The sequence below is a fragment of the Leptosomus discolor genome, chromosome 2 (genome assembly GCF_034619465.1).
Source record: "Leptosomus discolor isolate bLepDis1 chromosome 2, bLepDis1.hap2, whole genome shotgun sequence".
Lineage (NCBI taxonomy): Eukaryota > Metazoa > Chordata > Aves > Leptosomiformes > Leptosomidae > Leptosomus > Leptosomus discolor.
This window is the reverse complement of record NC_141392.1, coordinates 120,749,905-120,821,550: the sequence shown is the minus strand read 5'-3', so window position 1 is coordinate 120,821,550 and position 71,646 is coordinate 120,749,905. Positions and strand designations below refer to the sequence as shown.

Sequence of the window (71,646 nt, the reverse complement as noted above, 5' to 3'; positions counted from 1 at the left end):
TCGCTGATCCCAATCCGTACATCCCTGAATCCAGTGCCTGAGTCTAGCTCCTGCATCCCATCCCTGTCTGCTGCCGAGTCCAGCCTGGGATTGCCTCAGTGCCGGCCCTGCAGTGTGGTGGTGACGTATTGTCATCAGGGTGGGGGGAGTTGCGTTTGGTATTGGTTTTGTATATAGTTGTACATATTGTATATACTTCATTATTTCCTGACTCTTATTGTTATCTTTTCTTTTATTGTTATTGTTTCATTAAAGCTGTTTTAGTTTTCTTTTCCAAACCGTAAAGTCTCTCTCTCTTGTTCTCTCTCCTTTTCCCTTTTGGGAGGGGAGAGGGCTTAGTAGAGAACATGTGTCACTTGTTAGTGGCCGGCCCAGCCTCAAACCATGACAGAAGGTTTGCTGCAGGTCCGGAGACGGCCAGGTTCAACCAGGAGTCCAGGTCTTCAGGCAAATTGAGGTGACGGGGTGGGTCTGATGTCAAGCTGCAAAGTCAGCCTGCAGGCCAGGGTCAGGATCTGGCCCAGTGAGGTAACCAGGATCAGACACAGCCCGGTGGTCACCAGACAAATCCAGATGGGCAAGGCAGGTCCAAATGACGGGAAACAGCCCTCAGCTGTGCCGTCTTCAGTCTGACCCCAAGTCCTGTTAGCCAAATCACTAAAGGGAATGCTCTGAATGTGCTGCCAGTATCTAATTTCCAGGCAGGGGAGATTCATCCACGGCAGCATCCCACCATGACCACAAGCAGACCACAGGCACACCTCAGTCACCTTCCTCCCAAGCTGGTAGGTTGTTTTGGATGAGAGCTCAGGCTCAGAGGAAGTCTTTCAGAGTAATGAGCCTCCATTCGCTATGTAGAGCTCCCCCTGAGTCACTACAAGTCCCACAGAAACCTTGCGCCTTTCCTCCCTCGTCTAAGAGATGATAAGAAGGAGCCTCATTTTCTCATTTTCCTTTCTGTGGTGACAGAAGAACCATTTCTGGCCACTTCGACAAACTTGGCGGCTCCTCATCTTGGGGACAGCCTGCCACCTTGTGTTGAAAGCTGAGGATTATCAGGGTGGTTTTGCTCAGGGTATTAAAAATGCCTCAGGCATTATTTATGGGTTTGTATTTAGGACTCCTAAAGCCCAGAAGAAATGAAGAAGATCTCAAGAAGCTCAGCTTTGTGGGGCAGTCAGGGGTGCAACAGAAATGACCTCAGTGTCTCCAGTTCCGGCTTTGGTGGCACAATTGCTGTCAGGTAGGTCATTGCCTGGCGTTTCTTTCCCCAAGCAAGAGCAAGCATCTCCTGGGTCCCCAGCAGCCATTTTGGACTGTCCCTGCTACAGTGGAGGATTTTGGTCCATTCAGGTTGTGGCATCCCCCTGCAATGGGATGTGACCTTTCTTACCCTTGAGCCTGGCCTGTAATTTGCAGCACCCATACCAAAGAGCCCATGGGAACTGCATTGCTTTGCTTCACTGAAGGCTTCAAGCATCATTGAGGTGCTCGTGGTCATCAGAGACATAGCTATATGGACTTCAGGTGAAACATGTGGGACATCAACAGCCACTGAGTGGTGGCTGGAGGCCAGGACAGATGCTCAGGGCACCTCATACAGCCTATATACCTGTGTGAGCCAAAGAATCCAGGTCCTTCCACACCTCAGGGACTTCACCTTAAACTGAACCCTGCTTGACTTCCATTTGGCTCCTTTTACTTCCTCCACTCTTAACAAGCCTGAAGTGTTCATTAGAAAGGATTGATGTTTATACGGTGTAAGATTCTTTCCAGGTTATTTTTTCATTTTTCTAAATACTCATAAGAGTGTGACAACTTCTTCTCATAAATCCTATTAGTGGTTAATGAACCCAGAGGGAGATGCGCCATTATCTTGCTGAGCCCTGCTGTAGCTTTCTACAGAGGTTCTCTTTTATTTCTCTTGTCTTTCATATTTTTCTTTTTTTCACCACCAGCCTTTCTACCCTCCTTATGCCCTTTTCCTCCTGTCCCTGTTCTTGTTGCAAGCAGTGTTATGTACCACATATGCCCCATTCATGGGACAGCCAAACAGCACACACATGATTTGGAGATGCTATGCAGGACAGCAGGTGTGGGTAAAACATTCACAAAAAAAAACCCATTTGCCCAAATGTATTGACTCTTGCAGCTCCCAGTCAAGGGGTGATGGCAGCTGGGTTAGCCGTGGTGCCCCAGCAGAGCTGAAGGCAGCTGCCTTCACTCAGCTTTCACAGTGGACACGTAGGAACTGAGATGGAAAATGGTGATGGGTCAGACCTGGCTCAGAAATGGGGAAAAACATAAATTCATCCTCCTGGTTTTGGATTGCATTTCTTATACAGATCTGATTCCTCTTAACCTTGCATAGGCAAAGAGCTGTCCAGCTGACAAAAGCCAGGTTTTCAGTTACTAACTCACAAGCAACAGTTGATTTCAGAGATACCTGTATACTTACCCAGCAGGTGATGACTCGACGAGGCACAACACACTGCTCACCACGAGCATGGCAAAAGTCAGTTTTTGGGACTAAGTGGAAGTACCAGCCTCTTCCTGAAATGTGTTGGACGTCGCGTGGCATGTCTGTGTCATTGGTGTAACCCACTGGGGTTGCGGTGAGATGGTGCAATTCTGCCTCGTGAGCAACCGCAGGCTGAGCAAGGCAAAGTTGTGCTGCACTTTCTAAAATGACCTTCCCTTTCTTTCTCCTGTGGCTGGGCCAGTTGAGAATTAGTCTGCAGGGTTAGCTTTCCATGTACACTGAGATGAACCAAAGGAGAGCTCAACTATGATGATTTTTCTTTATTAGTGGCAGGCTGCAGACACAGTCTGGCAGTGTGGCACCTATTGAATTCTGCCTGGGTATTGAAGAGCCTCTTGGCAGCTTGGCTGGAGAATGACTTATGGGTTTGTTTATTTGCTAGGGCTCCAATTCATGTTCAGCGTAGGCCAAGCTGAGTCAAATTTTCACATTTTGCTAATATGGCATGTGCACATCAGGCATGAGGAAACATGGTAAAGCTGCAGAGACTCAGCCATGTGTGCCCTCTCCTTGGTTTCCTTGTTCCTGCATACCAGTGCTGGCCGAAGGGGAAGGTAAGACAGCAGTAGACCCTATTGTTGGTTCAAGCCTTGGCTGCTGACCTGCTTATCCAAGTGCAAAATGATGTGTAAGAAGATTAAATCATCTTCTAAAGAAGGTCTGAAATCCTTGCTTTTCCAGTAAACAATCAGGTAACTGTTTACTGGCACACTGTGAAACTCAGCCAAGAAATTGTGCAGAGTGCTAGCAACATCAAAAAATGACCCCATGTGTCCTCATAGCAGCAGGTCATTTAATAAGATGCAGAACAAGTACAAGGCAACTTTCCAATTACTTTAGCATGCATAAAAAATCTGGTTGTGCCTGGTCATGGCTTTGTGATCTTTCAGTGGAATTGCTATTTGGTATTACTTGCTCTTGCATCTTTATTGCTTATTTAAAATGCTTGGACTGGAGTTTTGTAATAGTGGCACTTTGGGCTTCCACATCTATTACCTCGGAAAAACATCACATTAAAACTTGTTCAGCTGTACAAATCCCAGCCCTGCAGACAGAATTCAAAACATCACTGGCGCCTTCCTGGGTTCCCTGTAAAGCAGTGACAAAGCCAACCCCAAATCTGCAGTAATGCTCACATCCCTGTGACTGTAACCCTCTCACCACACGCTGTGAAAATGCCCTTCTGGCTTCTGCTTCAATTTGATAACTTCAGTACACATCAGATGTACTCCACCACTGAAATACATCTACCTCCACATCTCCACCAAAATGTATTTACCTCTATTGTAGAGCACAGTATTAAATTATTAAGTAATTTACTGCCTACAGGAGTTGGAAATGGTATTGCTCGCGTTAGGATGTGCTGGGCTGCACAGATATTGCAATAGTTAGGTTTAACTGATGTTGTCCTGCTCCCTTCTCTAGCAATACCCAGAACTCCTGGGGCTTTGTGACAAGTGTCTCCTGTCCCAGCTTTGTCCCCCTGCTGCGTGGTGACAGGTCCTCCCCTTTTCCTAAAATGTCACTTGGTTCATTGACACTACATAATATCCCTGAAAAAAGGGGGATATATTTTTTCTTAGCCCTCACCCACAAACCAGTGCCATATCTAGGGAGCCATCCTGTCAAAATCATCCCCCAAATCCCTAAAATGGAAATCAGGACAGAGCAACCTGTTTTCACCTCCAGGTTCCCGCCCACATGTGCCTCCCCACAGTTCTTGTACAGGGAATTGCTGAGAGCAAACCCAACTGAGTAGCACGATTCCTCACACCCAATAGTTGCTTACACACCAAAAGAGGCCCTATCGAGGAGCTACTTGCCACCACCACCCAGCTACAACGGCTATGAGTTCCCCTGAAGTTTCATGAATACACAAGATTCCCCAATAACACACAGTAGGAAACGGTCTTGGGTTTTTTTATTGACAGAAGGAGCTGCTAGTGGATTATTACTTTCTCTTTTTTTTTTTTTTTTTCTCCTTTTGGTTAGTCTTGTAGGAGGCTTTTACCCAAGTTCAGACCTGTCCAAGCATGGGAAGAGTCACTTTCGAAGGTAAACAGACATCTCCTCAAATCCTGTAAGAGTCTCAATAAGGCCAAGTGCCAGGTCCTGCACTTCAGCCACAACAACCCCCAGCAGCACTACAGGCTTGGGGAGGAGTGGCTGGAGAGCTGCCGGGCAGAGAGGGACCTGGGGGTGCTGGTCAACAGCCGGCTGAACCTGAGCCAACAGTGTGCCCAGGTGGCCAAGAAGGCCAACAGCGTCCTGGCCTGTATCAGCAATGATGTGGCCAGCAGGAGCAGGGAGGTGATCGTGCCCCTGCACTCGGCACTGGTGAGGCTGCACCTCGAATGCTGGGTGCAATTTTGGGCCCCTCACTGCAAGAAGGACATTGAGGTGCTGGAGAGGGTACAGAGGCGGGCTACCAAGCTAGTGAAGGATTTGGAGCATGTCTCATATGAGGAACGGCTGAGAGATCTGGGGCTGTTTAGCCTGGAGAAGAGAAGGCTCCTGAAAGGAGGTTGTAGTGACACAGGGGTCAGTCTCTTCTCCCAAGTAACAAGCGACAGAACAAGGGGAAATGGCCTTAAGATGCAGCAGGGAAGGTTCAGGCTGGATATTAGGAAGAATTTCTTTACTGAAAGGGTTGTGGTTGTCAGGCATTGGAACAGGCTACCCAGGGACATGGTGGAGTCACCATCCCTGGAGGTGTTTAAGAGACGGGTAGGTGTTGTACTTAGGGATGTGGTTTAGTGGTGTTGACAGAGCTAGGACAAAGATTGGACTTGATGATCTTGAAGGTCTCTTCCAACTGAAACTGTTCTATGATTCTATGATTCTGTAAGATCCAGGGTGCTGAACTCATGGCTGTGGGTTCAGGTGCTGCGGGACCAAGAAACATCAGCGCTTTTTGAGCTGAGCCCTGCACAGGCTTGCTTGTGTCAGCACTGAAGAACCGTGGTGGCAGGTGGTGGCGCTAGACAGCTGATGAGCTACGGCTCAGAGCAACCTTTGGATGACTAAGTGACCTGTGGACCCTGTACCAGCAGCAGAGTGGGACCTCAACAAGGTCAGGGATGGCAAGCCAAATTAGCCCCACAAAGAAGCTAAAGGCCAACTCAACCCTCGTCTGTAGGACTGGACTGGTGGCATTATGTAAACCTTCACCACTTCTCTGAGTTAAGGACCAAGAATGTGGCAAATCCCATCTAGGTTTTCCTTATAGTACCTCTCCTGTCTGGACTTTGTTTTCCCGCAATCTCTGGTTTTCCCCTTGGAAAAGGCTTATGCCTTTCCCTTCAGCGGCGCTGTGGGATTGACCTGGCCCCATGTGGAACTGTTGAATGTTGTGGAGGTGGGAATCTCATTAAGATTGGGCAGGAAGCTTGGACAGGGTAAGTGTGGGGCACTTAATCACAGAATCACAGAATTGTAGGGGTTGGAAGGGACCTTGAAAGATCATCTAGTCCAACCCCCCGCCAGAGCAGGACCACCTAGAGTAAGTCACACAGGAATGCATCCAGGCGGGGTTTGAATATCTCCAGAGAACAAGACTCCACCACCTCTCTGAGCAGCCTGTTCCAGTGCTCTGTCACCCTCACAGTAAAAAGTTTTGCCTTACGTTAATGTGGAATCTCCTGTGCTCCAGCTTGCACCCGTTGCCCCTTGTCCTGTCATTGGACATCACCAACAAGAGCCCGGCTCCATCCTCCTGACACTCGCCCTTTACGCATTTATAAACATTAATGAGGTCACCCCTCAGTCTCCTCTTCTCCAAGCTGGAGAGACCCAGCTCCCTCAGCCTTTCATCAGAAGGGAGATGTTCCACCCCCTCGATCGTCTGCATTGGACTCTTTCCAGCAGTTCCCTCTCCTTCTTGAACTGAGGGGCCCAGAACTGGACACACTGTTCCAGATGGGGTCTCACCAGGGCAGAGCAGAGGGGGAGGAGAACCTCTCTCGACCTACTGACCACACCCCTTCTAATACACCCCAGGATGCCATTGGCCTTCTTGGCCACGAGGGCACATTGCTGGCTCATGGTCATCCTGCTGCCCACCAGGACCCCCAGGTCCCTTTCCCCTACATTGCTCTCTAACAGATCAGTCCCCAGCCTAGACTGGTACCTGGGAATGTTCTTTCCCAGATGCAAGACTTGACATCCGCTGTTGTTGTATCTCATTAAATTTCTCCCCGCCCAGCTCTCCAGCCTGTCCAGGTCTCTCTGAATGGCAGCACAGCCTTCTGGCATGTCAGCCACTCCTCCCAGTCTTGTGTCATCAGCAAACTTGCTGACAGTGCACTCTGTTCCCTCGTCCAGGTCATTGATGAATATATTGAATAGTTCTGGTCCCAGTACCGACCCCTGAGGGACTCCACTAGATACAGGCCTCCAACTAGACTGTCCCATTGACCACAACTCTCTGACTTCTTTCCTTCAACTAGTTCACAATCCACCTCACTACCCGATCATCCAGACCACACTTCCTCAGTTTAGCTGCAAGGATGCTGTGGGAGACGGTGTCAAATGCTTTACTGAAGTCAAGATAAACCACATCCACTGCTGACCAGTCTGTAGTTACTCAGGTCCTCCTTCTTGCCCTTTTTGAAGACTGGAATGACATTTGCTTTCCTCCAGTCCTCAGGCACCTCTCCTGTTCCCCACGACTTACCAAAGATGATGGAGAGTGGTCTAGCAATGACTTCTGCCAGCTCCCTCAGCACCCGTGGGTGCATCCCATCAGGGCCCATGGATTTATGTATGTCCAACTTGCTTAATTGATCCCTAACCCAGTCCTCATCTACCAAGGCAAACTCCTCCTTTATCCTGACTTCCTCTGGGCCTCAAGGGTCTGGAACTCCTGAGGACAGTCTCCAGCAGTATAGACAGAGGCAAAGAAGGCATTCAGTAACTCTGACTTCTTTGTATCCTCTGTCACCAGGGCACCCACCTCATTCAACAGTGTCTACTACATTGCCTCTAGTGTTAGTTCTGTCTGCAATGTATTTGAAGAAGCCCTTTCTGTTGTCCTTGACTCCCTTGCAAGGTTTAACCTGCGACGTATTGGGAATTTTTTGAGCTCTTGAGGTGTGTAGATCACAGGTGGGCATCTCCTTACAGATGAAAGGACAGCAGGTGTAAGAAGCAGTGGACGAACGCTTCTGAGGCTATGGAAATCTAATTGTCCTTAGTGCCCCTCGTATCTGTTAAGTGGCCCTCGTATCTGTTAAGTGCTTTGTGTTCTGGAAACAAGATCCAGGTCCACAAAGATGTTTAGGAGCATCATTCTTATACAGGCTTCCAACCTGTGTCAGCACCCATGAGTGTTTATGCCACCAGTAGGAGCTAAGTGTTAGCTATCTTTCACACAACTGACTTCATGATGTCATTTTGTCAGACATGCAAGGACCTGGCCTGGCTGGAAGAGAGCAGACGCGAAGTACAGTGTGTCCTGTGTGGGAGCACTGGTGGGGACAAGGGGGCCTCTCTGTCTCCAGATCACTGAATCACATCACCCACGCCTGGAAAACAGCCTTCATCGAGTATATTCTTGGCATTGTGCCTCCATGCACAGCATTTTTTCTGTCCTTCCTGAGGCTCATGAGGCTGAGCTGTGTGTTAGCTTGACAGAGGAGGTACTAGAGGCTGGCAAGAAAATCCCAGAAGAACAGGAGGACTTCACAGTTATCAGTCTCCAAGGAACCAGGACTGAGTCACGGCAGAAAGACATAGGGAAAAAAAAATCAGAGATAGGTAGATGCTGCTAGACCAAGTCCAGTGCAAACCCAGTGCAAACCAAACCTGAGTATTTTGCATCAAGGAAGAAACCTACATTTTTTCTTCCCTGGTTCTAGTTGCAAGCAAATGAACAGAGCTGCGTCTGATGAGGACAAACTATGGGAAATTCAAAGGATATAATAGAGACATAGAATGGTTTGGGTTGGAAGATACCTTAAAGATCTCTGGTTACAACCATGCTGCCATGGGCAGGGACATCTTCCACTAGACTAAGTTGCTCAAAGGCCCATCCAACCTGGCCATGAACACATTCAGTGATGGGCGCAGGATGGGGAAACCCAAAGATTTAATTTTGAAAATTTAGAAATATCATGTGTGTTTTAACCTCCATGTAGTCCTTTATAATGTACAACCTACAGCATAGATGGGGGGAGAAAAAAAAAAGAGAATAAAATAATTGTAAAATAAACAAGATCAGCAGGTCTTATCTGGAATTGTCAAGGCAAGATGATTCAACATTATCTGGACATTTTTCAGTGCTGTTGCAGCAGGAATGGAAAGGCCGAGGCTGAGCACACCACCTCTGGGTCCCACTGAGGCTTTCAATGCCACACAAGAGTTGTCCTTGCCCATGATCGGCTTTTCAGAAGAAGCACTTTGAAGATTACCAGCTCTTCGCAGGTTTATTCTCATGGGGGTTGCATTTCCGCAAATGTAAGATTTGAGCCTTTTTTGTTTGGTTGGTTTGGTTTTTTGGGGTTTTTTTTTCTGTTTTGCATTTGCTTTCCTGATGTTGACCTCCAGAGGGCGAAAACCGTTCAAAAAGACTGTGGGAAGAGCTCCAGCGAAGCTGGAGGCGATCTGCTTGCAAAACAGCAGCAGAAAGACCCGCGATAAGGAATTTCTCCCTCAAGCCATGCGTTTTCCGGCCCATTTCTGTGATGACTTCTCCAGCCCCCCAAGCCTGACCGCTGCTGCGGAGGTCAGGGTGATGGTCTGGGTGAGAGAAGGGGAACATAAACTCCTGACTCAGGGCTTCCTGGAAAGATTTTGGGATGATGAAATCGTCTGGTGCCTTACGTCAGGTGAGAAGCTTTTCAGTGGCTTGTCCCAGGAGCTGGTTCACAAACCAGAAATCTGGGGTGATGCAGGAAAGCCCTAATGCCGCCCGTGCAGGCATTGTGCTTCTTTTCAGTACAACATACAAGCAGTTTCCTTGCAAAGTGCTTTTAGGAAAGAAGGGGATCTGCCACTTGCCAGCTTCAGAGGGGGTTTAAAATCCTGCCAGATCAGAACATCCTGGTGCTCTAACTTTAACCCAGAGCCAAAAGTGATGGAGAAGTGAGTCCCAGGACAGACAGCACTAAAGCAAGGGCTGGATGCTTTCGAGGACAACACATACATTGTTGCTTGTTGAAGAGACCCAGTTCCTGGGAAAGGTCGAGTGCTCGGAGAAACAGGTCTTTTGCATATGTCTCCAAAGGAACTGGAAAAGTAAGAACTGGTGGGAATGTCATACTCATGGACAGATGTTGCTTGTTCCCAGCTGAAAAAAAAGTTCTTAAGAGTGTATGGGGACAACATGGAACAAAGTAGGAGCAATTTGGAAGTGAGGAGATGGGAATGGGGTTGATAAAGGCAACTGAAGGAGAAATAGGGCTGCTGGGGGCCTCAGTGTATGGAGTATTCCAGTGTATATATATATATATATATATATATATATATATATATATATATATATATATATATATATATATATATATATACATACCAGCTATACTATTAGTATGTTCACTCTATATAGTATAATTCAATTCCATAGAATATTTTTGGTGAGATGGGAGGCCACAAGCCACAGGCTTGCCCCAGGCTTGCTGCCAGGCTACGGGAGGAGTCTGCTGTCAGCTGGAGGAACCCAGCACCTCTGTATCCATCATGGCACCATCACTGAAATAAGCTGAGTAATTAAATCATTTACTGCTATGTGTCTGTCAGATCTCATTACACGGCACCTGAGTTATTCTTCCAATTGAGTGATTGCATGGATTTTACTGTGGTGTTGATAAATATCCCATCCCTGATGAAGTCCCTGGCAATAGCCCCAGAGGGGACATTTGGTTAGGGCTGGTGCTTTCTTCTGCAGCAATAATGCTCTTGGAGTACAGTCCTGATGTAGATACCATCCTGACTCATCTGGCATCACAGCTCACCGCGGGCAGAAGGGGAGAAGTTCAGAGAAGGGATGCAGGGAAGATCAAACAGCTCCTGCAGCGAGTAGGTCAGGCTTCCTTGTCTTTGAAAAGAGATGGCTGGAGGGGAAGCATGGTAAGGATCACGAAATAGAGAGGGGACAGACTGTTCACTACTTCATCCAATGAAAGGTAAAATTAAAATTAATTAAATAAATAAATAGATAAGGGCATTGGCTGAGGTTGCCAGGCTCACAACAGACAAACCAGCCAGCGTTTGGTACAAAGCCTGGCAAGGAAGCTCTGGGTGGCAAAGGCTGGTCCTGCTCTCTCTGAAGGGGCCTGGGTGGTCAGAGGAGAGAAATCCGTGGCAGGTCACCCAGCACACAGAGACCCTAGCTGCTGCAGGCACTCCCCAGGCCACAAATGGTCGGAGACAGAGGGTTTGCGGAGAAAATGTCATTACCAGGCATCTGCTTCTGGTAAGTGTCAGGGACAGGACAGTGGGTGACGGGGAAAGCGAGTGACTGGTACGGCAGTCCTGTCCCGTTCTTATAACCCCTCCAACTGATGTGAAGAAGCTGCAGCAGAGACAGCCCCGAGAGCAGAGCCTCTGCAGGCTCTCCTGGATGGCGTTATTTCTCACCTCAATTTTGTAGCACAGGTATGAGTGGCTTGAGCCAGCCCAGATGCTGTCCTTATGCCAGTCCAGTTGGAGAAGCACCTGGAAACAGACTGTCCATGTTCATCCATCTGTGTTACACCAAGCTAAGGAGTCTTCTCCCTGCCTCGGCTGCCTATTGTATCTGATAAATCCTGAATGTTTTTGTCCACAGTCCAGCATTAACAGCACAGATGGAGCAACTATACTGGAATACGCATGGCTTTTAGTCAAGAGGAATAAATTATAGTGGTACACAGAAGCTTTTCTCTATGGCTAGGACTGGCATAAATATATCTTACCAAAAAAAGACCTTCTTCCCTTTGTCTTCTTTCTCACCTGAAATAATTGTCCTGGCCACATGCTTGTGCAGAACTGGCTTGGGCTAGCAAAAAAGTTTTTAAAAGCTCCATTTTTTCAATTTTTAATTGAAAATTGGACATCGAAGGGGCTAAACACCAGCGCTGCAAAGCTTGGGTGTTTTTTTCATTGCCGCTTTTCAGTGTTACTGTGTTTTGAAGTGGTTTGTGCTGTAGAAAAATGAGTGTCAAATAGAATGAGCAGGAACAAGCCTGTTGTCAGAGCAAACCCACCTTCACAGGATTTACCAAATGTTTTGCCTTTATTCTGCATTTTGTGCAGAATGTTCAACTCGCTTGTTTCATTTCCTTTTTCTCTTTTTTTTTCTTAGAAAAAATAAAGCAGACAAGGTTTGAAAGCAGAGAACATGCCGAGTGCTTCAGAAAGGTTTTCTAGCGATGCTTGTCAAGTCCCTCATCTGGAGCTGCTCGGCTTGACAGCTTGTGAACTCCCATTTCTTTAACCAAAGCCCTGAAAACATCACATTCTGCTTAAACTACCCTAACCCTTTAAACTAGTCTAACCCTTTATAGCTGTTTAAGCTGCTTAAGATTCAGCTACAGTTCAGATCAATTCAGATGCTAAAGTGTTGCGGAGTAGCCGAATGCTATAAACTCTCCTGGCTTTGAAATTATCTCAAAATTGAAAATGTTTCAACTGGTAGTATTTAAATATTCATTGCTCTAGATCTAAGAAATTTGCTTCTAAATAGGATTGAATTATGAGCCTCGAAGAGATTTGCAGCACAAAGCCCCATTTTCAGTGAGACTGAGTAGCAGTTTTAAAGTTATTAACTTCTGCAGTTAGGAAATTCCTCCTTAGGTGGCATCTTTAACAAATGCTTCACAAAATTGCCTTCACCAATCAAAAAATACAGATGCGATTAATTTGTCTTGAATTTTAAACCTCATTGACATGAACAAAATGAGCTGTATTTTATCTCCCTGGCTCCCACTACCCAGGCTGAGTGCAAAATCTGGCAGTGACATAAAATCAGTACGGCTCGATGTTTTTTGTGCTCGTTTGCTCAGATTCATTAAACGAGTTGTGATGGGGATGTGCAATCGCACATGCAGGCAGGCACAAACCCAAACCCGTTGCTGGGATGAGACGGAGCAAGCCCAATCCCAGGCACAAGGCAAGTGGTTTTTAAGTTACGAACACCGTGCGGGCCACCCTTTAAAAACTGGCAACAGCCCGGGCAGCTAACGTGCATCAGTGTCAAGCTGTGCCACTGGGTTTGTGCCAGTGTTTAGCCCACCACTGTAGGGGTCAGAGGAGGTGACACCAGCCTGGGTGAGGAGCAGGTGCCTCCAGTGCACAACATGATGCAATGTGTTTGTGGCCAAGTTTTTTCTTGCCGAAAGAACAGGACGTGATTTTCCTGGCTGAAATAAGGCAAGACCTTGTTGGGTTGCCACTTCCACCTCCCCACCTGGCCAGTTAAATATCAAACTCTTCAGCTGAACTGATTAACCAGCTCCAATGCTGCTGAGAGCCGCTGGGGTAGAAGCAGTGGAAAAATGCAGAGGTGTGGGATGCGATGCAGAGATGTGCTGGGCACTGGGCTCATCTGAAATGCCCAGCAAAGCCCCATGGGGACTCAGGTCTGCAAGCTGGGGGGTGGTGGAGAACTTGCTCACTGAGGCAATGGGGATGGATGACCTCCAAAACCACCACATGTCTGCAGAGAGCCACGCGGTGCTTGATGGTACTTCCCCTGCGCCATCTCTCCAGCTGATAGCGGGTGCAGGTCCTTGGCATGGATCTTGAGCACCTACATACCACAAGGAGATCCTGCACATCCTACTCAACCCTTTGATCAGAAATCATAGAACTGCAGAATAGTTTAGGCCGGAAGGGACCTTTAAAGGCCACCTAGTTCAACTCCCCTGCAGTGAACAGGGACATCTTCAGCTAGACCAGGTCGCTCAGAGCTGCGTCCAACCTGACCTTCAATGTTGACAGGGATGGGGCATCTACCACCTCTCTGGGCAGCTTGCGCTAGTGTTTCACCCCCCCCCCCCCCATCATCAAAAATTTATTTCTTCTATCTAGTCTGAATCTGCCCTCTTTTAGTTTAAAACCACTACCCCTTGTCCTATCTCAATAAGCCCTACTAAAAAGGGCCACATAATTTCCTCAAACTCCAGCCTGGAACTGGTGCCCAAGCTGGCACTGGTTGTGGCAGTGTTGGGCATCTCATATTGGGGCACAAGGACCATCCCTGGTCTTTAACAAAGAATTTCAAGTGCTTTAGTGGTGCCTGTCCTGGAGGTTTCCCAGAGCTTGAGGATGGGGGGATGTATGGGGCACTGTGGTGAGGATTACATTAAATGTGATTTTAATGTTGTAACCCCAGCTTGCCAAATGCTCCAAAACCCAGCAAACACAGGAAAATCACTGCTTACTCTGGTCAAAAAACGCATTTGGTTTTATTGTCAGAAAAATGTCTCCTCTGGAAGGAAATGTCTGTACATTTAGAAATTGGCAGTGGTAAGATGCTGGCATTCCAGTGCTGAAGATTACACCTTGTGCTTTTTAACAGAGCCTCGGGGAACAATGTGAATGAATGACGCAGAGGACGGGCACCGCAAGCCTTAATGTCACGGTCTGGCCACTTCCCTCCCTCCCGCTGGAGCTACCAGTGGGGATCATCTGGCCTTACTCCAAAAACCACATGCAATTTATTGCTCTGGTATTAAAGGCTGAACTACGAGCCCAAATATCACGCTCAGAGTAGCGGGGTGTAAATCTGTGCTCCTCGCCATGAGACTGCCATCATGGCAGGGCAGCTCTCGGTGGGCATCGTGCTGTCACCTTCAGCCTGGAGGAGGTTTGGGGCCAGCTGAGCAGCACTCATGCCTCTTGCAGCCTTGTCTAAGAAATGCTAATTGTGCGGTTCTTGCTTGAGCCTTGGCTCTATAATTAGCAGTGCTGCATCAGCAGACGTTGATGCCGCAGTGTTAATCATGCAGCTCATATTCCAGGACTCCAGACAAATGAGGGGTTATTTCAGGTGACTTGTCCATCGTGCAGCTTCCCCAGGTCCACCCATCCCCACTAAGCACAGGTTTGCTGTCTAATGGCAGCGCTGGATTTTTATGGCAACTAACAAATTAGTTTGATTGGGTTTGAAACCATAGGGTTTGAAACACGGTCCTGTGGGCTTCATATGGGTGGCTCTGAGGAGAGTGCTGGGACCTGACCTGGTCCCAGGGCAGTGCCAGGGGCTGGGGTGGCATTAGAGGGGTTAACCCTGATGGAAGGGTTTGCTGCTCTTTGGGGAAGCATTTTCACCCCTGCAAACATCCAAACACCAAACTGGAGGGTCTAGTCCACCATGGCTGTTGTACTTCGGGGAAAGCATGCTGAAATCAGTGAAACTGAATGCTATTTTGGGATGCAAGCCAGGTGCTGTATCACTGCCTCTTCCACAGATACACGTGCATTCTTTTAAACTCTGGCATGCCATCCTAATTTGGTTCCTCTAGAGGGGTCTTGAATCATGGAAACATTAGGTTGGAACAGACCTCTAAGATCATCAAGTCCAACCGTGGACCTAATACCACCATGAATGGGCCAGAGCACCTATGGCTTGGGATGTCAGGCTCAGACTGACCCGCACGGCCATCCACGGCAGCAAAGCACTGTTGGCTTTATTCATCCATGGGGGTGATATATGGATGTGCATCACCTTGAGGATGGATTCAGGAAAACAGCCCCCCCCAGCGCTTCCCAACCCACATCCTTCCACACAGAGGTCTTCCAGGGATGCAACTGTAGGGCACAGAGCAGGGGAAAGTGGAGGAAAAAAAAGAGATTGGGAAAGGACAGTGAAAAAGAGGGGGATATTCAGTACGAGGTGCAGAAAACCCAGTTTACTTTTATTTTTCCCATCAAAACACCTTTTTTTCCCCAGCATGGAATTTCTCAAGTATCCAAGGGGCATGCCGAGCTTCTTCCATAGCACGTGCCCATACTTGTGAGCTCAAAGATTACATCTGCCAGTGACCTGCCAGGATTTGGTCTCTGCCAGATCAGCTTTTATTTCCCTGCCAGACCCAGAAAACCTTGCAAGTTTGTCTGTTTGGCACTTCATCCTGCATGCTCATGGCACAATGGAGTAGCTGCAGTTACCGAGCAAGTGCCACCCCCAATTTATGTCACTGTAGGATGCAGAGGAGACAGGACTATTACGTATTTATTATATTAGCAGCCCTATTTCTAGGCTAACAGTAAGACCAAGGTGTGTTTTGCAGAAGCCTGTGCGCTTTATCTCAGGCAATAAATCCTGACTCAGCCTGTTACACAAGTTATTTATCACAATCCCAGAAAGTTAGAGAAGAGGAAGGCTGAGTTAGTCTAGACAAGGCGGCTGACGGAAGCAGAGTGAAAGCGTAAGCAAACGCAGGGTCACGATGAAGGCTCCTGATTTCAAAAGGGCGAAGTTCAGAAACTGAGCATTGCCAGAGCCTGGTTGCAAATGCCGCCAGTGCAAGGACCAGCCCTGACACCGTTTTGGCCCAGGAGCTCTCATACCCACCCAAAGGTGTCCTGGGAACTGCTTGGGGTGGGAGGACAGGGACAGCACCTTGTCCCTGGGGGAAATTTGGATGGGGCCACCCCATGCAAAAGGATGAGTTAATGTTTCAGTTGGGGTCATACCATATTAGCTGACCCTGGTGCTCCTGAGTTTACTCTCAAGGATATTAGGAATAAACAACAAGACTTCAAAGAATTAAAGTAACCAGGGTTTCCCAGCAATGAGAGCCCTCCCTTGGATGTTAGCAATGGGAGGGGAGAGGGGAGCAGCCAGAAGTCCAGCTAATCAAATAGCAAAGAGCTGTAAGGAGGAAGACCAACCACTCCATGCAGGAAAGTGGAGCTCAAGATGAAAACAGGTGCAGCCCCCAAACATGAGCAGGCATTCAACAAATACTTAACTTCTTGCACTGCCATCCATTGCCCCAAGTCAGGCAAAAGCAAGGAGGAAATCGGGAGGGAAGCTGCAAGAAGATCCCTGAGGTTCATGCAGAGATGGATGTTATTTCACCTTTCATTAGCGACACGTGCTGATGGCATGTGGCTGTCTCCACGCATTGGACTTACCAAGGATGACCCTGAGGTCCGGAGCAGCAGCAGCACCAGCCACAGGCCCGATTTCCCACACAGCAGTTGGGCTGAGCTGGAGGGGGTCTGACGGGGAAGGATGGACACGATCACCTGAGGAAAAGGGGCTCTGGCTTGTGTTTGGTTTCTGCTGGGTTTAGCTATGTCTGCCTCCTTCTCCTCACCTCTGCTACAGGGGTGAAGACATCCAGAGAGAGAGAGAGCAGATGCCTGAGGATAGGAAGCCCTTAAATGAGAAACCCTGACTTCCTGAGTCCAGAAGAAGAAAGAAAAGAGAGGGAATGGGATCACAATCTTCAAATGTCTCCAGGAGGCAGACAAGGGGCAGACAGGGGAGGATAAACATCAGGCAGGGAAAGTATTTAATTTAGCTAAAGGACCATATTGACACTAGAGCAAAACAGGATTATCTGTCCATGGATGTATTTAATTAGAGGAAACTTCCCAGCTATTAGAGCAGAAAAAAAGCAGAGGCAAGGGGGGAGAAAAAAAAAAAAAAAAAAGGAAGGCTGTTTTCAAAATTAAATGTCATTTTTAGAAAGGAAAGTTTATAAGATGGCAACAGAAGGGGTGGGGGAAAGGCTTGATGCCCTGTCCTCACACCTCCTTTAGGTGGTCTGACTGCATGTGGGCTGGTTAATTCATCTTTATTGTCCTGACTGTTGAATTTTTCAGGTGGTCCCCATGTCTGATTTTGGTCCAGGCCAACTCGCAGACTGCCAACTAGCTTACAGGACCCATCTGTGGGGTGGAGGGCAGATGGGTGCTCCTTCCTTGCAGCAGGGCTTGGAGGTGCCCCCCATCCTGAAGGCTAGCAGAGCACCAGTCCATCCTCTTCCCATCACTTTCAGTCCCTGCTCCTCCATCCTCCCGCTGCAGAAATGAAGGCCTCATGCAGCAGGGGAGGTCCTTGGGAAAGGAAGAAAAGGAGAAAAAAAAAAAACCAAAACCACCAACCAACACAAAAAGAAGAAAAAAATCACAGTTACTCAGCTGAAATCTTTATTTGCCATGTTACATTTCAACAGCTTTAATTCCCTTCCCTCCCTTGAGGGAACCCAATGATAAGCTTTTCACTGCTCGTGGCCAACTGTGAGTTCCAGATATGAATCCCCCGGCCATGTGGAATTTCTTCTCTGGCAAAGCCAAGATCTCTGGTCATCAATTTCATGTTTTTCTCCCATCGACAGCCCCACACCCTCACATGGGGCAGGGTGAGGGAGCATCCACCGCTCCAAGGAGACAAGACAAGTCAGGGCAAAAGGCAGAAGTGAATGGTTTTCTCTGGGGGTTGGGGGCAGAGGATGGAGGAAGGGACCATTGGCTCAGCTCTGGAGCTGGACCTTCCTTCTAGCTGCACATGGTGAGAGGGGGCAAGAGGAAGGCAGCCTTCTAACACGGAAGGCAGCACGGCCATAGATTTATTTGCAGCTTGAAAAATAATTTAATAGGCAAATTAATTAATGGAAAGCACAGTTTGAGAACACTGCTTCCAATCCTCCCCATCTGCCGGGGCTCAGCACTTCAAACCCCCAACCTTACCCATACACTCCTCGAGGGAGGTTGGTGCAGGGTATGATGAGACAAGACTTTTCTCTGAATTTCACCCTAGTTTTTTTCCTGATCTCTTTGGTGATGGGGAGTTTCATCTTTGTCCTTCAAGTTTCCCCACCTGTAAAGTGACAAGAATGCTGCCAGCCTCAGCTGTAAGGTTCCCAGAGCTCCGCACATGGGGAGAGCCATAAGACAATTAGTTATTCTTGTAACAAATTAATACTACCAGTAAAAGAGAAAAAGCAGTTGCCATGAAAAGCACTCATCAGCCCATCAAAGCACCCTGGAAGATCAATGATTTGATCAATGATTTAATCATTCTAATCCTTACCAAGCATTAGCCTGGAAAGACTTGAGCTGCCAGAAACAAAGCCAAGCAGATTAATGCCCTGCCCGCAGTCCTGCTCTCCTGCTGAGCCTGACAGGTCCTGGCAAAATCTCCTGTGCCCAGAAATGTATTTTGAGACTAGCATGCTTGAGGAATCACTCATTCCCTTCAAATTAAATTAAAGCAAAGTTAATCTCATCTATACTGGGGAGGAAGCAGATAGGTGAAGCTGGTGTTGCAGCTGAGGGGTCCCTGCAGGGCTTGGAGCAGAAAGGGGGTAGCTGGAGCACAGAGATATAACAGTGTGATGTCCTGGCTCTGCTGAGCACTGCAAAGCTCAAGGGCTTGGGGTACAGTGCAACAATGATGAGCTGCAAGAAATACCCACAGCTGCCAAAACAGACAGGTCCTCCATCGTCCCCCTCAGGTCCCTCTGCTCCCAACTGCCCCACCAAGAAAGCAGGCAGTGACCTGCCGTTTGAGAGAGTTAAACTGGCCCAGCTGAAGGCGTGATGGAAATAAGAACTGATGCAAGAGGGAAGGCTGGGCCCTTCAGCTGCGAGAGGAGCAGAGGGGGAGGCAGAACCTTCACTGTATGTGTACTGAATATTTCCACAAATCTGCATTTAACAACCTGTGTGAGCTGGCAGAAAGGTGCTCCACGGGGTCCAAAAGAAGGTCAGCTGGCACAGTTTGGCTTTGTCTGCACCATTTGACCCCTCTTAGTCATCCTAGACAGGGTGTCTGGAGCGGTCTGTGGCCAGAGCAAGCTCCAGCACAATACCTGGGAATTGCAGGGAAGCCCAACCTGTGTCTGGGACCACCCCAACAACACAGAGGTGCACACGGGGGATTCTTCCCTCAGACTGTTTTATGTGCTGTGATACGTAAACTTGGTTCTCTCATACCAAATATGGGAGGAAAAAAAAAGAAGGAAAATACTGCCTTTTCTGTGGATGGTTGCCTGGAGAAGACGTGGGGTTGCTGTCCCTGGAGATGCTCAAAACTCAACTGAGCAAAGCCCTGAGCAGCCTGATCTAAGCCTGAGAATAGATTCAATTTTCAAGTTGACCCTGCATTGAAAAAGGGCTGGACCAGGTGGTTTTAAAAGGTCCCTCCCAGCTTAAGTTAATTTTATGGCTCTAAATTAGCTAATAATCCTAAAGTACGATAAACCTTTGGAATGTTTTGAGATCCTGCGGAGTTATTCTCCTGGCTATTTGTACTGGTTTGCAATACCTTGACCACAGAGATGGAGCTGATTTATGAACCGACGCCAGCTTCACCACTGCTTCTCTTTGCTCCTGTGGCTCCATGGTCTAAGTTCAGGTTGTCCCAGGGGTTCCACACAGCTTTATCCTGCCACCATGGAGGTGGAGTACACCACGGAGGTGGAGTGGTGCACCCAGGAACAGGAGGTCCTTCAGCTGGTTTTGCCATCCAGGTCACTGTGTTGTGAAATTACTGCTTTGGAAAATGCCTTCCATAAACACACCTCTGACGTAGCCGCTCATCTCTTCCTAAATCCCATTACTGCTTAATTAGAGATTGCTTTGATTTTGCAGGGCACAAATCTCATGTGGCAGTGCTCTACCCAAGGTGTGCAGCCCTTTTGCTACCCAGAGGATCTGGACAGTGTTGGGGGAAGCCCAAGGCACTTCTTGGGTTTGGGTTGCACCTTTTGCACTACTGGGAGCCCAGCAAAATACGTTCCTGATATTTCGCAGAGTGCTCTGGATAGAAATCCGTCATGCAGTGAAGCCCTTTGAAAGAAACACAAACTTACTGCTGATGTCCAAGCTGGTAGTAGGTAGGAATCCAGAGAAAGCAGTCTTTTAGGAAGGTGCAAATGCTTTCTGCTGCCTTGTAGTAACATTCAAATCAAACCATTTTAAATAATAAAAACTGACAAAAAAAGAAGAAAAAAGCTTCATTGCTTTGCACTGTAACTTACAGGACCCTAGATAACTGGGATTAGAAAGGACATCATGGGTTTCCAGCCCAACCTCCTGCTCAAGCAGGGCCAGCTCTGGGGTGAGACAAGGTTGCTCGTGGCTTTATCTGGTCACAACTTCTCCGTTTGATCTGTTCCACTGTCCTCAGGGTGGAAAAGTTTCTTCTTACACCCACCTGGAACCTCTCTTGTTTCAACTTATGGATGCCATACAGTTTAATAAAGACCTCAAACTCCCGATGGACAACCTCAACCCTTTCCAAACCTGCTATTGAAGAGGAACAGAAGAAAACAAGACATCAAGCCTGATGTTTACAGCAGAACAGAAGTCTTTCGTCTCAAACGCAAGGTGTTTTGAGGTTAGGGATGAGGTGAGATGAGGAATGATGATGTTTCCAGCGATAAAAAGGGTGTTTTCCCCTCCTGGTGCTGAAGCTGGACCCACGGACCTGCAAGGGTAGAAGATTGCCAGAGGAAAACAAGAGGGCATTTGGCCTGGCCATTATTGATCACCCGCCTTGGACTAAGGCAGACCTAAATGTACATCTCCCCCATCCTCCCCCGTGGTCTAACCACCCGCTTTTTTTTTTTTTTTTTTTACAAAAATATACAGCCCTGACTGGCTGAGCTCCCCAGCTGGACCTGCTGCCACCAATCAAGGAGCTCCTTTCTGTGCAGGGCAGCTTATTCCCAATGTTAGGACTAAAAATAGTCAGTCCTAGGGCTCTCCTCCACCTCCAGCTGTTTCCCAGGTGTTCCCAGGGTGAGGTTCCCAGGTTAGGGGTTCACACATATCTGGGGAAGAAAAGTCCAAAGGGAAAGTGCTGTAATTTGTGCATTCATGTCTGTAAACCACCAACTGTGAGTTTACTGGAGGGGTTAGCAAGGCTTCAGTCATGCCTGAAACAAGAGATTTCCTTCTTTAGCATCAGGGAAATAAAAAAAGAAATTTTAAAAAATGAAAAAGAAAAAATAAAACTCACAGGATTGTAACATTTTGTAAACTTACAAACCTTTTTCCTCCAAAAAATACCAGAGGAAAGACGAGCTTTTGATTTTGAATTAGATCAGGATTATGGGTTAATCATGCACCCAAAGCAAATCTGAGAAGCAGAGAGAGGAACATCTCTGACATCGCCTAAGCGACTTTGAAGCCAGGTACTCCAAGAGCAATTTAGGCACCTAAAGAACAGAGGCTAGCACCTGGCCTGCTATAACAGCACCTAAACCTGCAGAAAAGTTGATACAACTTTAGAAAACCCACAAAGCTGCTGCCTGAGCTGCTGGACAGCATCTTCATCAACAGCTGATCCAATGTTATTTGGATGCTTCTGGTTGAATTTTGGGGGGGGTTTTCCCCCATTTTTTGGATTATATTGGTTAAGAAAATGCTTGAGAAAGGGAGGGATGCTGGAAGGGGAAGTTAAACTACAGAAGTCCAAAGGAAACAGTAAACCCCATAAATGCTCACATGGTGAAGAAGCAGCATGTCCTAAAGGCTGGTTTGATAAACACCTCGGGGGGTGCCACCATCACTAGTCATGCACTCGATGAATACATAAATGATGGCTCTTATTTCTCCTTCATCTTTCAATTTCCTACCAGTTGCCCTGGAAACCTCCCTGTTGTGGTACTCGCAGGCACAAAGTCCAAGAGAAGAAAACCAGCTGCAAAGCCTTCATGACTTGAAGCTCGTGGCCAGGCGATGCCAGAGGAGGATTTTGGCATGAGCCGTCCCTGCGCCGACCCGCCTCCCGCCCACGCTCTGCACAGCTCGGCCCCGCAGCCCCCCTCCCCAAATAACCCCCGCATCCCACGCCAAGCCCGTGGGGCATCCTTGGGCGGCATCGCCACCACCAATCTCCCCGCAGGTTATCCACACAAAGGCTGCACAGACGATTCCTCCTACGCAGAGACTGTTGCAATTCATGGCAATTAGCTGACGTAAAAGGAGCCGCGGGGCTGAATAACCTCCCAGAAGACCCCGGGTGCTTTTCCAATCAGGGATTCGAGCAGACACGCCCGGAGGGTTGCAATTAATTTCCCATTAGGATAAACTCCAATTAGGCTGGGGTAGGAGGAAAGTGCACTAGATGCTTTGTTCTTCTGCAGGGAGAGCCTGCAATTCATAGAAACAAAAGAAAAGAGAAAAAGGGAAGAAAAAAAAAATAAGTCCCGAACCTTATTTGCATTGGAGGAAATAAAAGGCCCTGCAATAGCAGAGCGATCCAGTCCTGAGGATGCCAGACCATGCTGGAGGCATCTCCGGAGGGTTTTGTCCCAGCAAACACTGTGACATTGGGGGAGCTGCAATTTCCACACCTCCTGTTCCAGCCTGCAGCAAGCGGGACTGGAGCAGTTGATGTTTCGCGTGATCTACACAAGAAATTTCGGTCTCTGTCCTGATGCAAGGTGCCCGCGGCAGGCAGAGCAGGGGAGCACAGCTGCACTCTCGTCTCCTTCTGTCCCCTCTGATTTCACAGGCTCTACCACCCAGGGCTGACGCCCCAGGACCCAAATCCCCCCTCCTGGTAAACACCTTGACTAAGCAAGTGAGGCCAGGCAAGGGGCAAAGCAAAGCCACGCGTTTCAAACCCCTTCGAGTACATTTTTAACTCCTATTTCACATAAAATGCATCTTTATACATATTATATACATTTACAAAGGTCTTTCTATTCTCAGCCTTACCTTGCTAAACCCATTTAGCAAAAAACTTCACACATTTGAGTTGCACACCACAACCAGTGTCATGGCAGGCAAGGCTTGTGCGTTGCTTGGGATGCCTCACATACGCCATGTACAAGGACAAGGACAATCTCTCCCCACCCTGCCTCGTGGAGTTATGCCTCCAGGTCATGAACCCAGCGGCCCTACCTGCCCGGTTTATTTTCTTAAGGCGTAAGAGAGCTGGCTTAGAAAAAGGGTGGGGGCTCGGGGCTTGTGGCTTCTCACACCTCCCACGCTGCCAGGAAATACCCCGCCTGTACATGTGGCTCAGCTGCTCCGAGACATTCCCCTGCACACCCCCAGATACACAAAATACGTGTGTATATATAGAGAGAGTACACATACACAAATACATAATAACAAAATAATTTAAAATACACAAATATCATAATATAGAAAATTGTGTAGTATATATTAACATATAATATTTTAATATATTAAATATATCGCACACATATACATATCTATATAGCAAAGGGCTTCTTAGAGGGCACAGCTTGGAAATAGGACCCAGGGACAAGACGAACATCCAGGTGCGAGCAAAGGAGGGAGCAATGCTGGAAATGTGCACAGCACAAACAGCGCCAAGGATTGCCCAGACCTTGGCCTGTCCCACCACCTGCCACCAAGAGGAGTTAAAACGCAGCCCAACAGTCCAGGGACCCACCTGCACCCGCTTTTACAGCTTCCTTGTGCCTCCTCAGCACCTCCTGGCCAAGGCATCTCCACAACACGCCTGCTTTGTGGCGTCCCATCAGCTGGCTGCTCAATCCCGTTCCCAGGACTGCTGGGTTTTTTTTGCTTTACCTTCAAAACCCATCAGAATATGCAAGCAGCTGCCAGGATGGGGCCAGCAGAGCGCTGGGAGGGTGGCACAATGGCTCTGGTGCTTACACTGGGAGAACCTGGACCATCAGAAAAAGACAAATCCCCAGTTTCCCAGCTGGAACCACTCCAAGAGCCTGCTAAGGAGAATTTAAAGCTGGCAGTCTGTGTTTGCCTTAAGCTATTGATTGAGCCCATGATCGCACACCTTTCCTCCCCTTGTCAATTCGTGCCCAGGCAGATCAACAGCAATCACCACCACTCCCAACACGGAGATAAAAAACCCCACTTGCCAAGAGGGTGGTACTGGGCTCCACCTCAAAATACTGCTTTTAGCAACCCGGTGTATGCCAGACACACGAGCCACACTCACCATCTCTTTGTGATGCTTCGAAGACATGTTGCAGCCACCAAGAGCTCAATGTTTCATTGCCAGTGAGGGAAAACCCCAACCCAGCACTCCCAATAAAGGCTCTTGCTGTTTTGCACTGTATTTCATCTGTCCATGTGTTGAAAAGTTCTAAGCTTGTACCTACGTCTGGTCCTGTAACAGCCATTTTCAATGCCAGCCAGAAGGAAAACACAGCATCCTAGTTAACAGAAAACACTCTGGAGCTAAGTATATAAAATGACAGTAGCATAAACCAGAAGCATTTGTCCCATTAAGGTTTCCATTCGTAGACAGAATAACAAGGGATGAGCTATTTGGAAGCAGAGGTTTTAAGGACATTGGTAATGTAACAGGGCAAGAGAAGCGCTGTGACTGCAAAACCTTCACTCAGGAGTGACTCAGCACAGCAGCTGCATCCTGGAAAATCAATACTTCAGCCCCTCCAAAATGCCTCTAAAGCCTTGGAGAGCTTGCAAAAACCAACCCTGGAAGCCCCATCAGCCATCTCATCTGCTCACCGCTACAGGGATTAACAGGTCCCCCACCCCAGCTCAGTGTGGGGACCTGCCCTGCAGGGAAGCATCCCCCCCTCTGGATGCAGAGCACTCCAGCAGTGACCATGAGGACTCAAGGCAGTGTTATCGATAGAGAACAATCACATTTTAGCCTCAAAGCTAAAGGAGACACCTCCCCTTACCACCCCCAAACCCCAAAATCTCCCTCTTCACCACACCACAGGCACCCTAAGCAGCCCCTGCTCCAACCCAGGTGTCCCTGAGCAGAGGCAGGTGTTAAGGAGGTTAACGCAGAACCATGTCAAGTAACAAACACCTAGTATTTATTAATAAATTAGTACACTGGAAGGCAATTTTTCAATTCATTCCCCTCTTCCCCCACTCCCACCCCTTCCCACGGGGCGGCACATGCCACCCTCATATCGTGATTTCTTCAAACTGAGCATAGTACAGACTGTTCGTTACGGGAGCATAATAGTTGCAAATATAATCAGACAGACTTCTTACAATGCAGCTTTTTTCCCCCCCCACCCCCCACCCCCTTTTTTTCTCTTATTAAAAAGTGAAGTGTGATTTGAAGAGACTATTAAGACCAGGTAAGGTCTTTGGAGAACCTATCGGCCACGTCTGTATAAAAAACAAGAGACACGAGTGTAAAAGCAATAGCTTGGTTTAAGTCTTACACCACGAGGAGAGCAGGAGCACCGGCAGCCGCCTTCGCCTCCCCGCATCCAGCACCGGCTCCCTTCGGGGCCCCGCCGTTCCCGCAAGCGGCAAGGCAAGATAACTCCTTACATTCGACTTGAAGGCAAAGGACCTTTTCATCGCCTCAAAGGTTGGCGGGACTGACCCTTTTCTTTGCATTTAAAGCGCTTCTGCTTCAGCTTGTGCGAGCACGATGCATTGTCCCGGTGAAAACCATACAATAAATAACCGTGCTAGTAAAATCACAGCAATGGATATGAGCTATACAATAGTACATTTTAGAAAAAAAAAAAAAGTCAGCTCGGGTGGGAAGCTTAGCTGCATTAAGAGACGGCAACCAGCAACGATTGGGGTGGTTGGGGTTTTTTTTTGCGTGTTTTTTGCCATTTACCACTCCAAGGCGAAGGGAGGTGGTGGGAGACAGTCACTCTGAGTGACAGCTTTGACAGAAGAAGTGGGTTACAGAGCAATCCCCAATTCAATGTGTTAAATTACAACAGATTCATGGTCTTTTAGTTCATTAACTGCCTGGGTTTTTTTGTTGGTGTGGTGTTTTGTTTTTTTTTTTTTTTTTTTTTTAAAGTGCATCGACCGATCTGATTGGAATGAGAACAAGGACAAGAGATGCTCGGGAAGGGGGCAGAGGGTGCAAAGACTTGGACTGAGCGACAGTTAAGGTGGAGGGGTGCAACACTGGCAAACTGCCCCCCCTCCAGAAACCAAGGACACCTCAACGAAAATACTGGCCATATATTCTACAACAAAACCTGCCTGCGTATTGTCAGTCGTCTTAACGAGTGCCAAGCTAGCTCTAGCAGATATTCAGAGAGTGCGTGGTGAGCCAGTGCCTACAGTAAGTCAGGAAGGTGGCTATAGACAGAGTCCAGGAGGGTCTGGCTGGCTTCCTGGCTCTTGACTCCGGCGATCTCAAATAGCCTGTCCAGCTTGTCTTCGGCTTGTGGGATCTCCTCTATCACATGGAGCTCCTCGGGGTTGAGGATGTGCAGCATGTCGTCAAAGATGGGCTGCAGGTCGCAGGGGTCCAAGCGCACCTGGCGCAGGACGGTGTCCTTCTTTTCTGTAGGAGGAAAGGAAAGGAAAGGGCGGTCAAGAAACCCCTCGAGAGACCTTCGCTAACTAGGGCTTGCTCTCCTGGGAGACCTTGGTCCATCCCCTGGTGCCTGGAGAGACACACCACCAGGAGAATTGAGGGAAAAGGTGGAAGGTGATGAGTGATGGGGAGGGGAGAAGACAGAGAAGCCAGAGGTGCTGAGGCACCTAATCCAGGATCCCGCTAGAGCAAACACAGCATTTATAAATGCTGAATGGCCAATATGGAAAAGTGAAGGTAGGAGGGGAGCCAAAAAAGCTGAATTCTGCTCTTTTGAGTTGTTTTCGTTGGGTCAGCTTCATTTCCGCACCCAAGTATAAATTCGGTACATTGACTGAGCGCCGTGTGTTTCACCTTCATCAGAAGTTAAAGGAGGTTAAACGCAGCAAGTTAAATGCAGTAAATTAAACCTTCTCAAAAAAAGGGGGGGTGACTAACGGTGATTTACATCAAGTCACACACTGTAGCAAGCAGGACCAAGGGTGGGGAAAAAAAAAAAATTCAATCTTGAAACAACATTTTTCTGGTTTCATCTCATGCGATAACGCACAGGCCAACACCACAGCCAAAAGTCAGGAGAAACCGCCCCCCCCGCCCCGCAAACATCCAGGGATGCTGCAACTTCTCTGGCAGCACTTCAAAGAGTTAAAAACTTTTAAAGGTGTTTTCCCCTCTCAAATCTGTATCACCTCTGCTGACAGGATATTCTGGTCTGGAATGAGGATGTCATATCCTGGAGAGCCACTTTTCTCAGTTGTTTACTTTAACAATACCAGGTTAGGTAGCTCTGCCACGTGTGCTGACCACAGGGGACAGGCCATGTCATCCCTTTGGTCCTCCCACTCCCCCTCGGGCTGATTTTGGTACCTTTGGTAATAAAAGAGCCTGTCCGGCTGAGCGCGGAGGAGCCGCTGGAGGTCGAGTCGCACCGCAGGAGGGGCTCTGCTTCGTCGACGAAGAAGCATTTCTTCTCTGAAGGAGAGGGCTCCACGGTGAGGACGGCCGCCTCGGGGGGCTTGGGGCTGGGGCTGGGTGCAGGGCTGAGTGGGCTGGGGCTCGCCGGCAGCGCCAGTCTGTCAACTTCCAGCTTCGGGAGGGAAGAAAGAGAGGGAAAATTAACTCAGGGGGATGCTATGCAACAGGCTCGCACTCCAAACCATCTGCATCCCAGCTTTCAACACACCCCAGCCCTTCCTCAGCGAGTGGTCCCTGCATTCAGGCAGCCTCCTCCTCCCAGAGGACATGCTGACCCAGAACGGGCACTGGAGATGACCTGGGGTGGACATCAGCGCTGGTGTTTGGCATGTCAGTGCGCAACAGGCAGGAGGGGTAACGCCATCTGCACTCTTGGTAGGAGCAACCCCAGCACCAGGATGGCGCGTGAGACCACAGCAGAGCATTTAACTTGGTTTTCCGTCCCACTCTCAGTTTATTAGAGCCCATAAGTCTTCAGGGCTAAGGGTGATGATGCCCAAGCAAGTAAGCTCCCCCAAAAACCTGCTCCACAGCTACCGTTTGCTAAAAGCAAGGCACAGCCCCGGCTCCATGCCTCCAACCGGAGCAGGGCGAGAGCTGCGAGACCCCTTGGGGATCTCCACTTGCAGCACGCTCCTGTGACCAGCTAAACTGGTAGCATCTCGAGCTCGTGATCTGTTTGCCCCATCTCACCCTTGCGGCTGTGAACACCCCACTGAAGTGTGATGGAGAAATCCACCCCACCAGACTCCAAGCTCAGGGCCAGGAAGGACACGCAGGGGCTGGCACTGACCACAGTGTCACCCAAGTGCCTTGGCTTTGTGCTACCCTGATGCGAGCCGAAGGCGAGCGTTTGACTCCACAGTCCCGACGACACAGGGAGGGAGCAGCAAGCACTGCTGGGACACACCGCACTGGGAAGCGGCACCATTTGGGTGCCAGTGTGAACCCTCTTCCTAATTTGACCATACTCTGCATCTTTCTTCTTGCGTCTCCTCGCTACCTGCACAGCGGCAGCCAACATTATCTACCCTCCTTTGCCTCTCAGCATCCTCTTGGGATGCAATTCTCAAGCAGAGCGTTTCTCGTTCCCATTCCCTGCAGGGATGAGAGGCTCGGGGCAGCATCCCCACACCCCTGGCTGGCAGCTTGGGCACCTCTGCAGGTCACCAGTTCCCCCAAGCAGGTTGCTTTAAGGACCACCTAAGATTTAACTTCTTCCCAAACCCTGCATCCTTGGCAGAAGTGCAACCTACTCTCCCAACAGCATTTTGTAACCCTGTTTTCTCTTTCTACAGAGGGAAGACGAGGCTATTCCTGCTAACATGCTTTTGCCCGCTACCCAGGAATTAAAATGCAAAATTCGGATTAAAGGCTGTGGGAAAGAGAGCTGCTGAGCCACCTCCGCGCCAGCATGGTTGTGCCTGTGCATTCCTCATCCATGTTGAGGAATTCACCACCCACAAATCACATGTCTGCTGAGATGGCCATTAGTTCACATTAAATTAACATTGAAGCCTGTTCCTGGTAGAATAAAAGTTTGGTTTTTTTCTTCCCCATTGAAAATAAACAGGGGAGGATTTGTTCTAGCTCAGCACATTACACAATAGGCAAGTTAAAAATAAAAGTCAGCTTTAATTTTTAATTAAAAGAATCTGCCTTCTCCTCTGAAACTCCCTTTCCAATACAGCTCATCGACAAGAATCAGCCGATTGCCTAACAGGGAAAAGCAAGGGAAGGACCAGAACAGTGGCTGGCCACTTTCCAAATTGCAACACGCTCCGATTTCCCCTTTAAAAAAAATAACTAACAGGCTTTAGAGGTTAGTTTTTCCTCGTGCAACTCATCTATTTAATATCCAGCCACAAATCCACCTCTCGATTTCCAAAAAGTAGCCTGACAGCCAAGGAGCAATTACAGGGAGGGCAGGGAGCAGCTGGCTGCCCCGGCTCTGCCTTCCCAGCAGAGGGGAAAAACCCTTCCCAGAAGCAAGTCATTTGGAGTTTAATTAAACAGCTGCTAAAGCATGCTAGGAAAAAAAAAAAAATCAGCCAAGGTTATTTGACTGTAGCTGTCCTGGGAGCCCAAAGCTTTCCAAATAGCTGAACGGTTGCAAGCTTGAGGCAAAGCAAACAGGATGCTCGGATGCGTGTTAATATTTAAACCGCGGGAAGAAAGCGAGTGGGAACGAGGGCTTTGAAAGGCCGGGGAAAGCAAAAGGTTGCTGCGAGGTGAAGCCTGTGGAATAGGTGTAAAAATACACTGTTCATAGCCCATGACTCATTTGCTTGAAACCACCTTGGCCATTCCTATTTTTAAGAACAGCAGTGCTTGAGTGAAACCCAGCTCTGGCTGGTAAAAACAACCCCCCCCCCACCCCCGTGCAGCTCCTTTGCCTTTCCAGAGCCACCGCATTTCTCACCTTCCCGTCATCGTTGCAGGGGTCCTGCGCTTGCCACTGAGGCTGCATTTGCACCTGCACAGACAGACACATGGGACACTGTTAGATGCACAGTCCAGCGTGAAAACCGAAGGCGCCGCGGCGGCTTTGACGCATCAGCAGCCTCCTGCGACCGGTCAGTCGTACCGGGGCGCTCCGCCAATTATTTCTTTCTCTTTACCATTTTTTTTTTTTTTTTCTTTTTTGAGCACTGCAGCAAGAGGTTTGCCATGCCAAAAAAAAAAGTTAAAAAAAAAAATCCTAAAAGCTTCTGTGTACTCGCAGCCCTTTAGGATGCGGCTCAAGCACTGACACCCTCTTGGATCCCAGTCCATCTGGGAGGATGCTCTAAGCAGCTCAGGGTGTGTGAAGGCCCTTCCTAAAAGGAAGAAAAGGGGACAGAAGGGGATGAGTGCAGAAGAACACATAGGCTTGGCTTTGTTTTCTTTTCACAGCTGCTCCCAACAGCTCTGTTTGAACTGGTTGGTCCCATTTTCTGCCTTTGTTTTACTGTACCGCAATAAAAGCCCAACTTGGGCAAACAGAAACTGCAGCTGCTGCGCTAACGTTAGGAAGGAGCAGTCACAGGCATTAAAAACCTCCCCTCCCTTGGGCGATGCCTCCCTGTAATTCCTCCCGCAGCAACCAGGCAGTAATAAAAGCCGGTGGCAGATTTGCTGCTGCACAGGGTGTCTGTGCACCCTCCTGGGATGTGGGGGGATAAATTTAGCACCGAGGCGGCCATTTCTCAGATTCTCTGCCAAAAGATGACACCCGGCTGGCTGACACCAGCCCTATTCCCAGGTCTGTTACAGCCCGGAGGGGATGCAGGAGAAACCCTGGCACATTGAAGCAGGGTGGGCTGGGCAAGCCCAAACATCCTCTCCATGACCTTCACCTCCCTGAGCAGGTTTCAGAAGAGCAGTTGACACCACCTCTGCGGTGGAGGCATCTTCCCTCGACACAAGGCAGCTCTGGAGAAGAGCTACTCAAGTCAAGCCTCACGCGACCCAGGACAGGCAATGCTGGGTCTGGGGAGGGATTAGATGCCAAGACCAAAATGCAGACATCCACAGACGAAGCAGCTCTTCTCCACTGGCTGTGGCCATCCGTGGGCCAAGTGCTTCTCCAAGCAGGAGATGGCGTCTCCATGAGAGCTCCCGGTAGCTTCTCCTTTCTATGGATTTGCCCACCCACTTTTTCAACTCAAACCATGAGGAAGAGTTGAGGAAGCTGTGATGTAGAGTTTCCAAACTCAATTACAGGCCGAGTAAGTGAGTATCATGTTCGGCTTGTAATGACCCCACAATCTTCTAGCTTCACCTTATGCTCCCAAGGCCATTATACTGCAGATACACAGACCCAAGGACATGTGGCTACCACAGCAGGGAAACCTCAACTATAACTGCATCTACTATAACGTTTATATTTTTGTGTTTGTATTATTTATATTTTTATAAATTATTAAATTTTTGTTTATTGCACATTCTCCAGCTCAACTCAAACCCAACCTCAGTTTGCTGAAAAAACAATTCATGGAATAGAGCAAACCTGGAGGAAAACAGTGATGCCCACTCCAGCAAAACCCAAACAGCCCTGCCCCTTCCCTGGGGCTCTGGCCACTTTATCCTACAGCTTTGTGCCTCAAATAAAATCCAACGCAAGTTCAGAAGGAAAAAAAAAAAAAAAAAAATCACATGCAATTTTTTTTTCCTGGCTGCCTGAGCATTTCCCAGCCCTCAGACCACAGCCCCTCAGCTGGGAAATCCATCCAACAGCTTCACCCTCGCTCCGCCACCGATGTGTGACGTTAAGCCAACACAAAGTTAATTGCTAATTACTGGGTCCAGCCCAGTTTTGCTTTGCCAAAAGAGGAGATGAAGGGGATAGGCAGGAGCTGTTGGGGGGGGGCTGGATTTGGGGAACGCTGATCCAGGCTTTCAACACACCACTATGGTTTTGACCGGCAAAAGAGGAAGAAAAGGAGCCAAAAGGCGCTGCCACAGCCACATGCCTGGACACGAGGCTGCTTTCACATCCTCTTCTCCTCCAGCACCCCCCCAAAACCCCACAGCTTAACCTCACACCAGATCCAGCCCTAACATATCTGCTGATTCATGGGATTATCCGCAGCATGCAATTAGCCGTGGAACTAAATCTCGTTGGGCTCAGGGCTGCAGCCTCCCCCTCTCCATTTTCAATATCTCCCTTATTAATTTATTATTTTTTTTAAGCTTTGCTAAGGCTGTGCTGCTGAATGCCCTGAGCAAGGCTGTTTGCTTCCCCTCCATCCATTCTCTGAATTATTTCAGCCGAGGCCAGCAGAGCCATAAATAAAAAGATAAGAGCTTAAAGCACCGCTCACGGTAGGACACTTACGGTAGCCAACGCAGCCAGCCGTGCCAGCAACGCCCTAGGCCAGCCTGGGCGAGCACAGACACCCCCTGGTATCTGCAAAATGCTGTTATGCACCTCGAAAAAAATATCCCATTACCCAGTGCCTGCACTGCGTTTTTCTGACTTTAACCCTAAAATGGAGAATTGCAGTGAAAAACCTTGCCCTTTCCCCACCTCTATCCCCTATTTTTGTCGTTGGCAGCACCATTAACTTGGAGTGTGCCTGTGCTCGCTAAACACTGCCCAGGCTGGCACGCCGCTGCCCAGCAAGGCTGCCTGCAAGGGGAGAGATTTTGCAAACCTCGAGCTGGAGAAGCATTCGTGGCCAGGGCCAACCTTTAACAGAAGCCCCACGAGCTAAATGCACCCCAAAAAACCTTCCCACAGATGCTGCGCTCACCATATTTTCTGGATCAGCTGCAAAAAAAACCCTAGCAAAGCGACTCAGAGGGCTAATCTCGTTTTAACCTAAATTCATGCAGAGCAATGCAAAACCAGCATAATCTCCCACAGCTGAAAAAGCCGGCGAGCCTTCAGCGGAGCCATTCCCTACCCGAAGGAAAATGCTCCTGCCACACTTAACACTCCTGAGACTCCCAATAACTCCCCTACTCCTATCAGGGGTTGTAAATATGCGGATTTCGGAGCCCGACAGGCTGCTGGGGGAATGAAGCACTTACAGGAGAGAGCAGCTTTCACAGGCTGAAGCCAGACATCAGATAAAGGATTTGGGACAAGGATGCGATAGCGTGTGGGACGGCGAAGGGAGCCTGGCTAGGTTTAGGGTACCAATTTGCTGTCTGAGAGTTATGTCACTCAATAACACAATTTCTACCTATGAGTTGGGGGTGTTGGTGCTTTCTTGTGATAGAGGGCTATGGGGAGAGATGAGGAAGTGCCCTTTTGCACCCAGGGATGCTGGGCAATCACGGGCAGCACAGCCACCCACACATCCCTCCCAGGCTCATCTAAGACACACCAGCATGGCTGGATGCTTGCTGCTGGGTTGGGTCACCCCAAGGGCTTCACACTGTCAGCTGCAGGGAGGACGCATGCATTTGCATTGCTTATGAGAGTCCTCACTCCCTCCACTGCACAAAAAGCTTTTTTTTTTTTTTTGTTCCTTTTTTTTTTTTGCAAGACCATTTCTGCAGTGCTGGTTGCTGGAGAGGTGCAGCGCAGCACTTACATCTGCCACCAATGGGGCAACCCGCTCCTCCAGATCAAACTAGTTCCATACGGAGAGGAAGCTGCCTCGATTTGTCTGTGTTCAGAGAGACAAATGACCAAGAACAAAATTTGGATTAGCTCTAATTAAAGGCCTTCCAACCAGCAGATTGAAAAAAACCCTAAACAAATGGAACTACCTCAATGCCAGCTGCCGGCACTGAGCAATCGGTTCCCCTGACCACTCATGGTCTGGACCGCTGCGATGCAGCTCGGCCACCAGCACAAAGCCCCAGGGATTCAGTCTCCCTTGCACAAACCAATTCCCGCAGCTTTCTGCATCCCTCCCAGGGCCATTCCATTACCACTCGCATCCACAGGGCGGAAGCCAGTTCAGGGAGAGGCGGCAGACAGGTTACAGCAGGTAATACCTTGCAAAACCACAACATGCTGCCATGCTGAATCTGCACCCCTGGGGTGCTTTTGAGTTTTGACAGCCCACGCGCTGCTTCATCACAGCAACCGCTCCAGCACCTTCAGGGCAGAGTAATGGCCAACACCTAAGGCTGATCACGAGGGATGCTCTTCTCCCAAGTAACAAGCGATAGGACAAGAGTAAGGGCCTCAAGTTGCACCAGGGGAGGTTTAGATGGAAGGATAAGAAGAATTTCTTCACCGAAAGGGTTGTCAAGCACTGGAACAGGCTGCCCAGGGAACTGGTTGAGTCACCATCCCTGGAGGTGTTTAAAAGACACATAGATGTGGTGCTTAGGGACATGGTTTAGCAGTGGACTTGTCAGTGCTGGGTCAACAGTTGGACTGGATGATCTTAAAGGCCTTTTCCAACGTAAATGATTCTATGACCATCCGAAAAAGCCCAATCACAAGCATGAGGGAGGAGAAGCATGTGCCAGCTCAGGTGAATTTGTTAAAAAACACCCCCTTTGCTGAAAGGAGCCCCATTTCTCATGTGGAGCCACCTGCTCAAAAGATCAGCAACCCAATTTTACTAATTTTTAGGAAACAAGCAAAACCCATGGGGGACCACCAGGCTCCAGGTGCTGCTGGATGCTGGGGAACACACCATACTGTTTTAAAAAACTAAGAGCAACTTCCTCCAGGAGAGCTGGTTGGCAAGTCCAGAAGACTTGCACACAAGTATCCACGAGCTTTGGGTTTGCTCATTCTCTGGAGCATCCGCTTGCTGCCTTTTCAGTTAGGGGCACTTTCTTATGGAGAGCAAACAGCTCATGGATACCTTGGGAGTACACCACCCTGACGGGTCGTCTGATAAACCCTGGAGCCACCACTCGCGTTTTTGTGCTGGTTTAGAAGCTCCACCTGATAGTCTTGGCCAAAACAGGACAGTGTTCAGGAGCATGGAGTGCTACACAGCCCAAGTCCGTTAATCAGGTGGTGTGCTGACAAACAAGCCCCATGTTTTATCTGATGTCCTAGCCTGGGGCTTTGCTGTAATATTCAGAGTCAAAGCAGTAACTAAGAGGACAGAGGTTACTACCTCCTCCGGTAGAACAAGAGGATAACGTGTCCTTCTGGGACGTTGTACATACTTGAAACTTCAATTCACATGTGCAAAACGAGAGTTTTCTCTGCCTGTCTTCCTAACCACAGCTTTGTCTCAGGCTTTTAATTTCATTTTTCTCATCTTTGATAGATACAGATATATAGATATATAGATATACAGATATACAAAAGAAAACGTCTTGGAGCACGGTAGGAAATGAGAAAGTTACATGCTGCTTAATTACGAGGAGCCGGAAGGAAGAAAACAGCAACTGAATGGGAGCAGGAGCGATCAGGTAGTTGGCAAGGCAAACCTATCCAAAATTTGGGCAGGTCACACAGGGCGATGCTTGGCACGCGCCTGACTTAGGGTCTCTCAAAAACAAAGCCCAGGACGACTCCTAATGCATCAAAGCCTGTGATTTCACACTATGGTTACGAGGGACCAGGATGTTCAGTACACTAAATGAAGTCATGCAGGATATGCAACATGGTGAAGGGACCACGGTCCCTATTATAGAGGGAAGTTTGGGATGGTCAAAACAGGATTTGTGAATCTCCTGCCCCAACAAATGCTCTGCCCCACAAGCTTTGCTATACATGAAAGTCCACTTTGTCAGGCCCCACCAAGTGCCCACAGAGGTTTGCAATCACCCACTCATTCACTCCCCTTTGCGTCTGGGTCACTGCTAAGGCCAACAGGAGATGTTTCACCAACTGGTTTGGAGGAAAGAGACCTCTCTTGACCACCCCCACCCTCCATCCATATGTTGTCCCATTGCCTTCCACATTCAGAAGAAGTCTCATTCATCACCTTTAAAACTATTTCCAGAAGACCACCAAATTATCAGAGCCAAAACCCCAAAAGTACACCAACAGGTAAGGCAGGGGTGGCCAAAACAAGCCACAAAGGTCACTGAGGCAGCTCACAACAACTTACACCCCACTAAGACCTTGCTACAGGATACTCTGCAGCAATTTATTTTCCCAAAGCTTGTTTTAATGCCAGAGCTGCCACAGAACGGCAACAACTCCGGAGGACAACATGCACAGACTCCCCCATGGCACCGGTCACTGCCCTGGAGGAACTGACTTGCTGCTCTACACCACCACGACTTAGGGCTCAAGGACGCTTGGTCCTTCTCATAAAATCTTGGGGATTTAGTAACAGCATTTAAGAGCAAGTTGAAAGAGAGATGCTTTTTCCTTCATCTCCTCAACACAAAGGTTCAAGTACCAAGTCCTCCTAGTGACCTTCAAAGATACAAGCACACCGCAACACGCAGGACTCAAGAGCTTGTCAAGACTTTGACAAAGTTTGCTCGCAAGTCTGGCAAAGCTCTGCTCAAAAGCTGTGTAAGGCTTAAACATAAGCCCCTGAGTAGCTCTGGAGGGAGATGGAGTCCAGCTGCTTGTCTATTAGCTAAGCTCGAGGCCTCAGCTGGGTCCCACGCACCCACGTGCTGGCCATGGCCAGACAAGACACGCAACGCATCAGATAAGAGCGCGCGAAGCCCAGCCCGTCATTACCGGCGTGGTGTCCTCCATCAGACCTCGAATCTTCTCCACCACGTCATTGCGGCGGTGCTGGCGGAGGGCACTGATGAGCTGGGCCAGGCTGGCCTCGGGCCCGCGGATGGTCCAGTGCTGCAAGGCGGCGTAGGCGCGCTCGTGGTCGGCCGCGTAGCCATTGGAGAAAGCCGCCACCTCGCGCTCGCTGGCGTTGCACAGGAACTGGTAGATGTCCTTCCACTGGCTCCCCACCTGGGCTGCCACCAGCTTCAGGATATCGATGCCTGTGGGGCAGAAGAGCTACAGGTGAGGCACAGGGGTCTACAGCCTCCCGGCGCTGCAGACCTAAGCTTTAGCAGAGCTTCTCCCCCATACCCAATCAGCCATGCTTTGCTTTTCTTTGATTAGTCTTTCTTTGCAGATATTATCGTTACTATTAAGACCTTTCTTGAATCCAGGCTGCAAGGAGCTCTGCAAACAAGCAGCACCCGTAACGTGCTCAACACCTGCTGTGCAAGTAAAGGGTGACAGACCCATAGGCTGCTCCAATTGAGGCGCATGCACTCTAAAATTAACCACGTTAGTTTAACTGTAAAGTTTCCTGCACTCTTTGGCACAGGAAAAACGCTGGTACTCAGCCACCGCACAGCTGCAGGAACAGGGGAGACTGCAACGTGCTCACCCATACACCTGCATCGCGGCCACTGCTTTGAACAGGAGCTGGATTAAGAGGTAAGTCACCAAAGCATCTCTATAAAGATCAATATTTCCATAACAGAGCACCTACAATCGCATTTAGAGCCTTTTCCAGTGCAGACTGGGGGGATGACTCAGTTATGGGATAGGGAACCCTGCACCAGGTTAGCACTGGGTGAATGGAAGATCTAGTAGGGGATCTGAAGAGCAAAAAGGCAGAATTTCCCCCAGAAAAGCCCTTGAGACATGTTGGTTCAAGACGGTGAGGGTTTCCTCCCTTTAGCTTTGGGAGCAATACAAAAAGCATGCTCATCCTTGCGTGTACTAAGAGATGAGGAGTTAAACCTACAAATAAAGCCAAACCTCTTCCATAATAGCTCATTAACCTGGTTTTATCAAGCTGAACTCCACCTTGTTTTAAACCACCACACGAAGGGTCAGCACAGGTGAGCTGCAGAGATAAACACACTTTTTCCAGAGGTAACCACACCTTGGGTTTCCTCATGAGCCAGCACGCCTCCATCGCTACAGGGACTATTTCTCTTCGCCTCTGCGAGCACAACAGCTGTGTCAGCAAAAATAGCTGCTCACGGAGGAATATCACAGCCAGGGTCTTTCCTGCTGGCTTAAAACTTAACAATTTCCAATGCAGGTTAGACCAGACCTCCCAGCTGCACCTGCAGGTCACAGCCCTAGTATAGCCATACAGATACATACATATATAGATACATTAAAAAAACAACTATACAGCCTGATATAGATATATTGATATTTCTTTTTATATATATAAAAACAATAGTCTGATACATATTTATAGCTCCTTTTATATATATCTGTGTGTGTACATATACACAGATATACACAATATAGATATTTTTCTGTATCTCTATACAGGATATAGATATTTTATATATATGTGTGTACATATATACACACATATAAAAACATCTATATCAGGCTGTATAGATATTTTATATATGTGTGTGTATACACAGACATTTTTATATATATCTCTATATATGATACAGATACTTTATAAGTGTGTGTATATATATATGCTTATATACACACATATATAAAAAAAGCAATACAGCCTTGTACAGGCATTTTTGACCCAAATCCTTCTCACTATTAAAGCAAGCTTATCAAGACCTGCTATATATAGAGTTTAGTTTTCACTTCCAAGCTAGATAACGCTGCCATGACCCCACAGTGCTCAGAGCATCCGCAGCCGGCGTTCGACCTGCTCTACAGCAGAAATGCCAAGGTACAAACCACATTTTGCACATCCCTACCCTCCTCCCACTGCAACCACCAAACCTCCCTCCCCTGCTGATTTACAGCCATGTGCCTGTACTGTCTCACATGGAGATGCAAGGGATGGGGTTCTCCTACCATACAAGCTCAGCCCACCAGCCCAGCACGGGGGATGCAGTCTCCCAAAAACCAAACCAACCACAGAGCTTGGTTTTAACCATAGAGACGGGTTAAGGAGGGAGGGGAAAAAGAAGAGGGGGGGGAAAAAAAGCCCCTCACCATCTTCATTATTCAAAATAAGCCCAAGACAAAGACAATGCTCCCCAGCACTAAAGAACAAGAAAAGGCTGCAAACATGCTACTGAGATTTACGATAGGGTTAATTATCTGGGGCACATAAATAGATGCTATCACCCACCACATTTCAACACAACAGCAGGAATTCAGCCTGGTCTTGTTAACTCTTCCTGTTACTCAGAGGAAGACTCAGTGGTCCTCAGTTCAAGGTGACACAGGTTGCCTGCAGGCAAATCCCAAATTCACAGAATCACAGAACAGTAGGAGTTGGAAGGGCCCTCTGGAGATCATCTAGTCCAACTCCCCCACCGAAGCAGGTTAGCCTCGAGCAGGTCACACAGGAATGCGTCCAGATGGGTTTTGAATATCTCCAGAGAAGGAGACTCCACAACCTCCCTGGGCAGCCGAAATTCCTCTCCCTCATCCAGGCTGGCCATCGGTCCTGCGCAGGATGGACAGGCAGCCCAAATCACACCAGCAGCCAAGCCCTGCGTCTTCGGTTATCACGTACGTGTGTCAGTAAGAAGCCTAAAAGCCAACTTGGGTTTGGAATCAGATTCTTAAAACCAGCAAATTCAACTGCTTTTTGGCATAAAAGCAGCAAAACACCAGGTTTATGCAGCTGACACTTAATTGTATCACTCAACCTAGGGAAAAAAAAATAAAATCCCTCAATACTAGTATAGAAAAAGCTCTGCAAGGCTTGTGCACCAAGGTAACGATGGCAATGCAGAGAGGGGTAAGCAGGTCTGGTACTACCTATTATATATCCATATATAGATAACAACTCATGCACTGAGATGTATCTATGCACAGTGCATAAATCATTATCTCAGCCTATAAATCTTGCAGAGTTGTTTCTACTCTCATACTCAAGGATTATTTCTCTTTCCTGGGTTGAGTGATACATACAGACATATAGACAATGCTGCCCATTTATATATATACATTTATTTATTTATAATCATGTATTTTTTATATATATACACACACACACATATATAAAATGAGCAGAGTTGGGTCCCCCCGGCAGCACTGCCCTGTGGTGAGATGAAGAATTACAGCAGGGTGGGAGCTTTGCCCACACCCACACACGTCAGTCGTACAGAAGCATTAAAACATAATTTGCTGTTTTATGACCCCTGTGTGGCACATCTAGTCCTCCCAGGGAAGGAAAAACCCGTATACTACCTGCTCTTATCTACGTATTTAATGCTGATAAATCCCAGTATTTACAGCTGCCATACTGGTGAGAAACATTTTCAGCTGGTCGCAACTCTATTTGCACCAGTTTTACACGCTGGCATGACATTTACATCCTGATGTTCTCACATAAGATTTACGACACAAAGCACTCATGCTCCTACTGACATTTTCGAGCTTAGTATATCTAATCTCACCGTTCAATAAAGTGGCCCCATAAACATGTTTATATCCCTTGGCAATAACATCCCAGGGCATGAGAACACACCATGCAGCAGCGGACTTAATGGCGCGTAATAATCTTTGGAGAACAAATGTTCCATTAAAAACGAATTTGGAAATGTCTACCTTAATACTATAAGAACCTTAAACTCATTTTCTTGCAACTATTAAATGAATTTAAGCCCCATATGTTCACTACATCCACTACAATATTGTGCAAACAAAACCCTAGAGAGATATGGAAGAGACACAGACATGAGCGCAGATTTGGCTCTAGTCAGTTAGAAAACCATTGCTCCCTCTGTTCTTGAAAAATAAGATTAAAACCATTACATGACAAGTTGCGGCTGCACGCTGCCAAGTAGTACTGCTCAAGCTATTTACAGTAACTTAATTCACTTGTTCAAAACTAAAATAAAATGTTAATGCTTATAATAAGCTTACAGTCCTACTATTTCCATATTTCCAGAAGCCCTACAAGTTACTCCGCAGAGCACTAATAGTGCCAGAGCGTCCCATTGGGATGGGAAGGTGCCCACCAGGGTACATTCAAGCAAAAGACGCCAGCTCCCACCTTGGGTCCTGGCTCCTCCCCATCCACCAAACCATGTGCACCTTCTCCCACCAAGACCATCTGCATGCCAAGGCAGGAGACAACGCTCAAAGCCCTCCAGATCATACCCATCCCCAGGAAAATGGCCAAGCTCAGTAGGGACGGTGCTTTAACCCACGCATTTCACGCTTCCCATGCGAAGCCGGTCACAGCCACGTCAGCACGATGCTAAAGCTGCTCTGAGCTTGCAAATACCGGAGAACAGTCTGAGTCGTCCTCTTTTTTTAACATGGGCCATTGCAAAAGCCTGGGAGAGCTGCCACCACCCTGCTGCTAACGCAGGAGGCAGCACCACCCGGGACCATCACCATTTATCACCCAGCTTTGCTTGCTTCAGACACTGGAATCAAAGAGGAGCCCTTGCTATAAACCCAGCTGAGCTGCATGTGCCATGGCCATCCCAGAGCAGGCAATAACAGCATCCGAAGGATCCTGGACATCCGTGAGTGTCTTTGGGTGCCTGGGCAGGTGGCATTTTACTTGCCATTATCTAAACATTGCAATTCTCTAAATGTCATGATGGGTACTCCATGTAACCACCTAATATTTTAAGGTGGTGATAACCCTGGAGCAATGGAGAACTTCCCTTCAAGACAGGACAAGGCCAACACATTGTGCAGAAGCAAACATGAAGCCCAAGGGTGGATGTACACAAATGGGATCATGGGCACAACCAGGCATGTCTACAGCCAGCATAAACTGAAACAAATGGAGACATTTGTCTGTTGTCTGGAGATGAACGAATGCCTCCAGAGCAGCACAAGAAAACAGTGCTGCTAAATACACGTCCAGCTTATCTACAAAGATGCTGAGCCGAAGGGAGTACCTTCCAGGCAGGGCAGGTCTATACACAGGTCTCTGGCCTCCAAGCACACTGCTCACCTCCACCCCAGTCTTCCCCATAAACATCACTCCAGTTTATTTCAGTGACTTCCATTTGCTTATTTTGAATCTGGTTCAAGATTTTTCCCACCCTTTTCCCGCTCCTTCCGATGTCTCCTGCCTCGTTGCGGTAAGCAGATTGGCGTGGACAGAGCAGTCACTCCTTCCACTCCTGAATGTCACCAAGGTGGTCATCACAAAAGTACATGGGACTCAGCTGAGCTTTAATGACTTTCTTGAGCTTGTTCCAGACAAGCCTCACTTGTCTCTCGCAGCCCTGCTCTTTACAGGTTGGACATGAACCCAGCTCTTCAGCGATCGTTTGGCCTCAAGCAGGGCAAGAAGCCAGTGTGGCGTGGGGCCGTGACCAGCAGTGCTGGCACACTTATGTATAATAGTTCTAAGAGACCGTTTCTCTTCTCTGCCATTACTTTTTCACATCTTCAAGCAAACTCAAGAGTGGAAGAGCTACCCCGCCAGAAGGCTACACCCAGACACCTGGCAGCAGATACAGTAAAGTCTAACCACAGCCTAGCCACAGAGGAGCTTCGGTTCCTTCCTCTCCCCACCCTCTCACAAACAAAAAGCCGTCATTATTTTCATTTTCAGAGCTCAAGCCAAACATCACTTGGTATTTTTCAGAAGACTGTTCATTGAGAAGCTGCTGTCTTTAAGCAGAAATCTCATGCTCAACTCTACAGAGCCCTCCCAAGCCATGTGTCCTCCAATGCCACTAATAAAGAAGGGACATAGCACAGAGCAAAGGATTAACATTATATGAGTTTAAGTCTTATAGGCTGTCCTATACAGCTGGGAAGCAAAGGTCAGGAAATCCTCCAGGACCTATGGCACACACGGTTTCATCCAGTGAGCAGCTCATCTGCCCAGGGTTCCAAAGCCAGCTTCATGAATTTACAGAAAGGCTGGATTTCAGGAGACTCCATGCTTCAGCCCTCCATCAGCAAGGACAGGTCCCACCAGTCCACCCATGACACCTGCGGGAACTGACCTCCACTATCCCAGTACCAATCTGAGCTGCAGCACCTGGAGCTTCCACCACCTACCTACTGACATAGCTATCCCAGAGACAGGCAATATTAATGCGTACACCACATGCAGTGACAAATCCTGACCGTGATAGGCTGGCTGGATTTTTCACAGACCTTGAAGATGAAGCATCATGGGTGGAGAGCACAGCCCAAGGGCACATGCAAGTCAGACAGGAGAACTGCAGTGATGCAGCCAAACCCTCCCCTACATTCAGATAAAAGCTCCAGATTGCTGCAAACCCAGCTCTGTTTCTGAGCTCAGCCCACCTACCTCCTCCAAATATCCTCCTGACTCATGCAAAACACAGCCACAGCAGCCTATTTTTACCTCTGAGCGCACACCGTGAGCCTGCATGTACAAGCAAGCCAGGATGAAGCACATCCAAACTCCAGCTGACAAGACACCACGGCTTGGCCAAATCAGGACTTAGAAATCCCAAATCCCTGACATAAGTACCTTTCCAAAACGCAAAAATTTCACCAACCGCCACCAAAAAGCAGAGACTATTGGAAACTCAGCTGCTCCCTGCCAAATATATTTCAGGTCCTAAACGAGGAGGTTTGGAAGACGCACAAGGTCCTGCAGCTGGGTTGGGACAATCACCAGTATCAGCACAGGCTGGGGGATGAAGGGATTGAGAGCAGCCCTGCTCAGGACAACTTGGGGATATTGGTGGATGAAAAATTGGACACCAGATCGCAATGTGCACTTGCAGCCTAGAAAGGCAACCGTATCCTCGGCTGCATGAAAAGCAGTGTGGCCAGCAGGTCGAGGGAGGTGATTTTTCCCTCTCTGCTCTGGTGAGATCCCACCTGCAGTGCTGCGTTCAGCTCTGGAGTACTCATCATAAGACAGACATGGACCTGTTAGAGCAGGTCAAAGGAGGGACACAAAAATGGTCAGAGGGATGGAACACCTCTCCTATGAGGACAGGCTGGGAGAGTTGGGGTTGTCCAGCCTGGAGAAGAGAAGGCTTCAGGGAGAACTTACTGTGGCCTTTCAGTACTTAAAAGTGAGCTTATAAGAAAGATCAAGGGAGACTTTTTACCAGGGCCTGTAGTTACAGGACAAGGGGCAACGGTTTTAAAATGGAGAGTAGATTTAGACTGGACAAAAGGAAGAAATTTTTGCCATGGGGGTGGTGAGGCACTGGCACAGGTTGCCCAGAGAAGCTGTGGCTGCCCCCTCCCTGGCAGTGTTCAAGGTCAGGCTGGATGGGGCTGGGAGCAACCTGGTGTAGTGAAAGATGTCTTTGCCCATGGCAGGGTGGGGCTGGACCTAGATGATCTTTAAGGTCCCTTCCAACCCAAACCTTTCAATGATTGTAACAAGACCCTTTGTCCAGACAGAAGGACACGCTTACAAAGACTTGTTAGCAATTTTCTAGTTTTCCCATGGAGGACAGTGTTGGCATCAGACCCTCCCAGGAGCCAGTGATTCACGTCCTCAGCAAGTGCTGTTCGGGCAACAAACCACTAAATGGTGATGTCTGGTTTTTGGGTTGTGGGGTGTTTAGTTTTTTTTTTAAAAAAAATCCAAACAATGAAAGTCTTGCAGGGCAGGAAAGGGACTCCTGACAAAGACTTCCCACACGCTCTCTGGAAAATAACCAAACTGGGAAGTCCAGGAAGGGCTGTGATCAGCTACATGTGGTTATGAACATGTTTCAGACCTGGAAACTTGAGGGTCAGCATGAGACAAGACCTCACTTCCCACCACACGCTCTGTGGAAGCCACTTCTATAACAGCACCTTTGGTCCAGCCCTCCCAGGAGCCACACAAACTCCTGCCCACCACCACCACGGGAAGTGGTGCTCTCCCTGCGTGTCTCCCTACGCCGGCGTTGGTGTCTGCAGAGTGGACTTGCTCTTCCTTTGGTTTAAAGGAGAATGGCCAGCATAAGTATTTTATGTAATTATTAAATTTTAAACGGCTTTCGCAGAGTTAAGCTTCATTATAACCCTCTCAGACAGCTGGTAACCCTGAGCAAGCACACTGCCGTGGCCAGAGCCATATAAATATCCAGACACCCACAGATGCCAACCCGAGGATTAAATTCACCTCCTGCATTTCCCCCCACCCCCCAGATAAAGCCTTGGTGTGTGAGGGAAAAAAAAAATCTGTCTTGTTATTTGAGGAGTTATGTGTGAGAGCCTTACTGAGGTGAGAAATCACAGCCCTGCTGGTGCAGAAACTGGTGCTGGGTTTTGGCAAAAAAAAAAAAAAACAAACGTGGGCTCGGTGTGTTTTTCTACAAGGACAACCCTCCTCTCCCCACAGAGCTGCCCTGCCTCTGACACTCTGCCCTACACCTTAACAGGCAGGGACAAATACAGAACCCTTATTAAATGAATCCACGGGCCACTCAGGAATTTTGGCCACAGGACAGTTGGGGTTTTTTTAGGCAAATTTGGGAGCAAACATTCCAGCTTCCCAGGACAGCTTCACACAGCCCTGTGCACACTGCAGACAGATGGCTCATGCAGCAACACCCATTAAAAGTGATCAAGCGCTGGTCTTCAGCACCGGTCCGCAGGCCTGCTAATGCAGTAAGGCTGAGGAGCAAGATATCTATGATTCTGTGATAAACCTGCACATGATCGGGTTTCCTCCTCTCTAAGCAGAACAGCAGCCTCCCTCCTTTGTGTTTTCCAAAGCTCCCTTTCACCATGAAGCCCTGGTCAGCTCCTGCATACACCCTTTGCAAACTACGCAGCTTCCCAAAAGGTTAAGGATGAGTTTGGGGCAAACTTGAGTAGTTTAAGGATGACAGTGTTTCGATCTCATCAAATGTCACCCCGAAGCTCCCATGGCAGAGATTTGCACTGCAGATGAAGAGTTGCTTCATCCCACCCTGAAGCAGATCATCATGCCAGTGTTGGAGCAAACATAGCATGAAATGCAGAGCTCCTGCACAGCCAAACAAGCTTCAGTGAGGGAGCATTCCTGTTCTAAGGCTCAGCAGTACCACAGCATCCATACTCCTTGTGGTGCCTGACACATACCTGCCCCTTCAATTTAACAAGCTCCCTTTCTGCCTGGGTCTCACTTTGCAGAGGCTGACACTAGAGGACCAGCAGACATCTGCAGATGCCAGAAGAGAAACTGCTTTGGAAAAAAAAACCCAACAAAACAAAACAAACAAAAAACCCAAACAAATCACAGAACCAAGACCTTCTGTCCCTCTATTTTGGCAGGTAGACAGACCTTAACCCCTCATCTCATGCTCTGCCTGCCAGGGTCATATTAGGGTTTGCACACAAGCCCAGGGCTGCTCCTCTCCAAGCGTAACCGCAATTACCACATTACGTTAGCAGCAAGGGGCACACCTGCCCTTGTGAGATGCTGCTGGCCATCTCTCTCTCTTTGCCCTGCCTGTGGCATCTGGGCAAAAACCCTTGAGGCCACCACAGTTTGAGACCGGTGAAGCTTTTAACACCAATGCTCCTCCCCATGCTCTGCAGATGTCTAGAAGAGACAGAGTCCCCAGGGGTGCATTTCCACAGCAGCTCCTCTATCCTCACCCCGCCTCCCAGCGTGATGCTCCTGCCACCAAGCTGCAACCCATTCAGGGGTGGAAGGAAAACTACCTCTGCAAAACAAAGCCACCACACTAAGTGGCTTTCACCTCATTTACCCATATGAGCACTAAGAAGGGGTCCTAAAGTAGCAACCGAAGTCACCCCATAGACCTGCAAGTGCCATCCCTGCAGCTGAGCTTCCTTACTTGGGGTAGTAGTTGAATAGGGAGCGACACCACGCATGAGAAGATTATCTCCTGCTGGGTTGTTCCCAGGCACTTGCTTCCCTTCGTTAGGGGACAGATCTATACAAAAGGTTACAGCTATGTGTGGGCTTTTTTAGTCAATGTGCTGTCTCTTTAAAAGAAAAAGAATCAAGTAGTTTTACTCTGATAAGCACCTTCAAACACTAACCATAAATGAGTATATGATTCCATACAAGGACCAACCAAGTAGATCCTGGCTCCCAACATGCTGACAACTGGGCATTCCAACAACTGCACAACCAAGACCTCCACACCCTACACTCCCCATCTTTCTAGCATCACCCCTTAACTCTGATCTTGAGTCATTTTCAGTACACGCTTTTCTACCTGCAGTCAGCTCCATCTTGGCTGCAAACAGCTTTTGCAGAACAGTTTATTTTTCTGATTATTTAGCCAGAGGCTTCCTGGCTTCACTCTCACCACCCACTGCAATAATGTGCAATTACAAGACTCGAAGAAAAATAAAAGAGAAGTGGTATCTTGTGCCAGGCCAGTGCTGCCAAGATCTGTTCTTCAGTCTTTCAACTCCAAAGAAGTCACCAAACTCTCTTCTTGCCTCTTGGCACATCATTTCAGGCAGCTGCTTCTATACACAGGTTTTACCCAAAACCACATTTTACCAGTCTTTGCCTTTCATCACTCAATGGGTGAAAGTCAAAGGCAGCACTACCAGCAATTTCTGCAAGATAGTTTCAAGCCCATTTTCGCGTTTGGCATAGACTGATGCCAAATTTGACATTTCCAAGATGTTCAAGAGACAGGCTTCAATTCCCAATTTTTATTGAAAGGTTTCTGCAAGCTCAATTCCTTGCCTTTGGAAACAGCTGAAGACAGGAAACAGGTATTTACTAAAATAAAGGGATTGTTGAAAAGAAAGTATTTCCAGTGTGTAAGCTGTTCTTAATCTTTTTTAAAAAAAAAAGAACAAACAAGCAGTCATACAAGGTTAAAACCACAGAGCACTATCAGCCCTGTACCCACGTCGTTCAGACACCACACTGATAATTGCTTTGGAAACCTTTGGTGAACTGCTTTTCCCCTTTGGATTCCCATCTGCAGAGCTACAATGCAAGAGCCAGCTGAAGCAGCAAGAAGTCCAGCTTCTCCAACCACAGCTGCACCGTTGGTGTTGCTCTACCTTCTCAATCTCATCTAGAGACCCTGGGGCTCTTCAGAGAGCCCCGGTTGTGAGGACAGACGCGAGGACAAATGTGGAGGTAGGCTGGATGCTAACTCAGGCCATTAGTCATTGCAAGCTCTTCCCAGACCTCTGAACCATTTAATCCAGTGAGAATCATCGGCGTTTGCCGTCTTGGCTGGAACACATCCATGTTAAGGACACAGGTCTAGTTTTAACACCAGCCTCCCAAGCTACTGCTATTTTTATGTTTGGGCTGTTATTTCAGGCATGTATTATGACCAGAGAGAGCATGGGGCATAGACACCAGCTCACGGGGAGATGAGGACAAGTGAAACACCCCATGATAACAACCACTGTTCAGGATCACACACCTATCTCAACTATTTAAGGAATTCAGCACATCAAGTGCCTTCAGGAACTGTGCAAGAGTTTGAGCCACTGCTTCCACGCTAAAATCCTCCTCTTTTGGGAAGGAGCCCAACCACAGCAAGATGTCTTTGTTTCAGCACCGAGCAGTGCTGGTGCCACCCTGACCATGCTTCACCCAGAACTGCTGGGTTTCAGCAATTGGTAATAAAATCCTCCAAACAGGCAAAGCCTTGGATGTCTGTCTGGTGCCATGGTAGTCTTGAGGGGTGCCAGTGCAAGGGCAGCCGCCCAAGCACAGCTCCTCCAAGCAGAGGCAGCAGTGCCTACGTCAGATCCAGTCTTCCCTTTCAAAGGTTAAAGCTGTTTATCGAAAGATTAGGAGGGAGGAGATGGTAAACTAGGAGGAAGCGGGGGGAGACTGTGCGCGACAGCTACGCACACAGGCTTTGCCCCAGCAATAAACACACCCCAACCCCTTGCTGGCATGGCCAGCCAACATATAGGTGGGGAGCTCATATGGATGTGGGTGCACTGCCAGCACCAGACCCCAGGGCTTCACCCCCAGAAGATAATTTAAACCTAACTGCTTGCCCTCCAAAAGTGCAACCACAAACCAGGCTGGCACCTGAAGACCTGGGGAGCAGCTCTGGTAGTCACATCTCTGGAGGTTTTGCTCTGGCTGCCTACCACAGAGGGATCTGCATTAGCAGCATAGGAGGGGAAAGATTTCCTCTCTGCCACAGCCTGAAGTTTGATCCTGGTTATATTTACCCTTGTCTGAAATGCTGTTTCAGGATGAAGCATGGTTTGGGTACAAACACTGCTGGAGCAGCAGAAAGCTAAGCCATGACGCTGCAGCTCTGCCATACATCTTAGCTGCACACCCAGTTATTAAATAAAAGGTCAATTCCTCTATGGCACCACATCTTCTCTTGTTTCAAGTAAACAGTCTTAAGAACCAGACATTTCAGCAGGAAAACCAAAGAGGGATTTATACACCACCATGGAGAAGAACAATTTACATATCTGACAGGACAGAACACCACCACCAAGTAAGAACTAATGAGCAAGGAGGCCCTTCCACTTCACGCAACACAATTTAGGCAACACCAGAGCTGCACTAAAAGCAAGACAAAGCATTAATTGGTTTGCACTCGTCTGTCTGCCCTCATTGCCCGAAGTTCAACTGAGGACATTCAGCAGCAGGAAGAAGTCATGAAGCCGCCCATGCCAACACAGAACGACTGGGACGGATGGGCAAAACTGCCCAGCCAGGTGTGCAGAGTAACACGGCAATTCGCCTCCAGACCCAAGAGACTTGATCAGATAGCGGGCCAGTTTATCACCTAAGTGTGGTTTTGCTGCTACATCCAGCTTATTTCCCAAGACAAGGCAAAAACTTAGCAAATACCTCGTGAATTTGATGCACTACCTGAATTCAGCTGTGGAAGGAATCACAGAGAAGACCAGAACAACTCACCTTGGGAAGCACATGATGACCCATGAATGATGATGTCCCCTAAAGGATGACAAGATCTGGGAGGTGGGGTTATACATAAATGGGCTAACATTACCTCACCGCATATCACCTTCTCTTACCCACCTGGTTTCTTTAACCTGAATCATGCTTGGTGACCAAATGCACAGCACTGCCCACAAAGGCAGTTCTAACGTGGCCTCCAGGAGAAGGTCCAGCTGCAGCACAGGCATTTTGGCATAAGGTCTGAAACACCAGGTTAGAAACCAGAGCTGCACCTGCTCCAAGCAACTTTGTCTGGTGCCTGCCCTCAAGCACTCCCTCCCCAGTATAAACTCAGCCTCCGCTCTGAGATGCTTCAAAAACCAGGAAAGTGTCAGAAATTCAACCAACTGGTAATTAATGTCTTGGAGAAAAAAGTTAGCAACAACCAGTCACTTTTGGACAATAAGCCGTGGCCAAAGCCATGTAGTATTTCTGCTAGTGCCCGTGAATAAGGATGTCTAATGAGGTTCTGCAACCCCGTGGCAGATCACTCAGCATAAGCTCAGGGACCATGCTTCGGGTACCACAGATTTTAGTGACAATCAAGTGCAGGGGCTATCGGAAAAAGTTATTGCAAATAGAAAAAAGGTCATGAAACTGCACCTCAAGAATTCAAGAGTTAAAAGGAAACTTGTAAGTAGCACAAACACAGGGGAAGGTACAAAACTAATTCCAACAAGACCTTACTGGTTCTATAAATGCATTAATGAAGGCAAACAAAGTGTAGGCCTATTAATCAGCAGGAAGGAGAGAGTAGATGACAGAAGTCTCCCTACTCAAAGCTTTCTTTGCTTTGCACTTAAGCACTCAAAGGTGACTTTCATCAAGGACTGATCTCTCTTAAACCTTCCAATCTTTTTTCAATCCATTTGTTTGGCCCTCCTTGTTAAATGTACTCTTCTAAAGGTTAACTGTGAATGGATGTTTAAGGTTGAGCAACCTCAACCCAAAATAACGACTCTCCGCACAGGGTCAGAATTGCCAACGCAGCTTTGCCGAGGAAGACATGCATCCTTCCAGGGAGATCACGGCTGCTTCATGCTCATGTTCATGCCACCATTAATTTATCATTGATTTCTACAAATTTCAATTTAGTGACCACAACTAGTCACCTTTAAAGTCTCATCAAAAAGGCGACAGCAAGTCACCCACCAAAGGAACAGAAAACACTACAAAGCAGAGCCTCCAGGAAGACCTCACAACACTCACGAAGCTGCACACCTCCACGACACAGCCTTTAAGGACAACCTTCCTGGCTCCAGCCAGGGCAAAGGGCTGGAGACACAAGCCAGCAGTCAGGATTTAGGGCTAAGAACCTGCAAATGTGGTGCTGCCAAGAGGCAGGGGATGACTCAGCCTTCCAGAAACAGACAGGGTGAGGTAAAAAGGACAACACGAAAGACAACCAGACCCACACCTGCGTCACCAAGAAAATAAGGAGAGTGTGAAACAGAAGTGGAAAGGAGGGCAGTGCAGGGAGCCTTCATTCAAGATCCTTCTACCAAGGATGGGTGGGAAGGTGAAGGAGAGGAGCTGGACGAGCAGGTGACATTCCCTCCACTAACCCTCCCTGCAGGAGCAGGGACACACCATGAGAACAAGCCAAGGACAAAGAAATATCTAAGGAATCAATATATATGGGCTTTGTCCTCAATACAAGACCCAGCAAGTCAGAAAAGCAACCGGTCAACTCCACTGGACGTGGAGGTGGCCTCTCCAAAGCACTGTGCGGGACAGTGGAGAGGACACTACTCGCCACGGCCCCCAGTCACTACTGCTCACCATGCCCGTTGCAGTAATAGATCCACTTCTCCCTGTTCTGCGTGGGGGTGGTGGACTTTTTCATAATAGCTTTTTCCACAATGGCACTGGGATCTTGCCTGGGTCCCTTCTTCAGAGTCCGTGAGCTCTTCCTGACGCTGCAGACGACAATAACCACCAGGACCAGCAGCAGGAAGAGGACAATCATCCACGGCAAGTGTTCATTGATGTCGAAGTGCTGGTGGATGTTCTGTGGACCTCGCCGGGGGGGCCTGTATGGGACACTGGACTTCTCACCCCCCACCATCTCCAGCGATGGCTGCTTCTCCAGCGCTTGGCTGGTCTGCTTGTGCCGGTAGCTCTGTGCCTGGCTGGTTGTGCCGGAGCCTGTGAGGGTCCCACCGGCACCAACCGTCTCGTTGGCAGAGGTTTCATTGTAGTAGTCTGCCGGCTCCACCATGCTGCTGGACGCTCGTGGCACTGGAGAGGGGACAAAGTCAGGAACTGAAGAGTTCAGACCTGCAAAAGGTGAGGAGAGTTCAGCGTCACGGCACCGGAGACAGGATAGAGCATCACATCACAGTCTAAGACCTGCCTGAGCATCTGCTTGGCCAGCAGACAGAAACCCAACGCCAGGCAGTGAGAAAGGGAAGAGGTGAAGTTGAGGTTTGGCTCTGGGAACAGATGGGTACAGTTACAGAGGTAGGTTCAAAGTAAAATTGACCCTTGTTGGTTAAGGCTAGTGGCAGCTCATTAAAAAAAAATATTATTAAAGGCATGTTGTCAATCTGTGTTCGCCCCACATTCAGTGTTTCTCAGAAAACCTACAACTTTGAGTTGTTTTTTCTTTCTTAAGTTTATCAACATTAGTTTTACTCCAGTTGTGGACTTTGGTATTTGGGCTAGAAATACATGACAATTCAGAGGCTTAGCATCTCTCTAGTGGGTTGTGTTAAGGAAGCACAAAATTTTTTATCAGCACTGTAAGCAGCTGTGGATGCAACAACAATACATGTTTCTCAAGCACCATAAGAAACCAAACTTCTCCCTAAGAGCTACTTTCCACCTTTATTGAGTTTTTTAATCAGCCCACCGCTCTCAGGTCCCAGCAAGATGGATGACCAAAGTCTGGTGAGAAGAAGGGCTCTTGGGGCAAAAACTAGAGCTTACTCTGGAAACTCAGCTTTTGAAGATCATGTCTCATCCCAGCTGAGCCAGAGAGCGGGTGTAACCACCTGTAACCCAGTTTTTGCCTCTGACTTGGTTACCCAAAACACTCTGATCAGGATACAAACAAGGTAAAAGTTAAAGTGTTTTCCCAACTATCTACAGTTGATTTCAAAGTTCAGGAAACACCCTCCTGTCCTCTCCCAGTGACTCAAAGTCATATCAAGCTTTGAGACCTAACAAAGGAGAAGCACTGGGAGCCTACCACTGTCAGCACTTCCCTGCTATTGTATTCACCAGCTCAGGTGTGCCGGCTACTAGAAGTTGTATTTTTTTTAATAAAATGCCCCATTTGAGATACTGTAAGGAGGTTGTTTCCCAGGGAGTGCTGAGGACCACCTCAAATGGAGTCCCACTGCAATCAGCCTTGGCTAAAACACCTCCATAAAGACTGTGATGATGTATCATTCCCAATTAAACAAGAGAATGGGGATTTCAATCTGGTTCTCCCCACCAGTGATAACTAATAGAAATCTTAGAGGTTAAAGAAAAAATTTATGGCATAGCCTAGGCTCCTGGAGGCCTGTTTTGGCAATGGTTCCTGGTCAAGCTGATATGCTGGCACAGTATGGGGCAAAACGCAGCAGGGAAAGCATGGGCAGGAAAGCAGTGAATTCATCAGGAAAGCAGTCTGGTGGAGCAAAGCTCCTGTCCTGCTGGAGTTTCCCTGCTGCACCCTGCTCAGGTTTGCCACAAATGCACCAAGCCTTGTGCCAGCACAACACACAGATGGGAAAAGTGGCTAGGGAACGTGGTCTCCTTTCAGGCCAGCCAGGAGGCTAGTCACGACTATAGTCTCAGTGAAAATGTTATTAAACACGTTTTAACACAAGTCAGGGCAACCTGATGCACTCTAGAGCTCCCTTTTGGCCAGCAAGCAAAAGCACTACCCATGCTTTAGACCAGGTTGCCCTTTAACAGCCTAAAGCCAACCCTGACCAGGGCAGGAATCCAATCCCACAATCAAAACCACATCCACGTTTCAGTGGTGGACATTACCTTTGGGAAGAGGAGCGGTTGGTGGAACTTCATAGGGCTCTTCACCTGCTTCAGTGCTTGACGAAGTCAAAGACGTGTTCGGAAGAGACGCTGGAGAACCACAGACATTGTCACTCTCCTTCGTCCCTGGCTTGATGACCACCATGTTTTTCCCAAAGCAGTCAGTGTATGTTTTGCACTTCATCACACTAGAAGGCACATCAGAAAAGGTACCACGAGGGCACGGCTTGCACCTAACGTCTTCCGTCTCGGTTCCTTTCTTGCGGACGCCCCAGCCGACCGGGCACACCGTGTAAGGGACGCAGGTATCGTTCGTCTGAAACGTACCAGACAGGCAAGTGCACTCGCGGTCAGTCAAGGCAGTACAATGAATTTTCTCAATCATTGGCAGTTCACAAGGTTTTCTACAGGGGTGGCACCGCTCTATGCCGTTCTCATGCTTGGTAAAAGTTCCATCTGGACAAGGGCTGCACTCTCTTAAGGTACTCTTCGTACAATGTTTAGACACGTAGGTTCCTGCAGGACATTTGTCGCAGATCAGCTCTTTGTTGGTGGCATGGTCAAAGTGGCGGTACTTGCCAGGGGAGAGGCTGATGGCATTCTGCTCGGAGGTCAGCTTTGACTGACCATCAGTGGTGCCAAGGAGCATGAGCAGCTGGAAGACAGACAGGAGGTATTAGTCAACAACAGTGTGCGACCAGAGCCCTCTCTGCTGGTGATTCCCTTGCATGATCACAAGGGATGTCCCAGAGCCATGGGACCATGGAGATGTTTCTACACCAAGGGTTGGGAGCTCAGCGAGATCAGGGTAGAAGAGAACTGGTACAGACAGCGGCATGCTCTCCAGATGCATCGCCAGCTACGGCTATAATTCCTTAAATTTGACACCACACTTCTCAGAGAGACTAAGCATCATTTACACTGACACCCTGCCAGGGCGGTAAATACTGCTAATTGTGTTTCAGCAGTACGTGCTACCTGGCCACCCCAGGAGAATTCAGACCAGCTTTGCATTTCAAGGCTGAGAGGCTCCAGCACGAGCCAGGCGCTTGCTGAGAAGCCAAAAAACACACGCAGGTGGTAGCTCTGACCTGTAAAACTTTCCTCCTCTGTATTTATTAATCTGCACTTGTTCAAATAGTTACCTTTCTAAGTAACACAAACCAGGATGAAACGTGGGCTAGCAGCCATTAACCGGACTATTTCTCAGCCCCTCTGCCCTTCCGTGATTTTTTTATGACCCTGTGCAAGCACAGGTTTTGTGAGACCACAAGGGATGTTCTGCTTCGAGCCTCCAACCACATCTGAACCCACGTTAAACTGGATGTGTTAGCAACAGGACAGAGAACCCAATGCTATTTTTAGGCACTCGGAGGAGCTCTGCTGTAACTTGGTTCCTCATTGCATCAGATACAGGAAAAAGGTCTCCAGTTTTTAGACACTGAACTGCACCCAGCTGGGCTTGGCTAGATAATGGCTACGAATCTGTTTACCCATTTCCAATCTCAGGGCCTTATTCCCTTAATTCCCTTGCATCGCGGCTGCTCCATCCACCAAGCGGGACCTCTGCTTCCTCCAGAAGACCTCTGGTGCATGGATTTAATGTCAGTTATGCCAGCACAGGTAAGAGACCAAGAACAAAAGGCGTATGAAAAGAAAGGCTGACGCAACCTCTACAACATGCAAGGCAAGAGGAAAAAAACCCACATTTTCAAACAGCTGTGGGATGAGTTCGGAAGGAGAGAGGAACAAGCCAACGTCTCCCTGAATTTCCAAAGGTGCTTTCCTACACTGAAGGTAAAAAGACCAGAGACCCTAATGCTTTTCAACTGCACAGCCAGGCACATAAATCACTTGGCTATGTTATACAACTCCTCGCCTCTTGCTCTGCTACCTATTCTGGGATACCAGCCAGCAAGAATATATTCAGAAGGGAAAAAACAAAAATCCTCCCAACAACATGACTCTGCAGAAGGCCCACCGCGGCAGAGCCGCAAGCCGCACCGCATCATTTTTGGTGCAGTCTCTTGCTTCCTGGAAACACACAGCACATTCCTGTTTCACCTGCTAAATAATTTACAGCTCGGGATTTGTACAAAACACTTCAATTTTTTTTTTTTTTTTTTTTTTTTCCTCCTAAAGCAGCAATTACAGAGCAGGCAGAAGCAGGCAAGCCCGCAGGAGCTGACGAGGATCCTGCAGCGGCCAGGCTAATTACAGCACGTCAAATTAAAAAGCGGGGCTGCCCTGGCAGGCAGCAAAGGCTTACAGGATGCATTTTATTTTTCCCCTCCCCTAAGACATGATTTAACCAAGTGCTTAGCTGGCTCTAAGGAAACCTGCCACCCGTAATCTTCATGACGCCACCCTGAATTAGCAAACCAGATGCAGCAGGATTCGGAGGTTGCGTGGGGGGTCACCTGCATTATTCATCCTCCTCCCCGTGCCAGCGCCAAGCAGGACAGGGTGTTGGGAGAGGCAAGACAGGCAGCGGCTCTCCTGCCTTGCCGGGGATGAGCTGCATGCTGCCATCTCAGATCCAGATTTCTCCGTCTGCATCAAGCCAGACCTCAGGAAACCCACGGACAACCCCACTAATAAGCACATGCCACGGGTCCCATCCTGCTCTCCCTTTTCTTCCCATTTCCAGCATCCTTCCATCACTGATCCAGGTAACTAAAGCCAGTGGGACCTGTGCTACCATAACGGCACCAGGTTTGGTTTTGGGTTTGTGGGGCTTTTTTTAAACCCTATCTATCTCAAGCAAAGTGGCACTGGCGCTTTTGAACATCTCCAGATCTTCAGCTGCACATGCTCTTCCAAGCTTAGGGACAACAGCAAGTCCCAGCGGGGGAGGGCTAAGCAGCATTGAGCATTCACTATTGATTCAGATTGGCACTTCTGGTCCCTAAAAAAAGCCAGCTGCCCGGATTTCGTGGCTGGCACCACTCAAACCTCTGAAAGAGGCAGCTGGGAGCAGGAGGACACCTTCAACAAAAAGGGGTGTCTGCTGGTTTGTTCCCTCATCCTCAGGACTGCCCAGCAGCAGGCAAAACCAGCCCTTTCTGGCCGATACACTCAGTTCCACCCAGTTTTGGTGGCAAAAGCAACGGAGTAACGAAACGAGCTCTGCTTAGCCACTGGATTTCAGCTCATTACTCCAATACCAAAGAAAGTGTACAGGGTAACAAAACCACACAGAAAAAAGCAATCGGTGTAAGATAACACCAAAAAGCAGATTTGGTTTCAAGCAGTTTTGGTGCTGCTCTCTGTGCCCGACGCAGGAGCAGCTCTTGACAAAGAAGCCAAAAGGGTCAAGCGAGATGGGGTGGCCACGATCCCAAAGAGCATCCCCAGCTCAGCATCAATGTCCTGTGCCACATGGGCAAAGGCACTTCCCAGCCACCTTCACCTATTCCAACACGTGGAGGTTTTATGGTATGAGGAAAGCAGATCAGGTTGGGGAACACTCATTTTCACCTCCCCACACCGAGGAAAAGGCCCAGACCAGGGGACCTTTGTGCTTGGCTGCAAATAAACCCCCAAGCCAGCAGCTTCCTGCAGTTGTTGCGGGCATGACCCACCTCACCACCGCCCAGCTTGATGCCTCCATCACCCTCTCAAATAACTGCATGCTGCAGGAGAGACCAGATGAGCAATTTGCACAGTAAATAGTTTTTAGGGGCCCACAAGCTTGCTGGGCACATACACAGGGGGTGTGGGTGGGAATGCAACGGCGCCTTCAGGACCCAAACCCGCTCAGTGGCCCAAGGAGTCAAACCACCAGCAGAAAATCGGTGGATCAACAGGTATTTGTGTCCTGAAACGGGGTGACACCTTGAGAGAGTCATAATCCTGGGTTGTGTACAGTGCTGCCCCGCTGTCAGCCCTGCCGGGAGACAGCAATAAACCTAAAAAAAATTTTTAAAATGTAAAAATAATTTAAAAAAATAATAAAAAAAAAGACAAAAGCCAGCTAAATGCAGGGCACTTGGCCCCAGTAGAGAAGAGCAGGAGCAGAGAGCCACAAGTGAGCAGGGACCAGCAGTGCTAAACTGATACTCTGGGAACTATTTCCAAGCAAAACCAGCAGAATTTGGTAGAAATGGCAGCTGACTCCACAGCGATGCCTTGGCACAGGTCGGGGACGGGCTGCACAGCCCACCGCCCTTCCGGCAGGTCAGCTGCACCCTCTGCCAACCAGCACCGGGAAGTCCCTTACGACATTAAAGGAGGAAAAAAAAATAAATTATAAAACAAACCCAGAAAGACAAATAAACCGGTCTGGAAGTTTTATGATAACTTTGCAGCAGGAGGAGCCCTGCACTCCTGCTTTGCCCACTGTAAAAAGGATCAAGTTACTCACTCTGAAAAAAAGTTGCCTGTGAAGAGAGTATCGAAGAGCAAAGCAAGTTTCTGCTTCTTGCAACACAACCAGCTATTTCAGCTGGTTTGGGGTTTGTGAAACCGAGAGTCCGGGGCTTACCCTGCTCAGCAGTCCCTTTACTAGTTCTTGAGAGTGAAACGCAGGCAGCTGAGCATGCTGAAACAGCAGCACCAACCGGCACATCTGGTCCCCACAAAGGAAACCCCAGCAGCTATTCCTGCAGCCAGCACTGACCAGAGCTCACAAGCACCCCTGGCAGCCACGGTTTTGCTCCAAGCAGATGAAATCCCCCAGGCTCCTGTAAGCCTCAAGTCAAAGCAAGGCAACATCACCAAGGTTCAAGGCAAGGGCATTTGGGGAGATGTTGGAAACCACCTTGCGGGAGCTGGCGGGTCCCCGAAGCCCACAGCAAGCAATGGAAACCACAACCAACACCAGCCTTTCCGTCCATCCACTGCTGAGCGCCTATCGCCCAAAAACCAAACGGCCGAGCGGTTTCAGGTTTGCTGCACCAGTAAGAGACCCACCAACTACTGATTTGAAAGTACTTCCATGGGGCTAGAAAGACTTTAACTCCTTGTGGGGCTGAAGGTAATTGCCCAAAATTTTGAAGATGAAGATGTCAGCTGAAGAAAGCCTGGCCAATGGCCAAGGGAGCATCCTGCCAGCTCGCAAGCAAATGGGAATCCTGTCTTACAGCTCGTTGCTTGTATGATCAGCACATGCAGAGGTCTGAGTACATGCGTGCACAAGCAATACATGCACACATTTGCTCAGAGTCTCAGCTTCATTTTGCAAAACTGCTGCTGTATTTCCCTACACCTTTGTATCACTTTTTCCCTCTCTTCCCTCTATACCCGCCATTCCCAACTGACCTCCAGGATCCCAGCTGGAGCTCCATACCTCAAGCTCTGCATCAGCATCTCATCTTCCAGACACGCAGCAGCACCCTCCTCTCCCAGCGGGAAACTGGTGCTCAGGAGCACCCAGCCAGCACCATGCACAGACCCTGGCTGCTCCGCTGCCACGTGAAGTTACCCTTTGCCTTCAAAGCAATGAGGCTGTTTCCCGGCTAATGCTCTCCCAGCTTTAGATTATTTTTTTGTTTACTCGGATTCCTGTCGAGCCAGCACCAGCTTGCTAAGAGCCACCTTGAGTTCAAGAGCAAGTGCACTCCTCAGTTACACAACCCAGCCGCAGCAGCTGCGGCGTGTGCCTGACACACCGAATTACCATCTCTCCCCAAAAAGACAGGATGTAGCCCTAAAGCACTGATTGGGAAGGGCCCTACCTGGGAAGGTAAACCTGGAGGTGAGGAACCTGCCAAAAAAACCATTTCTGTGTTAAGTCAGGGCAGCTGCCTGCAATTAGCGGCGGTGAGTTCTGCTGCCTGTCCAAAGAGTGGCAAGAAAAGCAGCTGGCGGGTATGGATGGATGAATGGATGGATGGAAGGATGGACGGACCCCAGCCCAGCGGTGAGCTTTGGGAGGGGGGCGACGCAAGGATGCGCTCAGACCTCGAGGTGCGGCACTGCCCGGGATGAAGCCTCGGGGGAGGATGCCGCCTGCAGTAAAACGGGGATGGAGAGGCCGGAGCTGGGGATATCGCACCCAGCCGGTGTCCGCTGCCGGGCTGCGGGGGCTGGGTCAGGCAGCACCCCCGGGGAAGGCGCAGGGGAGCACCCGCCCACCCCACGGCGCCGCGGAGAGGGGGGAGAGCAGGACACCTAAATACACACGTACCCCCCAAAACCACACCCCTACCTACCTGCCCCCCCCCCCCCCCCCCCCCCCCCCCCGCCACGAGGCAGGCAGCACACCCAACCCTCCCCCCCCCCCCCCCGGGGCCGGAGGCGCGGGCGGGCAGCCCCGCACTGCAGCACATACCGCCCTCCCCCCCCCCGCCTCCGCCCCGGCGGACCCGCGGATCTTGCGCGGGAGGCGCCGCTGCGCCCGCGGAGCGCGCAGGGACGGACGGACGGACCGACACTCCTCCCACCCACCCCCCACCCCCTCTCCACTCACCGTGAGGAAGCCGGCGGCGGCGGCGGCGTTCCGGCACACCGCGGCGGCCCCCATAGCGGCGGCCGGGGCCGGAGCCGCCGCGCAGCGCAGCGGGCGAGGCGCTGCCCGTCCAGCCGCGCTGCCTTACGCGGCGGGGCGGGGGGCCGGCGGCGGCCGGCGCTGGGGGCAGGCGCCCATGGCGGCGGGCCGGGGCCGGGGGCCGGGGCCGGGCGGGGCGGGGGCCCTGCCGCCCGCCGCGCTCCCACCTGCCTGCGGGGCCGCCGGCTGCGCACTGCCGCGGCGGGGCGGCGCGCACGTGGGGCGGCGCGGCGGGGCGGGGCGCCTTTTGTGGCGTCACCCGGCCGCGCAAGGCAGCGCGCAAGGGCGCCCCCCCCCGCGCAGCGCAGCGCAGAGCAGCGCCCCCCCCTCCCCCTGCCCCCCCGCGCCTCCAGCCCTTCCACCGGGGGTGGCTGTGTGGGACCCCGCGGGTGGGAGCGCTGCGGAGGGCTGCGGGGGCAATGGCTGTGCTCGGGCATCGCCCTCCGTCCCCTCCCTGCACACGCGGCCGGGCAGTTTCTGTGCCCCGCGGTGGTTTTGCTTGGGGGAACGTGAGGAAAAACTTCTGTGAGGGTGGCGGAGCGCTGGGACAGGCTGCCCAGGGAGGGTGTGGGGTCTCCTTCCCTGGAGATATTCAAAACCCACCTGGACCTGATCCTGTGCGACCTGCTCTGGGTGACCCTGCTTTGGCAGGGGCTTGGACCAGATGATGTCCAGAGGTCCCTTCCAACTCCTACCATTCTGTGATTCGGTGCAGCTCAGCCACCCGAAGGCTGCAAGCATGTAGAAACAGCAGGGTGGTAATTGTCCAACAGCGACAAATTTTGGGGTGGGATTTTTATATTCTTTTTTTTTTCTTCTTGTTCTCCAGCATCAGACTAGACATAAGGAGGAAATTTTTTACAATGAGGGTGGTGAAACACTGGCACAGGCTGCCCAGAGAGGTGGTAGAAGCCCCATCCCTGTAAACATTCAAGGCCAGGTTGGACGGGGCTCTGAGCAACCTGATCTAGTTGAAGACATCCCTGCTCACTGCAGGGTGGTTGGAACCAGATGACCTTTAAAGGTCCCTTCCAGCCCAAACCACCCTATGATTCTATGAACATGTAGCACGTTTTCTGTGATGGAGGAGTGCGTCAAGGAGCAGACACATCCCCCCATAAATGAGGATTAGGTGGAAGCTGAGGGTGGCCACAGCACAGGCAGATCCTGCAGCATCTGCACTGAGTGGGCAGAGCAGGGTGCTGGGCACAGTGTCCATCGATGGCCATTGCAAATGATGGAAACAGGTCCAGGTCTGTCCAGGGACTCAGGAGGAGCAGGAGATGGGGCCAGAGACAGGGCTGGAAAGGCTGCAACACAAGTACAAGGTGTTTCCAGGAGACAGGAAAAGAGATGAGGCTTCAGGGAGGGTCCAAGGTCCAACAGGAGACCAGGTCAGGAGCAGGGGAAGCCCTAGGTAAGGCTGATCAGGGCCTTCAAGGCTTATGAGTGCACCAAATCAAGGTATTATATGACTCTACACTGCTGGGTGTCTACTGAGGAAAACATTCAAACATCTGATTTCCAGAGCTTGCAGAAGTCCTATTGACCAACAGTCATCTTCTGGAGGCATCCTGAAGGCAGATGAAACAAGGGTGTGTTTCAGCGCCACACCAAGTGAACAGCACAGAACTCCTGTGAATGACAGAAAATCTAAAAAAAAAAAAAAAAAAAAGCAAAAAAATAGTGGTGCTCTTGCTTTGCCAGGTTGTGAGTTTCATCCAAACCTTTCTGAAGCCCACAAGAAGCCTCCTCCTGATTTCAGGGAGGTTTGAATTCAGCTAGAAAGCTCCTCTTCCAGCCAAGGTGAACTTTTTCTCCCTGTACTTTCTCCATATTGAATCCTGGAAGGGAGCAATGATCCTTGGGAGCCTGGGAATGAGCCCGGAGAAGAGCTTCCCTCCCTGAGCCGAGGTGGCAGTGGCAGGACTGCAGCTCCCAGGAGGGGACAAGACAGACCGTGTCACATGTGCAGGGAGAGGACCTTCCTCCACAGCTGGCTGTGCTGCTGCACAAGTGCTGCAGAGCCCTGCTTTGGGCTTTGCCTTCCCCCGGGGCCACCAAACCCAGGAACAACATGCTCTTCCCAGGAGGTCAAGGGAGGGGAGCTTCATCCCAAATAGAGATCACGATGCAAAGCAAGACCCAGTAAGGCTGCCCAGAAGGAAATTTGGGATGCTCATCACTGCTTTTAATTGGAAATAAATTGGGCAAATAATAGGTGATAACACAACTGTGTCAACACCAGAGTTGTGGATGGTGGAGGGGATTTTAAGTTTAAAAATATGCAGCTTCTGATAAAAGTCTTGCCCTGCTGGTGTCGAGCTAACCGGGCTGGCTGTGTCTGGGCTAGAAGAGAGTTTGAAATGCCCCGGCAGCACCAACCCACGCTATATCCACCAGCAGTTTGAAAGGCAGTGTTCAGATTGTATTAGGGAAAAGCAGAAAAATAATCATCCGGAGGTTGGAGTGACTCAGGGGATTGGCAATAAGATGGATCATATTACTGCCGTGGAATGGATTCCAATTAGTTACATCCGCTTTTAATTATTATTATTTATACAGAACCTAAAGGCAGTCCACAGATTATCCAAAAATGCGCAGGCTGATCTGTAAATCCCCCATCCCACCCCCCCTCGTAGCCCCTGTAATGACAAACACCACTGCCTAGACTGGTTCATACTGGCTGCAACATAAGTTGCTTGTTAATGTCCAGCTTGCTGCATCTCCTTTTCTCACTCTTTGGAAGGAAAATAGGGAAGTGAGTGACCGAGGCTGGAGTTTCATGTTATGTGTTTGTGGCAGCAGTGGCTCAAGAAGTTCCTCCCCCCCTCCCTGCATTTGGTTCCTTTTTCCCCCTTGTGCCACCGCATGAGCCATGCAAATACAGGCCTGCGGGATCAACCAGGTCAGTGAACTGGTAACTGTTAAAAAAAAACCCAAGAAAAAGGGTATTTTTAATCAAAGTTGGTGAACCTCGCTGCTCATGTTGACCAGAGACCCCTGGGTCTTTGCTTAGATGGTGGCAGGAGTCTGAGTGAGCGATGGACACCCACTGACCCGGTTTGCCACCAGAAACCATCTTCTCTTCAACGGCCAGCTCTCCTCTCTTGGGAGGAAAAGCCTGTGGTCCTGCTTAGTCATCTGAGGCTGTTTAAAACACGTTCATGAAATGGGAGGAATTGTTTCACCAAAAGAACTTTTTTTGGTAAACGTTAAAGAATACGCTACAGAAACGTCACTTGCTTCATCCTGCAGAAACCAGAAGCGTTTTGGGAAGTGATTTCTCATCACTAATTTGCAATAAGAGAAGCCAGGCTAACGGGGCTGACTATAATTTACTTTCAGGCTTTTTTATTCTCTGTACATGGACCATCACTTCCACATCTCCTGTAGAAACAGGAGATGGATCCCTGTTTCTATGTTCTGTTGCTGTTACGGGAAAGTAGCCACTGCATGGGAAAATTCACAGCTCCAGTTCATATAGAAACCGCAATTATCACTTCCGTTATCATAAATTGGGAAGTTAAACCAACAAAGCCTGTAGGCTTCTCTGAGTGAGGGAAAGGAGATTTTGGGTGAGAGTTCTCACCCTTCTGGCCCTCCTTATGAACTCCAGGAAACTGGGAAGGGAAATGTCTACCAAGAGCAGATGTTCCCAGCAGGAACATATAGAAATATATATACACACACACGTATATGTAAACACAGTGGTTTCTAGCACGTTCCATGGCAAATGCAGGATTGCCTGCAGGAAGCTCTTTCAGGTGGTTGAGGTGAGATGAAAAAATGTTGGTCTTCCAGTGTGAGATGGCAACTGAAAAAGAGCATGAGACTGTCCTCCAGATCAGCAGAATGAGCAGCTTCCCCGTGGCTGTTTGTCCAGACTGGGACAGAGCGCACTTCTGCCATCTCCTTATCAAATGAGCTTTTCTCACCTTATGCTGGGGGAAAACAAAATCACGTTCTCCCTTACAGGGCTGAGATGAATCTGGGTCTTCCTGTAGAGAATTCACTTCCTGCCTTAAAATTTTGCCATCAGCAAGTTGCTTTTCTGTATTATTTTGATTCCACTGACTGAGAAGAATCTTGAAGGAGAGGGATTTCCTGAATGAAGGTGTGTTATCACTGATGGATCTCCTGCCTAGGTACCCCATGGGATGTCAGGGCAAGGGGCCAGGGCTGGGAAATGAAACGCAGCACTGTTCAATGCAGGTTTGGTGGCCATCACTCCTGAGCCGATCTCTCTTCTGGAGAAGGCTGATGCACAGCTGAAGAGCCTTTTTTTTTTTCTCAGAGGACCTTAAGAAAGGAGAAGCTCAGCAGCTGATGGCAAGGCTAAGTGCATAAACATGACTTTAACCCTGCACCCAGGGTAACAGCTGTGAGACAGCCAGCAGGTGAGATGGGGAGATGAGGCTGCACATGAAGCACAACCGGTGCTGCGTCTTCACCTCTGGCGAGAAAGGGGAGAGGGGCACACGGGGCTGGCACGTCAAATCCTTTCCAGGTCAGTGACTTGCTGTAAAGAATTTTCCCTTCTGCCCCCAGAGCAGCACAGTAACACCGGTGCTGTAAAACAGAACCATTTATTTCCACCTGAAAGCCACGGCTGCCTGTGCGCCGAGCTCAGTGCAGGTGGAGCATGCCCAGCAGTCATGACTGTACCTTTCAGAGGAAAAATCATGAACGTATGTAAAGTTAATGCTTCTTTTGGGGGGTTTATCCCTTTGATTATATGGAGACTTGTTTTGCAGGAGGTCCTTTGGTTCAGCTGGGGAGCGAGGCCCAGATTTTGAAGCCTGGATGCTCATCTCAACCTCACCAAAACCACTATGACTCTGGGCACATCACATAGCGCCCTCATTTACTGTCCTACTTCTCCTCGGGTGCGAGTGCTCTGGGGCTGAGGCTTGAACAGTGCCTAATGTCGAGCCTTGCTCTCATCCAGGGCATCTTGATGGTCATGAAGTTGGGGATGAAAAATTACGAAGATCATTTTTATGCACATATCTGAAAGTCTTGCAATGTCCCTAAGCTTACACTGGAGAAATCAAAGCAGCGAATTAAGCGGTATAGCCACCATCAGAGAGTTGGCAGCAAAGCCGAGAGCTTCACGCTAAACAGAAGACCACGTGTTGTCTTGTTCCTTTGAGCCCAGCACAGCCTGAGGGGGACAGGGAGGTGGCAAGGGTGACAGGGTGGTTTGCAGAGCTTTCGGAGAGCACCGCACAACTTAGTGTGATTTTCCTGAAGCCAAGTGCTTTCCTGGGAGGGTTGTGCGGTCTTGTAGGTTCAACATCTCAAAAAGACACCGAACAACCCCCACTGCAAATCTGTGATTCATGTCAGCTGTGGATGCAAGATCCTTTTCGTGTCAGATTACCCAGTGCACGTGATGCTGCCGGCTTTACGCTTCGTGTCGCCTGCAGGACTGTCGGAGTGGCACGGGCAGCCACTGCCTAATCCAGCCTAAATCCTCCTGGTACGGAGATGAACCAGCAAATAACTCTCACCACCTCTAACCCAGCAGGCTTCATTTCACTCGGCTCAGCACAGCGCTTTTTTTTGCTCGAGCAAAAGCTCAAAGCCAGCTGTACAGCCTTGGGGTTTTTTTTTGGAGCCCCAGGAGAATGTCACTTCCCGAGCGACCTTGCTCAGCCACCCCAGCTGCACCCAGTGGGGTGGACCTCATTGCTGAGTGATCATGGATAATCTTAGTCACAGTTTAAATCCTCCTCCCACACACACCCCCCTCCCCCGCCCTGCCTTGTAAGGGAGACCCCATGGCTCCATTGCCCCAGGGCTGAGGGCACGCAGGGCTATGGACATGTCTGTGCCAAGGGGGTTATGGCCACCAGGTAATGGTGTTCATGGTGGGAGGATGGTCAGCGTGAGAAATAACTCACAGGGGCTCTGCTGGCCCTGCACTGTACATCATATTCGATGTGTTTGCGCAGGATATGGAGTTATCCAGGGCTGTCTCTAAGGGTGACAGCGAAGAGATGCAAATAACTTAAAATAATGCCTGAGCAGGTGATACAAGCACAGGTAAAACTCAGTGTCCTTGAAGAGAGGCAAGGACTCCCTCCTCGTGGGTTACTGCCACCCAGGAACGAGATCCCAGAGCCTTTCAGAGGCTCCCTCGGATATCAGGTCACAGCACAGCGGCAGGTGAGGAAAGCAAACAGCCTCCCCTGCATCCATGAGGATGGTGATGGGTATGGAGGAGCCCATGGATGGGGAGGGCTCAGCAGGCACTGTAGTGTAGGGGACATGAGGCTGAAGTCATGGATGATACAGAGAAAGCCAGCAGGGAAATTAGCAATGTATCACTCACAGGGCATGTAAGTGATGGAGCCTGGGAACATGCCAGGTCTCTGAATCACCGGGATTTGTGCAACCTCAGTCCTGGCAATGCTGGGTGTTCCCTGCGAGGCAGCCTTTTCCCCGGAGTGGTCGGCGGTAGAAAGCATGCAGGAAGCAGCCTGCTGTGACTGTAGGCAGCTGCCTAGGGTCCAAGCGGTGACTGGGTGTCCTCAGCACCATGGGGAGCAGGGCAAAGTGGTTTGGAGATAGTGAGATGTTCACATCTTACATGGGCTTCTGCAGTCCAGCACAACTATTTAAAAGCCTTGCCCAAGTTTGGCTGATTTAAATTGCTTCAGGCTATTTAATCATCACATAAGCAGACATAGCTTAAAGACTAATTTATAGACTTAACATTGGTTAGAGTAACTTGGTGGGTTGTATAAGGAGCTGGATAAGCTTTCAATGGAGACTAAGGCCCATGGAGCAAGACCTCCAGCACAACGAAGCTCAAGCCTTGCATTAAGCACCAGTTTAGGAGGCAAGAAGAGCCTGCAGGGAACTCCCTGCAGTCTGGCACTCTCCTGCCTTCACACATTTTTACTGCGTGCAAATCCTCCTCCAGGAAATTTAGAATTAGCCCTGGTGCTAAATTATTCTGGAAGAGAGCATCTTCAGCACGGGTTATTGCTGGAGAGATTAACACCCCTTCTCTGGGCTTGATGTGTAAAGTAGCGCAGAGGTCACAGGCCAGCTCATGTGAAGTACACGTCCCTCCTATCTCACCAGCCTCCAGGCAGCTATTCAGACCCTCTCCTGTGATAGTTTCTGGTCCTGTTTGCCACCACAGTTACACTTAGGCTGGATAAGAGGGAAAAGGGAGGATAAATCCAACTCCCCAAGCTCAAATCACCTTCAGCCATGGCTTAAACAGATCAGCTTGGACTGACCTAAGAGTTTGCCACTGCCAAACACAGGGGTCTCATTCCTGTCCTTTCTCCTGCAGCTCCAGGCCACCAGCCCCTGTCCTCCCCTCTATCTCAGCCCTCATGCTGGCTGATTCAGCACTGACTTAGCAGAAACCTGTTCCCTTTTCTTGCTCGGTTATTTTTGTGCCAGATTAGTAGTTTGGGTGTGTGGTGGCTGTGCAACACCAAAGCTGATGCAAGGGAGAGCAACGGGGGGGTGGTGGAGGATGGTCCCAGGCAGCCTGTGGGTAGGCGATTGGTCACTATGGATGCGAAAGCCATCAGAGCCTATTCCCAGGTCATACGGGATCAGAGGAGAAGCAGAGATGGTCATTTGAGGCTACAATGGGGTAAAAGGCCTGAGACTGGAGGAACTGGGCAGAGATGTTGGCAGGTTGCTGAGACAATCCCAACAGCAGCTGAGGAATGACCACCATGGCACAGTGATGGCTGGGAGGTGCCATGGGAGCTCTGGGGTTGCACTAGGCCTTGCTTGTAGCTCATCTCACCCTGAGCTCTGCTCTATCACTGTGGGCACTCGCTGGTTGAGTACCAGTGGGATGGTGGGATGCCCAGTGCCATGCCTATGGGATAAACCTAGTTAAAGGTAGCACAGGGCTGAACATTTAGCCACCACATGCCCAGTCTTAGCCCAGTTATTTCCATTTCACCTCTGGGAACATCCTCTTCAAGCTCTGAAGTGTCTATGGAGCAAGTTGTCCTTGAAAATGAGCCAGGGCACAGCACTAAAAGCTCTAGATGCTGCCCTGTCTAGGGGTAATGCTGTAATAAATGCAACTTTTCTGGCAGCAACAAGAGAGCAATTAAGAACCCTGAATTTCTAAGGGTCTTTACAAACACATCACTAATCTCCAGACAGAAACCTGGGAAACTTTAGTCAAACCAGCTTGGGTACTCAAGGGACTATCCTGCCCTGCAAGCCTTTCTCCACCATTCTGCCTCTGCTCTCATTCCCCTACCACCATTCCCCTGCTTCCCTTCCCAGCCATCCTTCCCCACTTGTGAACAAAGAAACTTAACAAAACAGTGCTTCAGTGAAAGGAAGAGAGGCAAGGGAAACAGGAAAGCAGATAATATAACAATAAACAACCACCCCATCCAAAGTACACAGAGAAATGTTCATCTCTCCCTCTTTCTTTGCCTTTCCGGGGCCCCCTATGAAAGCCAGCTACTGCCTCCGTCTCACAGCCTCCCACTGTGTACGGTTCACTGGTCTCAAGCCTCAGGCTATGCATTTCTCCCAGGCAGCAGATATCCATCCATCCATCCATCCATCCATCCATCCATCCATCCATCCATCCATCCACCCACCCACCCCCTTAGCTACTACTCATCATTAGCTATTCAGTGATGCCTTTAGCAGGAGGTCCTCTCTCAGAAGAAGACTTCCTAAATAAAGTCAAAACCCAAGGGCAGCCCATTTTTAATGCACAATTTTCGATAGCAGTTGTGCTGAGCTAAGGTCTCAAGGTCATGGAGTGAGAAGAATTCAACCCAGGAATGAAAGTGCCTGTGCACCTCCAATTTCCATCACCAGGTTCACCTTGTGCTCACACAGAAATGGAAGAGGAGAGACTTGGAGCAGGAACATGGGGAGATGCACTTCTGGCTGCATCGCCTGATGAGTGACGTAGTGGCAGGCAAGGGACGAGCTGTTCCCCCGCTCATTATTGTTACCAGATGAGTGGGAGACTTTTACAATCGCTGGATTTGGATAATCAAATGCTGATTGCGACAGAGGAAGGAGGGCTGCACTCCTCGTCCCTCCTGCACCCCACGCTAGGCAGGGAGGGGTAGCGGGCACAGCCCCCTGCTCTCTCCCGCAAGGCTTTGTTCCTAGGGGTGACGCGCAGCATCCCGGACGTGACTGCAGATCCCACCCCCCCACGACGCCCTGCTCCGTTTGGGGTTATTGTACGATGCCCAGAACAATATGTTGTGGTTAGGGATGCCTGGGAGAGCGCTGGGAGGCTCCCTGCTCCCCCTCTCTCTGCGAGCGCTGGGGGGCAGGCAGCTTTCGGCCATCTGGTAGCTGTGGGTTTGGTGGAGGTCCCCCAGCAAGGGAGAAGAAGCAGTCACCAGTCCTATTCCCAGACAGGAAGGCCAACGTTCGGATGCACTGTGTGTCTTGGGCACAGGATGCCCTCGGGCACTCTGGGATCACAGGACAGCTCATGTGGGAAGGGACTGCAGGAGGTCTCCAGCCCAACCTTCTGCTCATGCGGGGCCAGCTCTGGGGTTAGACCAGGTTGCTCAGGGCTTTACCCAGTTGGGTCTTGGAAACCTCTCAGGCTGGAGGCAGCGCAGCCTCTCTGGGCATCCTGTATCACTGCTGAACTGTCCTCATAGTGGGAATGTTTTCCTCATAGCCAGTCTGAACTTCCATTGTTTCAGCTTATGCCCAGTGTCTGTTGTCCCCCCTTCATGCACCACTGTGTAGAGCCTGCCTTCATCATCTTCATACCCTCCCTGCAGGTACTGGAGATCGCTACCAGATCCCCACCAAAGCTCTCTCTTCTCCAGCCCTGCACCCTCAGCCTGCCCTTCCAGGCCATGGGCTCCAGTGCCCTGACCATCCTGGTGCTTCTTCACTGGACTCACTCCCATGTGTCCCTGTCTCTCTCGTACTGGGGGCTGAAAACTGGATGCAATATCCAGACATGGTGTCAGCAGGGCTGAGCAGAGGGGAAAGATCCCCTCCCTTGACCCGCTGGCAACACTCTGCCTCATGCAGCCCGAGGGGCTGTAGGCCTTCTTTGCTTCGATGATGCATTACTGACTCGTGGTCAACATGGTGTCCACCAAGACCACCAGGTCCTTTTCTGTAGAGCTGCTCCCCCTCCAGTCAGCCTCAGCCTGTGTTGTAGCATGGAGGTTATTCCTTCCCAGGTGCTGGACTTGGCATTTGTCCTTGATGAAGTTCGTAAATATCCTTGAAGTATCAAGTCAAAAAGAGTGACCAGGCAGCACGTGCCTTCTGGGTTTGCCCTAGTTACACGGATTTTTGCTTTGAAATGGCTTGGAAAGTCCCTTCCAAGACCTATCTGCGTCTTAGTGGAACCTGCTTATTTAGGTTGTTACGATGGCTGGAAGCTCAGGAAATGATGCAATGTAGGCCAGGGAAATAACCAAGAACAGCAGAACTGCATCTCACAAGAAAATCTTCTGCACCACCCAGTGCCAAGGTGAGTGGGAGCACTGGGGGACATCAGATAGGACTTTTCCTGCCAGTGCTTCACTGCAAAACCCTCAGGGGCTTCTGTGTCCTCCAGTGGGCATGGTACCATCAGGAGGGAAGCAAAACTGTGTCCTTTTGGGCTTTGGGAGCCTGTTTGGCTGCCTGGGTGAGACACCCCTCAACACACATCCTGTTTGCGCAGCCATTTTGAGGAGGCAGGGGGCACATGCTTGTGTGTGGCATGGAGCTGGGCTTCGGGTGGTCTGGACTTCTCTGTCCTTGCTTCCTGGTATATTCCCCTTGTTACACAGGTCCTCCCCGGTTGAGCTGACCCTCAGAGCCAGTTTGGTGTGGAGTATGTTTGTCCCAGAATCTGTTAGTCATCTCCCTTTGCCGTGTGCAAGTCCTTTGGCCAAGAAATGTGTTGGGAGATGGTCATCGCATTAGGTAGAGACAAGGCAGAATAACATTCTTCTCCACTAATTAATCAAGGAGCGACAGTATCTTTAAAGGCCATATGAAGTGAGACATGTGGGAAGATACCCTTTATTTTCTGTGGATGAAGACAAAGACCCCCTTGGCTCCTTTGACAAGGAGCTCCCATTCTTCCCCAGCTTACCACGGCCGCAGTGCAGGGTCTCACCCTTACCATAAAGGTCCCTTCCCCAGACCAGAGTATTTATTCCCAGGACTTCCCTGCCCCAGGGCTGCTCATTCATCTCTTGCAGACAGAACGGAGCCTGTCACAAGAGCAGATGCAGAGCAGGCAGAGCTCCCCATGAGATCCTTTGCCACCAGAGATGATAAACAGATGGGGAAATCTGCTGGGAAATGCATTGACGTAAGAAGTAGGTGAGAGGCTGGAGCATTGTCCCCAGGGAGGTGGAAACACGCTGAGAAA

The 71,646-nt window shown here is 49.3% G+C and overlaps 1 protein-coding gene across 1 annotated transcript; it reads right to left on the bottom strand.

Moving 5' to 3' along the window:
- Window positions 1-26,475: 26,475 nt before the first annotated feature.
- Window positions 26,476-60,245, bottom strand: TNFRSF21 (TNF receptor superfamily member 21). The gene is made up of 7 exons (XM_086461635.1): window positions 60,192-60,245; window positions 53,780-54,434; window positions 51,575-52,072; window positions 36,772-37,037; window positions 30,136-30,189; window positions 27,606-27,825; window positions 26,476-26,705 (listed from the first exon to the last, which is right to left on the bottom strand). Exons 1-7 carry the CDS (start codon window positions 60,243-60,245, stop codon window positions 26,476-26,478), a joined length of 1,977 nt encoding a protein of 658 aa, XP_086317761.1.
- Between the last annotated feature and the right edge of the window lie 11,401 nt (window positions 60,246-71,646).

Coding starts and splice junctions, on each gene's coding strand:
- TNFRSF21 (XM_086461635.1), bottom strand. CDS start 60,245: ATGGGGGCCGCCGCGGTGTGCCGGAACGCCGCCGCCGCCGCCGGCTTC. Junction 52,073..53,779: donor AACCGCTCCTCTTCCCAAAG/GTAATGTCCACC, acceptor CACCTTTTGCAG/GTCTGAACTCTTCAGTTCCT. Junction 37,038..51,574: donor CTATTACTGCAACGGGCATG/GTGAGCAGTAGT, acceptor TCTGCCCCACAG/GCATCGATATCCTGAAGCTG.